We start from the raw sequence: 72089 nt of genomic DNA on the forward strand, positions 1-72089 counted from the left end.
TCTCGATCATCTATATATCGTTGGTGGCCCAAAAAACACACATATATACGCATGCACTTTATGCGTAAATGCGCGGGTGCCTCGATCTAATAATGTGTGTGCGCACTCGATCGATGATCCCTAAAACCCTAAACAACCCTAAAACCCTAAATCCCTAATCCCTAAACCCTAAACCCTAAACACCCTAAACACTAAACCCTATACCCTATACCCTATACCCTAAACCCTAACCCTAACCCTAACCCTCTGCCCTAGCTAACCCTAAACCCTAATTAAACCCTATGTATAGGCCAACGACACTTAATTGTGCATCGAGCAGCCCGGGGGTGCCTCGCGGTCCTCTAATTAAATTAATTAAATGCGCCATGCATTAACCCTAAACCATATATGTGTAACTAACCCTAGCTAATCAACCCTACTTAATTAAAACACATAACCCTAAACTATACTAGATATAACCCGATCTAATAAAAACATGCTCTATATATAACAGCTAGCTAGCAAACCGTAGATTAACACCAATTAAAATATACATGGCCTATATCGATCATGTTGTATAACATATCCCCGAGATTCATTAATTAATTATATAATTATCGTGATAAATTATTTAACTTGAATTTTGACGAGTTCTCTCGAATGAAAACACATTTGATTAAGTTGCCTCATAATATATATATAATTAGTGTGCATGCATGGCCTACAATGCATTCGTGCATATATTTTAATGTATATATGAACATATATATTCTTGGGGATTTCAATCTCGATCTCTCTCTCTCGATCATCTATATATCGTTGGTGGCCCAAAAAACACACATATATACGCATGCACTTTATGCGTAAAGGCGCGCGCGGGTGCCTCTAATAATGTGTGTGCGCACTCAATCGATGATCCCTAAACCTTAAACAACCCCTAAAACCTTAAATCCCTAATCCCTAAACCCTAAACACCCTAAACCCTAAACCCTAAACCCTAACCCTAACCCTAACCCTAACCCCAACCCTAACCCCTAACCCTAACCCTAACCCTAACCCTAAACCTTAGCTAACCCTAAACCCTAAACCCTAGACCCTAAACCCTAACCCTAACCCTAACCCTAAACCCTAGCTAACCCTAAAACCCTAATTAAACCCTATGTATAGGCCAACGACACTTAATTGTGCATTGAGCAGGCCAGGGGTGCCTCGCGGTCCTCTAATTAAATTAAATGTGCCATGCATTAACCCTAAACCATATATATGTAACTAACCCTAGCTAGCTAATCAACCCTACTTAATTAAAACACATAACCCTAAACTATACTAGCTAGCTATAACCCGATCTAATAAAAACATGCTCTATATATGTAGCAGCTAGCTAGCAAACCGTAGATTAACACCAATTAAAATATACATGGCCTACATCGATCATGTTGTACGTATAACATATCCCTGAGATTCATTAATTAATTATATAATTATCGTGATAAATTAATTAACTTGAATTTTGACAAGCAGTTCTCTCGAATGAAAACACATTTGATTAAGTTGCCTCATAATATATATATAATTAGTGTGCATGCATGGCCTACAATGCATTCGTGCATATATTTTAATGTATATTTGAACATATATATTCTCTTGGGGATTTCAATCTCGATCTCTCTCTCTCGATCATCTATATATCGTTATTGGTGGCCCAAAAAACACACATATATACGCATGCACTTTATGCGTAATTAAAGGCGCGCGCGGGTGCCTCTAATAATGTGTGTGCGCACTCGATCGATGATCCCTAAACCTTAAACAACCCCTAAAACCTTAAATCCCTAATCCCAAATAATCCCTAATCCATAATCCCTAAACCCTAAACACTCTAAACACACTAAACCCTAAACCCTAAACCCTAGCCCTTACCCTAACCCTAACCCTAACCCTAACCCTAAACCCTAGCTAACCCTAAACCCTAAACCCTAGACCCGGCCTAAACCCTAACCCTAACCCTAAACCCTAGCTAACCCTAAAACCCTAATTAAACCCTATGTATAGGCCAACGACACTTAATTGTGCATCGAGCAGGCCAGGGGGTGCCTCGCGGTCCTCTAATTAAATTAAATGTGCCATGCGCGCATTAACCCTAAACCATATATATGTAACTAACCCTAGATAATCAACCCTACTTAATTAAAACACATAACCCTAAACTGTACTAGCTAGCTATAACCCGATCTAATAAAAACATGCTCTATATATAGCAGCTCTAGCTAGCTAGCAAACCGTAGATTAACACCAATTAAAATATACATGGCCTATATCAATTTTAATATATATTTGAACATATTCTAGGGGATTTCAATCTCTCTCTCTCGATCATCTATATATCGTTGTTGGTGGCAAAAAACACACACATGCCACGTTTCAATCTCTCTCTCTCGATCATCTATATATCCCGCGAACCACCTCCTAGGCTGGCACACCCGCGTGCCTCCTCTCTCAACCGGCCGACAGCGTGCCACGTTTCTGAACCTGGTTGAGATCGGAGACGACCGGAACATCTTGTTTGGATACGTAGTTTTAGCACCCCACTTAGATAACTGTCTAAACAAATTGAAACTAGATTCCCACAAAACTAGGTGTTTTGGCACTGGTCGTTCTTGTGAAACGCAATTCTATTTACCGATTGATATCATTCTGGTTTACATCGAGGTCAGAGTTTTTGGCCGCACGATGCGATCGTGAATTGGCATGCTCGGTCTAACCAGCCCTACTTTGTAGCCATCAAACGGGGTAGTTTCCGGGGTACTCGCACGAGAGAGCAGCACGTTCCCCGTAACCTACAAGTCGTGGTCTCCATCTCCATCGAATCCCTCCCTTCCAAATCGTAGTTTCCGTTCATCCTCGCAGATTGGAAAGCGCCACCTCGCACAGCTGATCCTCCGTGGGGCATCTACACCTCCCGCTACAAATCGTCCGCGGCGGACGAAATTTGGGTCGGATTATATTGCAGACGAACTCCGGCGATCTTTGTATAAGGTAACCATGTCCACGCCTCACCGTGTGCGCTGGTGCCGTGAGTTTCTCGTGAGCCTTCCTTTTTTGCTGCAGGACATACGACGGTGGTTTTCAGCGGCTCGTTCGGCCAGTTTCTTCCTTGATTTTCACCATAGATTTTCCAGGTCTGTAGCCACATCTCGATCTAGGTATCTATGAACTTCTCTCGCCCAAATTTCTGATATGTTTTTCCTTTTTGTTTTTGTGTGTACCGGATCAGCTGAAGATAGAACCGTTCATGTGTTCAACTCAGGCTACAGTTTGTCCCCAATCAGATCAGTCATCAGTGCACATGTGCCTCGGACATGCATGCCATCTTCATAGGGTCATCTTTTTTGCAGAATGTTCGTTCTTTCTAGGGTTAGGAGCAACACACCTGTTGGAATACAGCGAACTGACGCTGCCTTTTGTTGTTTCGCACATCAACTTCAGGTTAAACACACATTTTCTTTTCAATGGGACGCCGCTGCCAGAAGCGAGGTCGACGCTGCCGCCCTGCACCTTCTGTCCGGCGTCGTCCACTGCTCCTCCAAGCTGGACTACACCTAAAGGTATCTGAAATATTTTACTGTCGTTAGTTTTTTTTTAAATCTTTATCACCAAAGAAGATAGCTGCAAAGTTTACCTAGGACAATTAGTACCACACTTAACACGGAAATGAGAAATACTATTTCTGAATTTATATTTGTACCAAAGATGAAAATTCTGTAGTGGGAAATTATGTTTGCACGGTAGCACAATGTATTCGATCCTCGTGACTATATCTGGTCCTGAGATAGGACATTTTATAGCACAGTAGCATACTGCAATCTTGATATTGCCAATTGCTAGTCTGCACTTCGCATTAACTCTCTTTTGCTTCAAAACAATATATCCTGAGACATGAGTATGTAGTCAAGTTAGTTGTTACATGGAACGGTTCATATTATTGAGATAGAGAGAGAGACTGCTAGGACATGGAGATTAGCCTTGCGATGATACAGTAGTAGCTGCGCTCCATCTCCAAGTGGTCATTCATCCTATATTTCTACTGATTCGTGCATATAATTACACTACGTACAAGCATGTTTTGTTCATCATTCTCCTGTAAAGAAGCTCATCATGGTTCTCCCCAGCTCGAGCTTTAGGAGAAAGCACGCCTCGTATTTTCATTTCCTTTCGATCTTATTCTTACCACTTAAAATATATGAAGCAGTACATACACTACCTCCATTTCGTGATGTTGTCATTATTCTATGTTTTCTTAGAAATACTTTTATACTCTTATATACATACCTTGTCATGGTTTACCTTCTCACTGCTAATTCCACTCTTCTGAATTTAGCGATAAATAATAGTGAAAGCTGATTTTTATGTCACTATTTGATTTTTATTTAGAATCTCTTTATTCTTCAACATGTTCTTATCCAGGTGGTTCCATTGCTCACGGTTATATGCTCATTTCCTTGTTTTTATCAGGTTAAGCACATGCCCTATGCCATTCAGGTCCATATAAGTAAGAAGTAATGAAGAATTTGCACCTCAACTGAATGATGGAAATGTAAAAGAGTGAAAATAACGTGCAGCTACGCATATGACCATAATACATGTACTGGTGGTGCTATTCTTTGGAGTTCAATGATACCTAACTGATCAAGAAACTATTCTTCGTTAGTCTGTGTTAGCTACGCAAATATTATGTCATATTGGGTGATGTGAATGTATCATTGGTACATCCTATTGTGCTATCTGAAATATTCGTGGAAAATGCATTTTATTTTTTTATAACTTTATTGTGCTATCTGAAGTATTAGTGGAAATGCATTTAATTTTTTTTTATTACCGACCGTCGCAACCAGTGACATGCATCTTTTTTTGCCTGTCACTAATATACTTATACTAGTGACATGCATTTTGCCTGTCACTAGTAACCTCATACCAGTGACTAGTCATTAGTGACAGGCACTGTGCCTGTCACTAATGGGCTTTTTGAGCCTGTCACTGATAGCCTATTTTGCAGTAGTGAGCTAACCCTAAACCCTAATTAAACCCTATATATAGGCCAACGACACTTAATTGTGCATCAAGCAGGCCAGGGGTGCCTAGCTCGTGGTCCTCTAGTTAAATTAAATGTGCCATGCATTAACCCTAAACCATATATATAACTAACCCCTAGCTAATCAAACCCTAGTTCATTAAAACACATAACCCTAAACTATACTAGCTAGCTATAACCCGATCTAATAAAAACATGCTCGATCTATATATATATAGCAGCTAGCTAGCAAATTAAACGGTAGATTAACACCAATTAATATATACGACATGGCCTATATCGATTTCAATCGCTCTCTCGTATGTAGATCTCTCTCTACCTCTCTCTCTCTGTCTCTCTCTCTCTCTCTCTCGTTAATTGGTGGCCAACAACACACACATGCACTTTGTGCGCAAAGGCATGCGCCTCTAATAATGTGTGCGTAGTTGATCAATCTAGTTTTGATTAATCATAGCACACAAATAAAGAAGTTGTATTTGAATCCACACAACCTAATCTAAAACACATAACCCCTAACATGGCCTAATTAATTAACCCCTTCTCTCTACCTAATTAGTGGAAATTGCACAAAATCAAAAGGGGTCCCTCACTAATTGTGCATATCTCGCTAGATTGTGATAAACTTTTGCCCCATATATATTTGGTGGATGGGTGCATCTTGGCATGTAAAACAATTAGTGTTTGCAAATGGCGTTGTCAAAATTTATGTACAAATGATTTCTTTCCATCCAAAGTGCATAAAATGGGAGTTTTAATGAAGAAAGTACAAATAAAACAGCTCAACATGCTTCCACACCCCGATTTCCACACGAAGTAGAACATATTTAAAGGATAATTCCAGAGTTTTACTATTTTTCAAGCAACTTTTCTAATTTTCCCCCACTCACATGACTTTATGTCGATTTAACGAAAATATGGCGAATTTCAACTACATGGGCGGGATAGTTTGAATTGTGCGCGCGGCAAAGGGAACCGCCTATTCCTCAACCTTGTGCACGGCAAATTACACACGCAACTCCATTAAACGCCATTTAATTATCACCCCGGCGGCCCGGCCGCATGACCCCCACCCACCCCTACACAACTTATCCCCGTCCGTGCGAAGAGCTTCCCTCCCCGTCCCGTCCGTGCGAAGAAGAAGCTTCCCCTCCCCGTCGTTCTTCTCGAGACGCACCGGCGGTCAAGTTGATCCACGGTAGGGCTGCTATCTCTAGCTCAATCATGTATCGGGCAAGACGGCCTAACGATTTATATTTTCTTGATGCTGCTAAAAAAATCGTCAGTATGCTCGAACTAATTGGCACTTTATAGTTTTCTGCTCGATTTGTCATCGATCAATTTGTTCATTTGCGTGGGCATATAGAGTCAGTTCCGCACTCGATCCGTTAATTTGCTGAAATGCCATGGCAGAGTTTTGTACACGATCTGTTTGCTAAAATGTCGATGGGCATTTTTTGTTTTGTACTCGACATGATTGCTGAAATGCATAATCATGTAGTATAGTTTTGTACTCGATTGATATACATTTCCTACTTCGCCTTAAATTAATCACCAACCACTCTATCTCATAATTAAACAGATGGACAGAACTTGGATACTGCATGGACACTTATGTTCCCCTTCATATATAAATGGTGTTCAACCCTTTATGGGGTTTATTGGAGCTCATGAAGGTCACAACCTGGACGTGTATTGCCCGCGCTGCACATGTATGAATGGTGAGAAGAGGCCTCACCCCGTAGTGGCAGATCATTTACACATTTTTGGGATGGACCGCACATATGTTAGGCGGGTTTAGCATGGTGAACCATATAATGATCCTTTAGCAGGAGAAGCAGATCTTGCTCACACTGTATGTGTGCTGGCATATGTAGTTAATTATTTATATTGATGCTGCCGCTGTTTCAATCAATAGTTTGCATTGCTGTGCAAGGTTCCGTACTCAAATTTAACTTGTTGCAGATGGATGGACGGGAAGGAGAGAAAAAGCGCTTGCTTCAGGAAACGGGTTTCAGCTCTGGGACATGTGTTGTGCCGGATGAGAAGGTAAATATGTAAAACGGCATTTGTTCAGGTTGCATCCCTTAGATGTTTGTCTAATCGGTTGATGTACTAATTGCAGAAGCATAGAGTTGAAGAGGTCTCTCGGTTTGATGGGAGATTTGAAGATGAATCTCAGTTTGATGCACCTGTGGATGGTACTGATGACGAGCCTTTCATAGACGAAGGTCCTGCACCTGAGATTATCCAGCCTACGTAAGGAGGCCGTGGACCGAGTACACAGCTTTGCGTTGAAGTGGATGCACGCCCGGAGATCATCGAGTGCGTCCGGGTAGTCTCAAGACCAGCCAGCCTTGATGCACCTGTGGATGGTACTGATGACGAGCCTCTCATAGACGAAGGTCCTGCACCTGAGATTATCCAGCCTACAGAAGGAGGCCGTGGACCGAGTACACAGCTTTGCGTTGAAGAGGATGCACACCCGGAGATCATCAGGGGCGTCCCGGTAGTCTCAGGACCACCCAGCCCTGATGCAAAATGTTGAGCTACTTTATGATTCGTACTCTTATGTTCTGGTGCTGTAGTATGTTATGATTTGTACGCCTTTGGCGCTAGATTAAGCATTCAGTGGATGATCGCGTTGCAAAATTCGACACCCACACAATCAGTTCATCGTATGAGTAGTAGCACAATTACTTCTACAACGATTCCTGCCAGCGCATTAGTTGGTAGCATGAAACACTTTCAGGTACTCCCCTCTGATTCATATTAATTGACTCAATTCTGTCTAGATATGGATGTATCTAGATGCATTTGTTAACTAGACTAACAAACTTGAGTCAGTTAATATGAATCCGTGTAAACCGCCTGATCCTCGAGCAGCTAGTTTATTGACTCCGGACTCCAAGCCTCTCGCGGCAAGCCATCGACGAAGCTTTGACCAGATCTTGGCCCGCAATTTTTTGTGTGTGGCGAATAGCAAAGCTTTGACCAGTTCCTCTCGGGATGCAGCACGCCGGTGAGCTTGCACGGTTGCCATGAGCACTTTCCGGCGGAACTTCCTCTTCAGCGCCCTCAAGCCGCTGCTGCGAGACAGCACGCAGTGCCTCGAGGTGGACGGAATTCTGGATCTCGGGGCGGGGGTCCGCATCGTCCGGGAACGATCTCCAGCGGGTTAACGAGGACATGCATGGCGGCCAGGGGATTTTTTTTTTGGTTTGAGCTTGGGATTTGGGGTTTTTTCGGATAGGGGAGGAGGAACCGAGGAAGAGGAAGGAACAGCCGCGTGCTTGGCGCGTGGCGGTGTGCTTGAATTTCGAATTTTTGTGAAATGTTTCATTTCCCCGCTACAATTCGGGGATTCTTGACGCGCCAATGCGTCCCGCCGGGCAGCTTCAAGTGAATTTGGGGTGCCACGCTATGGGCCCTAGTTTCAGTGAGACATGTAATGACTAGTCACATCGGTAAGTTCACTGTGTAATAAAATATGTTACCCCTCCCCTTTATGTAGCACCCCTTCTCTCCCTATCCGAGTGCCGATTGCCGACGGATGCAAGCCGCTAGCTCGATCCCCTCCTTTCGCCTCCACCGTCCGTGCATCTAGCTTGGAGGGGCAAGCCGCATCTAGACCAAGCGGATTAGGTAGGACTAGTAATGTTCTTTCCTTTCTCGAGATCGGTTCTTTTTTCCTCTCCTCGATATCTTGCGCATCTCTTTTCTATTCCGGGCGAAGGGGCGTCTTTCCGGTCACCCTCGAGCTGGGAGTGATTGATGGGGGTGGGGGCGGGGGCTACCTTTGCTTGGATTGGGGTGTTCTTCCTTTATTTGTCGACATTTGCAACCTTTGTAGTTTCGGCTGATCCTCACTGTATCTTTTGTCAGCTTGTACAGGAAAGGTAAGACCTCGGCGGTGGGGGCAATGGAGCGTAAGGCCACCACGCATGTGGGCAGTTGGCTGAGCCTGAGCTGCGTCCCCAGCCCCGCGAAGTAGGTACTCCGTTTGCTTATCCACTCTTTACCTTTTAAGTGTCTCTCTGCATCCTCAATCTGTTCCTGTTCTGGAATATGCTTAAAGTAGCACATGTCTTCAACTGTTTGTGCGTAAAGCCTCTGTGACACCATGCTCTATATTCTCTCGTATCGGTTGGTACCTCCGGGTTCCGTGGCCGAGGCTATGGGGAACGAGAATAGCGCCCCACCTCGCTACAGGAGCATGGCCCGATCCGCAAGCACAAGAAGCGAAGTGCCATCGCCGAGCTGGGCGGGGACCGCCTGTGGGTAATTTTTTTTAACCAACTTACCATGATGTAGTCCGAATCCGATACTCCCTCGCATCCAAATTAATTGACTCAACTATCTCGTAGATATGGATGTATCTAGATGTGTTTTAGCTCTAGATACTATCGCCTCCATCCCAAAGCTTTGGGCTTATATTATTTTTAGAAAGTCAAACTATACCATGTTTGACTAAGCTTTTACCAAAAATCAGTAACATGCAAAATACAAAATTAATATCATTAAATAGATAATAAAATATATTTTTAATGGTATCTACACAGTATTATATTTGTTGATAGAATGTTCTAAAATTTTGGTCAAACTTTGCTTGTTTTGATTTCTCAAAAATAAATAAGGCTTAAGCTTTTGGATGGTGGTAGTACATTCATATCTAGACAAAGCTGAGTTAACTAGTTTTTTGTCTGTCCATAGCTAGTGTTCACGCCGCAAAAGGCTAAGAGCATCCACTATATGCATCAGTCTATCTCATACAGTAATTCAATATCACCGCTGAGGTCCGCCTTTTGTTTTGCTATTCATATGCAGACTGAAACTTTAGGGCCTTTACTCAAAAGGAAGATCAAAACCGCGGCTGATCAGGCTGCCAGTATGTTGATGCCGCCCCCATCTTCTAAATGCCTCTACAAGCACAAGGCCACGCGCCAGCTGGGTGGTGATCTTTTAATGAATATGGTATATTTTCTTAATCCACAAAACATGCCTTGATTTTTCTCTCGTTTATTGTCGTTTTTTTCTATGCTTGCCAAAAGTTTACAACAACAACAACAACAACCAAGCCTTTCGAGTCCCAAACAAGTTGGGGTAGGCTAGAGTTGAAACCCATAAGATCTCGAAGCCAAAAGTTTAGAAACACCAAATTCGTTTGCTTACAATCATCATACAGTAATGTTCATCTACTCCAGCTGCCCTAACCCAACAAAAAATGATGTTAATTACGATTTTTAGATTAAAAGAGCACCATTAGGCGCTGTTAATTACGACTTTGAGATTAAAATGTCATTTGCAATTGTTAATTACAATTTTGAGACAAATGGTTAGTTTAACCTCGATCTCTTCTCGCTCTCCATTTATCCCAACCGAACAAAAATTTAACCATTACATTCCTCTCGAAATGGAACCATTCCATTCCATTCCACGCTGTTTCGAACCGAACACACCCTTGCATTGTTGTGAACTCGTTGTCCATACACGGCCATACCCTTCCACTTACATCCAAGCACTATATGCATCGATCTGTCTTAGAGTCATTCAATATCACTCGCTGAGATCTCGTTCCCATTCTTATGCATGCTGAAACCGCTGCGCCTTTACTCAAGTGGATGCAAAATGAGGCTAATGAGGCTGCTGTGAGGACGATGGTGCCGGCACCATCTTCCGAAAACCTCTACAAGCACGAGGCCATGGGCCAGCCGGGTGGTGACCTTTTAATGAATCTGGTATATTTTCTTAATCCACATACATGATTTCATTATTATCTGTTTAATTACTCGTTGGCTTTGTCTAATGCTTACCAAATGTTCAGAAACACTGCGTTTGCTTACAATCATCATACACTATTTTTTCACTTTTCGATCTGTCTCATCCAGTATATAAACTGTTGATTTCCATTGGCTTCTTTTGTAATCATTTGCATTGTTGTCATCTGTTCTCTATGCACAACCCTATTCTTCCACTTACACCCGCACTATTTGCATCAGTCTATCTCATAGATTTATTAAATATCAATGATGAGTTCTGTTGCTATTCATATGCAGGATGAAACTTCGTGCCTCTACTCAAATGGATAAAAAATGATCCCGATGAGGCTGCCGTGAAGACGATGGTGCCGCCACCATCTTCTCGAAAACCTCCTCAAGCACAAGGCCACGGGCCAGCTGGGTGGTACCCTTTTCGAGTAGCGGTATATTTTCTTAATCCTCATACATGATTTGATTTTTGTCCGTTTATTGCCGGCTTTCTCTAATGCTTACCAATAGTTCGAAACACACACACACCTATTCTTACACTTACATCCAGCACTATATGCATCGGTGTCTCATAGATTCATTTTATATATCATCGTCGATGTCCGTTGCTCTTCAATTTTCATATGCGGATCGAAACCGCTAACCCTTCATTGGTCAAAAGGATTGCAACTGCTGCCGATGAGGCATCCGCAGAGGCTGCCACCAAGTTACTCGTCAGCCCCACCTTCCGGATGCTTATATAAGCTCAAGTCCAAGGACCAGCCGGGCCGTAACCATCCAAGGGTTCGGGTATATTTTCTTAAGCCACATATACATGCCATGATTTATGTCCGATATTATCACCGGCTCTGTCTAATGCTTTTTGGAATTCGGAAACACCAAATTAGCATGCTTATATTCATCATACACTACTTTTTCATTGTTCAGTTTGTAACATAGTGTTATGCACTCGCTTGTCAACATTTGCATTGCTCTGAACTATGCACTTTACACAACCTAATTCTTCCACTTACATTCAGCGCTACGCACCGGCAGTACCTCCCATGTTTCCTTCACCATCCCGATGCCGAGCTTGCGGGAATATGGCGGGCCCATGTACATACCCCGCATATAACACCTCCTATGGCTCTATCTACCTTTCTAGTAGCTCCTTCACAGAGTTACAGGTATGTATTCTCAGTGGTTTAGCATGAATTGGCATATAGTAAAGTCTTGTTTTTAGTCTTCCTGCTTCTTACATTTGTATCAATTTTCACATGCAGACTGTACCTTGTGAACTTCGTCCTATGATTAACCAGATGTGTCCGCATGAAGGGTCTTTCACTATGCATGGCAATGGCAAATTGATGAACACCTACACGGTCTATGAGGTGTATGTCTACAAGACGCAGGCCATCACATATTTGTATGGACATGATTGGAGAAAGTTTGCTTTTGACTACGGTCTGAAGAAGGGCGACGAGCTGAGGATCGAAACTCAAACGGGCAGATATACGTAACTGCTTACAGAGTTGGAGACACTTCCAAATATATAATATGTAACTTTTTTCTACTCATATCTTTTGATAACTGTTCTGAGCAGTTGTTCTAAACCATTCCCTCTGTTCTAGCTTGCTGGGTTTAACATGATCAAAGCTGCAGATCCCCTGATGGAACATGAGCGGATGTCACAAAGGGAAACCACACCAGCACCGGCACCGGCTTCCCACTCTCCTGCATCAGCACCGGTTCCTGTACCAGCTCCGTTTACTGCATCTACCCAGCAGTCCCCTACATCAGCATTGGTTCCTGTAGAGGCCCCATATACTACACCCGCCCAGCAGGCTCCTGCATCAGCACTGGTTCCTCTAGCTGCACCGTTTATCGCACCTGCCCAACAGTCTCCTCGCATCAGCACCGGTTCCTCTAGAGGCACCGTTCATCGCACCTGCCCGGCAGTCTCCTCGCATCAGCACCAGCTCGTGTACCAGCCCGGGCTCCCGCACCTGCCCCAGCCGGATCACCGAGGTCTCGGCTCATTGCTGTGGCCACCCGTGTGGTGACCGGGACGCATCCGAAGGCTATGTTCGTGAGTATATGACAAGCATAACTCGCTCTTATCTTGATGTCTTCTCTGCTCAAAGTCTCACATGGTTCAGTGCATTGGTGCCATTGACTAATTTTTGGTGGTATCTCTTGCTTTGAATCAGAAATTGCCTAAAAGTATCGCCAAGGATCTCAATGCTGGCCGAAGGGGCAAGATTTCCCTCGTCATGGAGAGTGAAGGTCTCACCGTGGAGGGACGGTACTCCGTCGGTCCCACGGATGGCCGCTTGGTCGTTACTTCCGTGTGGAAAAAGTTCATTGACGGTGCCAAACTTCGCATTGGATCAAAGTTGAAGGTCAAGATCTTTCGATGCCGCTGTGACATGCTGGTCATAAAGTTCGCGGTTGTCTAGTTCTCGTTGCCCCATGAGCCCTTAGCAAATGCATTTGTAGTTATACTTATATCGAGGTTATCTTATCCGAACCGCTAATTAATTGTATGGGTGGTAAAACTCGGCAAGCTTTTGCTCTTAGCAAGTATGTATGTATGATCAGCTATTATGATAACTAATGTTTGTGTTCATCTTAATTTGCATTTCCGTTTTAGAAAAAAACTTAATTTCTATTTTGGCTGACTGTTAGAGAACTATCAGATTGAACCCACAACATGATTCAAATAGATTCATTACACCGAGCCACATGTCTTGACCTTGCTATACACTACTTCCATTAATCGGTGCAAGAAGGCTTACCTGAGCTGCCTGAACCATGGCAGATTCGAATCCACCTTATCTATCTAGAAATACAACCTTTGCATAAAGAGGATTTGCAAGTATGGGGAGGCCGACATTGGGGACCCATGAGCCAGCGAGCGTCGTCAACGTTTTAAAGGTGGCAGGAGATCGAAAGAAAAATAAGCCAAAAATCAGTTGGTAAACAAATTCAAGAAAAGAAACATTTACCTTTCGAGAGGATGACATGCGGGACCCATGAGGCAGCAAGCATCCTCAACTATTTCAAGGCGGCGGGGATCAAAAGAAAAAAAGGAAATAGCCGGAAATTAATTAGGGTCAAAAATAAATCCATCAAAGGAAACTTTTATTGTTCATAGAGGATGACATGTGGGACCGACTTGCCGACTGCGTCGTCATCGTTTCAAAAGGGGCAGGGGATCAAAAGAAAAAGGCAAATAGCCGAAATTAGGGGAAAAAAATAAATCCAACAAAGGAAACTTTTATTGTTCATAGAGGATGACATGCGGGACCCATGAGCCAGCAGCTTCCTCAACGTTTCAAAGTCGGCATGAGATTGAAAGAAAAAGGCAAGTGACATAATATCAGGAGCCAAAAATAATCCAAGAAAGAAACTTTATTGTACATAGAGGATGACATGCGGGTCCCATTTTATAGCAGCGGTCTCAACGCTTCCAAGGCGGCACAGGACCGAAAGAAAAATGAAGTAGCCGTAAATCGGGGTGTGAAAAAAAATCCAAGAAAAGAAAGATTTCAATTGGGTTGTATCCGGACATCCGGGCCTTCGAACTATCCTCGTTGGGCCTTTTGACTCGTACAATTTCAGCCCACTCCAAAACAGGAAAGGTCGAATTTTTCTAAAAAAAAACAGGAAAGTCCTATGCTTCGCAAAAACAAAAAACAAGGAGATTCAACATATAAGTTTGTTTATGTAGATATAAAGATTTAATTTATCCGTTTGCAATAGCTCAGAGCGAAATACAACGTTTATTGTCTGCAAAATAAAATATCACATGTTTCTTGTACGGGGAGGCTGACATCGGGGACCCATGAGCCAGCAGCGTCGTCAACGTTCAAAGGCGGCAGGGGATCAAAAATAAAAAAAAGCCAAAAATCAGTTGGTAAAAAAATACAAGAAAAGAAAACATTTATCGTTCTGAGAGGATGACATGCGGGACCCATGAGGCAGCAGCATCCTCAACGTTTCAAAGTCGGCATGAGATCGAAAGAAAAAGCCAAGTGACATAATATCGGGAGCCAAAAATAATCCAAGAAAAGAAACTTTATTGTACATAGAGGATGACATGCGGGTCCCATTTTGTAGCAGCGGTCTCAACGTTTCCAAGGCGGCACAGGACCAAAAGAAAAATGAGGCAGCAGCATTCTCAACAATTCCAAGGCGGCAGGGGATCAAAAGAAAAAAAGGAAATAGCCAGAAATTAATTAGGGGTAAAAATAAATCCACCGAAGGAAACTTTTATTGTTCATAGAGGATGACATGTGGGACCGACCTGCCAAAAGCGTCCTCATCGTTTCAAAGGGGGCAGGGGATCAAAAGAAAAAGGCAAATAGCCAGAAATTAGGGGTCAAAAATAACTCCAAGAAAGGAAACTTTTATTGTTCGTAGAGGATGACATGCGGGACCCATGAGCCAGCAGCTTACTCAACGTTTCAAAGGTGGCATGAGATCGAAAGAAAAAGGCAAGTGACCAAATATCGGGAGCCAAAAATAATCCAAGATTTATTGTACATAGAGGATGACATGTGGGTCCCATTTTGCAGCAGCGGTCTCAATGTTTGTAATGCGGCTTGAGATCAAAAGAAAAAGAAAGTAGCTAGTAATTAGGGGGTGAAAAAAAATCCAAGAAAAGAAAATTGATGGACATAGAGGATGACATGCGGGTCCCTTGAGCCAACAGCTTACTCAACGTTTCAAAGGGGGCAGGGGATCAAAAGAAAAAGGCAAGCCAAAAATCAGAGGGTGAAAAAAAATCCAACAAAGGAAACTTTTATAGCACATAGAGGATGACATGCGGGTCCCATGAGCCAGCAGGTCTCTCAACGTTTCAAACGTGGCATGAGATCGAAAGAAAAAGGCAAGTGAAAAAATATCGGGAGCCAAAAATAATTCAAGAAAAGAAAGTTTTATAGTACATAGAGGATGACATGCGGGTCCCATTTAGAAGCAGCGGTATCACCGTTTGAGAGGCGGCAGGGGATCGAAAGAAAAAGGCAAGTGAAAAAATATGAGCAGCCAAAAATAATTCAAGAAAAGAAAGTTTTATAGTACATAGAGGATGACATGCGGGTCCGATTTAGCAGCAACGGTATCACCGTTTGAGAGGCGGCAGGGGATCAAAAGAAAAAAGAAATTGCCAAAAATCAGAGGGTGAAAAAAAACCAAGAAAATGAACTTTTATAGTACATAAAGGATGACATGCGGGTCCCATGAGCCTGCAGGTTCCTCAACGTTTCAAACGTGGCATGAGATCGAAAGAAAAAGGTAAGTGACCAAATATGAGGTGCCAAAAATAATTCAAGAAAAGAAAGTTTTATAGTACATAGAGGATGACATGCGGGTCCCATTTAGCAGCAGCGGTATCACCGTTTGAGAGGCGGCAGGGGATCGAAAGAAAAAGGCAAGTGACCAAATTTGAGGTGCCAAAAAAAACTCCAAGAAAAGAAAGTTTTATAGTACATAGAGGATGACATGCGGGTCCCATTTAGCAGCAGCGGTATCACCGTTTGAGAGGCGGCAGGGGATCGGAAGAAAAAGGCAAGTGACCAAATATGAGGTGCCAAAAATAATTCAAGAAAAGAAAGTTTTATAGTGCATAGAGGATGACATGCGGGTCCCAGTTAGCAGCAGCGGTATCACCGTTTGAGAGGCGGCAGGGGATCGAAAGAAAAATGCAAGTGACCAAATTTGAGGTGCCAAAAAAAACTCCAAGAAAAGAAAGTTTTATAGTACATAGAGGATGACATGCGGGTCCCTTTTAGCAGCAGCGGTATCACCGTTTGAGAGGCGGCAGGGGATCGAAAGAAAAAGGCAAGTGACCAAATTTGAGGTGCCAAAAAAAACTCCAAGAAAAGAAAGTTGATTGCACATAGAGGATGACATGCGGGTCCCATTTAGCAGCGAGCGGTCTCAACGTTTCCAAGGCGGCAAGGGATCAAAAGAAAAAGGAAGTAGCCGTAAATCGGGGGTCAAAAAAAATCCAAGAATAGAAAGAATTTTGGTTCATAGAGGATGACATGCGGGACCCATGATCCCGCATCGTAAACGGCTCGATCGGAGAACGTTGAACGAGATGGCGCGATCGAGAAAAAAAACAATGCCGTAGAGGCTGCCATCTCGGGCCCTACATCCCTCGGCGGTGCGGATTTGCGTTGACTCGGCCGGCGAACCCGAGAATTCGCGATGCACCACGTCCCGGGCCACCATACGCGACGTTTTGGCCGCTTTCGTCGGGCTAGGTGGCCTCAAAAACGAGAAAAAAAAGTTTTGACATGCACCACGGAGGGACCAAAATCGTCGGCCATGGTACACCAGCAACCACGGCGCGACTTCAACTTCGTCGGCCATGGCAACTTTTCTTGTAGTGCATATCAATAGTAGCACACACAGTTCGAAGAAAAGGTCTTCCCAATATAATGGGACAAGATGCATTGCATTCAATATCCAAGATAACAAAATCAACGGGGACAAGGTTATTGTTAACCATAATATGAACATTATCAATCCTCCCCAAAGGTTTCTTTATAGCATTATCAGCGAGATTAACATCCAAATAACAATTTTTCAATGGTGGCAAGTCAAGCTTATCATAAATTTTCTTAGGCATAACAGAAATACTTGCACCAAGATCACATAAAGCATTACAATCAAAATCATTGACCCTCATCTTAATGATGGGCTCCCAACCATCTTCTAACTTCCTAGGAATAGAGGTTTCAAGTTTTAGTTTCTCTTCTCTAGCTTTTATGAGAGCATTTGTAATATGTTTTGTAAAGGCCAAATTTATAGCACTAGCATTGGGACTTTTAGCAAGCTTTTGTAAGAACTTTATAACTTCAGAGATGTGAAAATCATCAAAGTCTAAATCATTATGATCTACAGCAATGGGATCATTGTCCCCAATATTTTGAAAAATTTCAGCAGTTTTATCAATTTCAGCAGTTTTAGTAGTTTCAGGCAATTTTGCACGCTTTGCACTAGGAGTAGTAACATTGCCAACACCAATTATTTTACCATTGATAGTAGGAGGTGTAGCAACATGCGAATCATTGACATTACTAGTGGTGGTAATAGTCCAAACTTTAGCTACATTATTCTCTTTAGCTAGTTTTTCGTTTTCTTCTCTTTCCCACCTAGCATGCAATTCAGCCATCAATCTAATATTCTCATTAATTCGAACTTGGATGGCATTTGCTGTAGTAACAATTTTATTATCAATATCCCTATTAGGCATAACTTTCATTTTTAAAAGATCAACACCAGAGGCAAGACTATCAACCTTAGAAGCAAGAATATCAATTTTATCAAGCTTTTCCTCAACAGATTTGTTAAAAGCAGTTTGTGTACTAATAAATTCTTTAAACATGGCTTCAAGACCAGGGGGTACACTCCTATTATTGTTGTAAGAATTCCCATAAGAATTACCATAACTATTACCATTAGCAGAAGGATATGGCCTATAGTTGTTACCAGAATTATTCCTATAAGCATTGTTGTTGTTGAAATTATTATTTTTAATGAAATTCACATCAACATGTTCTTCTTGGGCAACCAATGAAGCTAAAGGAACATTATTAGGATCAACATTAGATCTACCATTCACAAGCATAGACATAATAGCATCAATCTTATCACTCAAGGAGGAGGTTTCTTCAACGAAATTTACCTTCTTACCTTGTGGAGCTCTTTCCTTGTGCCATTCAGAGTAATTTGTCATCATATCATCAAGAAGCTTTGTTGCCGCCCCCAAAGTAATGGACATAAAGGTACCTCCAGCAGCTGAATCCAATAGGTTCCGCGAAGAAAAATTCAATCCTGCATAAATGGTTTGGATGATCATCCAAGTAGTCAGTCCATGGGTTGGGCAATTCTTTACCACAGATTTCATTCTCTCCCATGCTTGAGCAACATGTTCATTATCTAATTGCTTAAAATTCATTATGCTACTTCTCAAAGATATAATTTTAGCGGGAGGATAATATCTACCAATAAAAGCATCCTTACATTTAGTCCAAGAATCAATACTATTTCTAGGCAGAGATAGCAACCAATCTTTAGCTCTTCCTCTTAAGGAGAAAGGAAACAATTTCAATTTTATAATATCACCATCTACATCCTTATACTTTTGCATTTCACATAGTTCAACAAAATTATTAAGATGAGCAGCAGCATCATCAGAACTAACACCAGAAAATTGTTCTCTCATAACAAGATTCAGTAAAGCAGGTTTAATTTCAAAGAATTCTGCTGTAGTAGCAGGTGGAGCAATAGGTGCTAGTGAAGTCACACAACTTAGTATTCTCAACAGTACCCATTTTAGCAGTAGTAAATAAAGCAAACTAAATAAAGTAAATGCAAGTAACTAATTTTTTTGTGTTTTTGATATGGAGAACAAGACAGTAAATAAAGTAAAACTGGCAACTAATTTTTTTGTGTTTTTGATATAAGAAGCAAACAAAGCAGTAAATAAAATAAAGTAAAGCAAAGCAAGACAAAAACAAAGTAAAGAGATTGGAAGTGGGAGACTCCCCTTGCAGCGTGTCTTGATCTCCCCGGCAACAGCGCCAGAAAAAGAGCTTGATGCGTGCAGTCGACACGTCCGTTGGGAACCCCAAGAGGAAGGTGTGATGCGTACAGTAGAAAGTTTTCCCTCGGAAAGAAACCAAGGTTTATCGAACCAAGTAGGAGCCAAGAAGCACGTTGAAGGTTGTTGGTGGCGGAGTGTAGTGCGGCGCAACACCAGGGATTCCGGCGCCAACGTGGAACCCGCACAACACAATCACGAGTACTTTGCCCCAACGTAATAGTGAGGTTGTCAATCTCACTCGGCTTGCTGTAAACAAAGGATTAAACGTATTGTGTGGAAGATGATGATTGTTTGCGAAGAACAAGTAAAGAACAATTGCGGTAGATTGTATTTCGGATGTAAAGAATAGGACCGGGGTCCACAGATCACTAGTGGTGTCTCTCCCATAAGATAAACAGATGTTGGGTGAACAAATTACAGTTGGGCAATTGACAAATAAAGAAGGCATAACAATGCACATACATATATCATGATGAGTACTATGAGATCTAATCGAGGAATTACGACAAAGTACATAGACCGCTATCCAAGCATGCATCTATGCCTAAAAAGTCCACCTTCGAGTTATCATCCGAACCCCTCCAGTATTAAGTTGTAAACAACGGACAATTGCATTAAGTATGGTGCGTAATGTAATCAACACAAATATCCTTAGACAAAGCATCGATGTTTTATCCCTAGTGGCAACAAGACATCAACCTTAGAACTTTCCGTCACTCGTCCCGGATTTAATGGAGGCATGAACCCACTATCGAGCATAAATACCCCCTCTTGGAGTCACAAGTATCAACTTGGCCGGAGCCTCTACTAGCAACGGAGAGCATGCAAGAACATAAATAACATATATGATAGATTGATAATCAACTTGACATAGTATTCAATATTCATCGGATCCGAACAAACACAACATGTAGAATTACAAATAGATGATCTTGATCATGATAGGCTGCTCACAAGATCTAACATGATAGCACAATGAGGAGAAGACAACCATCTAGCTACTGCTATGGACCCATAGTCCAGGGGTGAACTACTCACACATCGATCCGGAGGCGATCATGGCGATGAAGAGACCTCCGGGAGATGATTCCCCTCTCCGGCAGGGTGCCGGAGGCGATCTCCTGAATCCCCCGAGATAGGATTGGCGGCGGCGGCGTCTCTGTAAGGTTTTCCGTATCGTGGCTCTCGGTACTGGGGGTTTCGCGACGAAGACTTTAAGTAGGCAGAAGGGCAGGTCAAGGGGCGTCACGAGGGGCCCACACAACAGGGCCGCGCGGCCAGGGCCTGGGTCGCGCCGCCCAAGTGTGGCGCCACCTCGTGGCCCCACTACGTTTCCTCTCCGGTCTTCTGGAAGCTTCGTGCAAAAATAGGACCCTGGGCGTTGATTTTGTCCAATTCCGAGAATATATCCTTACTAGGATTTCTGAAACCAAAAACAGCGAGAAAACAAGAATCGGCTCTTCGGCATCTCGTCAATAGGTTAGTGCTGGAAAATGCATAATAATGACATATAATGTGTATAAAACATGTGAGTATCATCATAAAAGTAGCATGGAACATAAGAAATTATAGATACGTTTGGGACGTATCAGGCCCCCTTGGTCTGTGGGGCCCGGGGAGGCCGCCCCGCCTGCCCCCCTAGGGCCGGCCCTATCTATACCGGATTACCTGCTAATTCGCCGAGGGGGCAACACACGCCGATAATTTTCAGAGGCTCTATATGATCAGCAAGGATGTGTTCATAGAAATTCTTCATGGAATGAGAGAGTATGACGACTACTTGAAGGTGAAGCATGACGCCGTTGGCATGGCTGGTTTCTCGTCGATCCAGAAGTCCACCGCTGCTATGAGGATGCTTGCATATGGAGCCCCCACCAATTCACAGGATGACTACTTTTCACATGAGTTAATCCATTGCATCGAATGTATGTATAGATTCTGCAGAGAAGTGGTGATAAATTTTGGCAAAGACTATTCGAGAGGGTCAAATGAAGAAGAGACTGATAAGATCATGGCACAAAATGTAGTAGAGGATTTTCTGGGATGTTTGGAAGCATAGATTGCATGCGCTGGTCATGAAAGAATTGTATGTTTGCCTGACAAGTTTCGTACAAAGGGCATCACAAATACTACATGAAGATCATGACATATGGATTTGGTATTCTTTCTTTAACATGACTGGATCACACAATAACATCAATGTGCTGAAGCGCTCTCCAGTCTTTGCGAAACTTGTGGAAGGTCATGTTCCACTACGCAACTATAAGATCAATATCGGGGTTACTCCCACCGGGAGCGATGGCCGCACACCCGATGAAAATTGGCAACTACATGATGTTGAAGATATTTTGAGCCTATGCTCGACTACAAGTACTCAAGTATAGCCTCAGGGGCTACTCCCATCGGAAGCGCTGAACGCGCGCCCAATAGAAAACAAGAAGGGTCAAAATCAAGCAAAAGTCAGTCGTAAAGCCTCAAATACATGTTCAAGTGGTAAACACTTAACGAATATTCAAGTTGAGCAGAGGTCAGGCGTAAGACTTTGAATACATATTCAAGTGGTAAACACTTAACGAACATTACTTCGTCCTTTACTCCCATCGGGAGTGCATGCATCTAGAAGAAATTCTAGTCGATAATTTCAAGCAATCCAACAACCAAACTTGGCATCCGATAAATAAATGAATACAAAGTCCGGGCCGCGTCATCGTGAGCTTCAAGATGCCATGCTAGAGTATGAGGGTAAGACCATCGAGATCATGTCTTGTGAGGCCTAGCACGATCACAGACTACGCTCTGCTAGAAATATCCGCATTATCAGCAATGTGATGAAAAATCCCGACAGATGCGTCAGGTAAAACTCTTACGCTGGAACTTAGAACTCGACAATTCCTCTGCGGCCCGAGCTGAGTTCCGCCAGGTTTCCGATATCGTGTCTGGGGATGCGAGTTTGAAGTAGGTTCCCCGTATTTTCTTAGGAAATTAACTAATTTCCGATCCGTTGGGATGCATCGGGCTGATTTACCAATATCCCTACAAATATATTATTTATTCATGCAGGAAATAATGAAATATTGCTTCATGATCAAAGAGAAATCAAAGAAAGAGGAAATTAGCGAAAGAAGAAGTCGAAGAAAGAAGGATACGAAAGTTTTGAGATTCGACCCAAGTCTGCGAGTAGAGTAGAATCTCGGGGGCTACTGACATGGGTATGCCATATTGGATCCTAAGCATTGATATCCCTGGTACAAACCCCAGGAGGGAATAGAGGAAATCCCACGACGAAGAATTCTAGAGGAATCCGAAGATATCTTATTAGGAAAGCTAAGCCCATATCGGATGAACCGACATGTACTGTAACTCGACCTCGAGGTGGACTCAGAGACCTAGCCCGCTATATAAGGGCTGAGAGGAGACAAACTGAATCAGAGCAAACACCCATGTAACCCGTCCTAGTTCCACATATTGTAATCTCTATGATTTGCCCCTGATAGTAATACTTGTCGGCTGCCTAAGTTTGGCTGACCAGTTTGTTGATTCGTCAGTGTCCTCCTTCCTGGAACCCAAGTCCATAATCATGGGCATTGAAGAAGTTAACCCTTTGTCACCTGGTACATGTCTAGCTCCCGTCTTCGTCTATATTAATCCTCTAGACTTCATGAAGTACATGTTATGTACTCTCGGTATCCTCTCAGTTTAGTCGATAAGCTTTACCGGCCTTGGTCTGCTGCGCTTAGTTCTGCTCTAGTTCATCCATTTGATTAACTAGACCACCTGCTCATAGTGTCTCTATGTGTGATATCAATGTTAAGTGTTAGCTAAACACTAATGTTTAGTTTCATCGGTAAAATGTGCAGTGTTTCTTTTACATGTTCTACTAGATAGTTTTACCTATCTAGTTTTCTATTGATTCCAACAAATGATTATTATTATTGTTGCATCCATGTTGATGCTTATTATGTTGATTTGGTAATCTCTACATACTTGCAAATTACTGCTTGGATTCCCATGGGGTTCCTTTGTTGTACCATTACTAGTGAATTCATTTGAATTGTATTGGGAAACCTCATGGTTATATATCCAAGTCTTGCAATGTAAGTTATGTTGAGCATGATCATGTTAGTGATTGTGTTGATATATTCATGGGTTTTCCTTTAGTTTTGCATTGTATAATGAATCAATTTCAATGGAAAAAAGTGTGGTGGAGGAAAACATATGTGTTAATCCATGGTGCTCTTATGTTGTTGAGAATGATGTGCTCACTGTGAAACATTGATGGTGCATGTGCTTGTGCCACTGATGATTTCATCACATTGATGAATTTGTTGTATTTAAGATTAGCACTCTGTGGTACCTCCAAATGGAGTGTGCACAAATGCTCATTTATGTTGATGCTTTTTTTATGCTTCATAGCAAAGAGCTTATGACTGTGTAGCTTGGCATAGCTTGCGTGTACTTGATTATGCTTGTGCCCATGTATTGTGTGTAGCTTAGTCCTCTATGTAGTGTGCTATGTGTGTAGCTTAGTCCTCTCTGTAATGTGCTATGTCTGATGCATCTCGTGAGTTACACAAAGATAGGTTCATTCCATGAATTATTTGAGTGTTGTGGTGTTTGCGTAAAGTGTGTACTTATTCTTTGACCAGACTATAGATCAAATGATGTCAAATTTATTTCCCTCCAACAACTAGATATGCTGGAGACTGTGTTTGTTGGCCCTTTCCTGGGATTTGATCCATTTGATAAGTTCGTGTACCTTTTATAATACTACTCTGTATCTGTGGAATGTCAACTTGTTGCATGTAGAGAAATGATGGTCTTGTGGCTCTTATAGACCAGCTTCTTGTGATTTTCCTTTTCCTCCTCGCAACTTGACCGGATTCCTAGTTATTTTATGTAACCATGCATTTTGGATTGGTGGTGTTCTAGTTTGTGGTGATTTTCTGGAACACATATGTGTTCTTGAGCAATGTTTTTTGATGGACTTGTCTTTGATTGCCTTTCAATAAAAAGTATAGGGTGGTGAACTTGGTATTGGCTAGTTGCTTTTGTGACTATTCCTATTATGTGATTATGGTTGACCTTGTCATGTCGACAACACACACATGGAGTGTGTGTAAGCTTCTTACAAGTGTGACTCGTTGTGGTGCAAGTTAGAACCAAGTGATGCATCTCCCCTTTGGGATCAACATGATTGGTTCCATGTTTATCACTGCATGGTCATTTTCTATGAGTAGTGATGCCTAATTTAATCAGTAGTTGTTGATGTTGCTTTAATAGTGGCTTCTGACGATGATCTCAACTATTACCATCAAGGTCTCTTCTATAGTTTTGTTTTCCCATTCCCTTGTTAATGAATTTGACAATGATTTAATCATATGGTTTCTTATTGTGCTATTTATCATTGTCTAGGCTTGATGTCCATTTTGTAGTGTTGCCTACGCTCTCGACATTACTGTGAGTTCTTGGTGTTGCCTAAAAATGTTGCTACCTTGCTTATGATCCGGTAATCATCTATGTTGCCTCTCTGTTTTCTCCTAAATCATCTTGTGTGCATTCCAGGAGTTCTTCCTGCAATCACTTTGTTAAGCTCAAAAGGCAATATTCCTCACCCTTCTAGTGAAGGCAACATTCTAACCATATCCCCCTCTTATTGCCTTTTATTATGTGGTAAAGACTAAACTAGGGTTTAGTCTTAAGTTTTGTACTTTTATTTTTATTCGTCACAAAGTTGTAATGAACAATGTAATATCCAAATATCAATAAAATGTAATTTTTCTTATTTACGTTGGTGTTCCTTGTCATTGTTTAGTTGAGTTTGAATTCTAATTTGAATGTATAATTCAAATTCCATTTTTAAATTCAAATGTTATATTTGTCATTTTGTTTTGCATGTTTTCATTTTTTTTGCAAATATCAAAAAATATTATTTTGAAATAAAAATATATTTATAATTTCAGATGCATGCAATGAGATGCACAATTTTTTTATCTTACCCTCCCGTGTCCTACTCCCCCTCTCACAGTTTATTAGACGTGCGGGTATCCCTAGGTCACAAATTTGATCAAGTTAGCATTAGTTATATGTTATAAAAAATATATCATTAGAAAGTTTAGATGTTCTATTTACTAATGATATAATTTTTGCATTATACAATTTAAATTATATAAGTTAAATTGATGACCTAGGGATATGAAGAAGACTAGTAAACTGAGAGGGAGGGAGTATTATATTCTAGTGTTACATCCGGCATTTCAAACCGTCAGGACTCGCATGTACTGTTGTAGTGAATTTCATGTTTTATCTGGGTGATTTTGAAAACTTTTGTGTACCTGGTACATATATATAACTGACATAGGCATCCCAAATGGGCTTGCCGAATATAGTACCCGGGGTTTATTGAAGGCCCATTACCCGAAGAATAAGAAGATTCGGGAGCCCAAGATGTATTTAAGGAAAAGATAGAGTTGTAATAGGAAGTGTTATTTGTAATCCGGCGGGATGAGTTAGAAACCGTCCCGAACTCGTAATCTTGTATAGCACGAATCCCTCGGCTCCACCTCCTATATAAAGAGGGAGTCGAGGGACGAGGAGATCATCGAATCATTGTCTGCAAACCCTAGTTTTCATATTCGTCGAGTACTTTTCGGCTGAAACCTTCGAGATCTACTTGCCCTCTACTTCTAACTAAACCCTAGCCTACAATCCATGGGCATTGACAAGTTAATCCTTTGTCAATTGGCGCCGTCTGTGGGAATTAGAGGCGTAAGGATCTGATCTCGATGGCACGTTCAAGATCTTCGACATCGTCAACCGGAAGCAACACTATGGATCGAGGTAAACAGATCGCTGCTGGTCTTGTTGATTTTGTTCCTCACCCACCCTCCCGTTTGGATGCATATGCGTATATGGCGGAGCCTTTGGAGATGACGTTCGGAAGGTTCCACTTTCGCGTCGAGAAGGAAGGATTGTATCGTGTCGAAATTCCGATTTCGTCGGGATCGTCGGTGGTCGATTCTGATTTTCCAATCTATGCATCGTCAACTGAGTCAGAAGAAGAAACTTCGGCAACACGTTACGTCAGCATCAGAGCAAGAGAGAAACTCGCCAAGATCTTCAGCAACGCATCGTTTGAGTCATCTGCGGACTCATATATAAGCGATGGCTCAAGCGATGTCGACGGTTACGACTTCATCGACAAATCTCTCACAGTGGGCAAGGTCTTCATCAATCTCAACAATGATGTCACCAAACCCAACATAGATCTGAGTACAAAATATCATCAGATTTATGCTATCGAAAATCAAGAGGAAACATCGGAGGCTTTCGACGAGTTGGGAAATCCTTTTGTCGATCCCTCAGATTTAAGGAGAGGTATGGGCACTAAATATGTCGGGCCCACACCACGCGTCGAGTTCAACTTCCACAGGCAGCCTGGGATAGAGCGGCAAAAGCCCTAGATGGTTCAGAACCAATGACGACGACAGCTACAGCTCAAGAACTGCAAGCTTATCAATATATGCTCGCACGAACTGCCCGAGAAATAGAAAAACAGACAGCTGAGTTGAACAAAAGAAAGGAGGCAGCTTCTGCATCCAGCAGGAGAAGGGCAGATCTAAGTAGACAATCTAGAGTTTCGGGTGATAGCCACAGGGAAGATCGGAACAGAGGAAGATCAAGGTTACAACACATACCCGAGGCCAGAAAGAGAATACTTGGTTCAAAACCTCGACATGTCCTTTATGTCGATAGATACAAGAGGAAATATTATCCCTAAAACACCAGAAGCTGGGTATATGGCGACACAAGCTTACATCCTCGCATCCAGGCCACCCCCAGGAGATCCAAGGGAGACATTATACAACATGGCGTTAGCAGGAGTTGGAGCTATGGGGACAGCATTCGTAGCAACGCCTCCCGAAGGAGCGCCAAGGCAAAATAGTCCACGACCTGCGGCGAGCAACGGCGGCAGCTTCCCGAAGGACCAAGTGGAGCAAGAGACACAGGAGTACAAGCGAGGGTCGATAGAGCAAGGCAAAGCGAAGGGATCATCGGCAGTCCCCGGAGCTTAATGACGAGGATATGTGCGGTCTACCGTGCTTCACGAGAAGAGTCCGAAAAACTCGAGTCCCCTCAGGATTCAAGTTACCCGATCACTTCAAAAAGTTCGACGGCCCGCAAGATCCGGAGGACTCGGTTAATTGATTACCTCGAGACGGTGAAGCTAACTCGGAGGAACTAGAGCAACAGCGATGCAAAGTATTCAGGTGCACTTAAGTGGAGCCGCACGATCTTGGATCAAAAAACTCCCGCCAGGATCCATCGACAGACTGGGAATGTTTCGAGGACGTATTCGTCAAGAACTTCGAGTCCACATGCAAGAAGCCTCGCGTCGTTAGAAGAGCCGAGGGCGTGTCGACAAAAGCCGGATGAGTCAATGAGAAAATACATCCAAAGGTGGAACATCATAAAAAACTCGGCAGAAAATATATCCGACGAGAGAGCAATAGATGCGTTTGTCGCAGGAATCAGTGCGTGGAGATTTTGTTGAGGACTTGGGAAGGACCAATCCAAAAACAGTATCCGCGTTGATGGAAATAGCAAATAGATGGGCAGACGGAGAAGACGCTGTCCACAATAAACGACACAGGTCGCCAGAAGAGGACCGTGGTCGAAATTATCAGTCGAGGCGACGATTTCCTCGGCAGTATCCAAGTTATGACGCCCCAGGGCAAATTTCGGCAGGATTTCGGGCAAATACAGGAGGAAGCACCAGAGACGATTATCAAAGAAGCAATGAACAGCGAAGCGATAATAGGGACGACTCCCGCAACAGGCAAAATAGTGGGCCAAGGTTTCCAAGACCTTTTGTGTCTCCCGAAGAAATGTTAAATGGACCGTGCCAGATGCATTTTTTCCTCGATAGCAATGGGAAAAGACAGTCAGGACACCTGCAGAAAGATTGTCGAAATTTTCAAGCAATGTTCAGATGTGCAGAAAACGCTCATGCACGAGCAGCACAGAGAAATCCTCGGGAGCCTAGGAGCGAAGTTCACCTACCGCCACCTCCCGCGATTACAGAGGACAATCGACACCAGCTCAGAATAGCGGCAGCACCTGCACCACCACCCTATGTTGATCCTAACTCCAACGGAGCAGAGTGTCGATGATTCGAAGGGAAGGCCATCCAATAGAGCTCAAAAAGTAATCTCACGACAGGTGTTTATGGCAGAGAAAATGCCTCCACCAACGAGTTGAGTACCTTAATTGGTCGGGACAAGATATAGGCTTCACAATAGCGGATCATCCGCAACAAGTTCCTCGACCGAGGCGGTCAAGCACTTATTCCGCCGGCAGTTATTGCGGGCTTTGATGTTTCTAGAGTATTCATAGATGGTGGCAGCAGCTTAAACCTTATGTATGCGGATACATTGAGGAAGATGAACATATCCTTAGCAAACCCGAAGCCAACGGACACAAGGTTCCACGGCATCACACCGTAAAAACCAAGTTACCCATTGGGAAAGATCAACCTCGACGTTCGGTTTGGAACCCGAGAAAATTATAGAATCGAGAAACTGGAGTTTGAAGTCGTGGATTTTCCATCGCAATACCACGCTTTGTTGGGACGACCAGCATATGCTAGATTTATGGCAGTACCACACTATACATACCTGTTATGGAGATTGTCTGGACCCAAGGGACCAATCACGGTCAAAGGGAGTTTTGCCTTAGCTGATAACTGCGACAAGGATTTCCATCGGTTATCAGAAACCTTCGGGATGCAAGCTGAATACTTGGCGTCGAAAAGCATGACTGATTACGACGTATCGCCGTACGTTGGAAGGCCAAACAAAGAATCAACTTTCAACACGAGAGAAAAATTCTAAGGAGGTGCGGATTCACCCGACGGATCCAAAAAAGACGACATCCATTGCAAACAACATGGATATCGCATAGGAAAGCGCGCTCGTCGAGTTCCTCCGTGAGAACTGGAAAATCTTCGCATGGTGTCCAGCCGACATGCCAGGAGTACCCGGGGAACTTGCCGAGCACCACCTAAATTTGGATCCAACAACGAAACCAATCGGACAACCTTTGCGGCGTTTTTCGGAACCAAACCGCAAAGCCATGCTTTCGGAAATAAATCGACTAGAGGAAGCTGGTTTCATCGGAGAGATATCTACGAAGCCACATGGGTAGCTAACCCGAGTGATGGTGCCGAAGAAAAACACGACAAGTCCTTCGCATGTGCGTCGACTTCACGTGTCTCAACAAACATTGCCCTAAGGATCACTTTCCCCTCCCAAGGATCGATCAAATCATCGACTCCACGGCAGGTTGTGAACGTCTTTCCTTTTTGGATGCATACTCTGGTTATAACCAGATCAGATTAAAAGAAGATGACGAAGCCAAAACAGCGTTTATTACACCTTACGGCGTGTTTTGCTACAAGACAATGCCCTTCGGTCTAAAAAATGCGGGAGCAACATATCAGAGGATGATGCAGAAGTGTTTAGCAACACAGATCGGGAAAAACGTGCAAGTATACATCGATGATGTCGTCATAACATCAAAAAAGGGGACAACGCTGATCGAGGATCTCAAAGAAACTTTTGACAACCTCGACAAATTCTGCCTCAAGCTGAACCCGACGAAGTGCTCTTTTGGCGTCCCAGCAGGAGAACTTCGGGGTTTCTAGTTTCAGCAAGAGGGATTGAAGCAAATCCCGACAAAATACAAGCCATAGTAACAATGAGGAAGCCAACGAAGTTGAAAGAAATACAACGAGCTAACCGGGCGAGTCGCAGCTTTGAGCAGCATTCGTCGCCGGGTTAGGAGAAAAGCGTTACCATTTTATGCGCCGATAAAACAAGGAGATAAATTCCGAGTGGAACGAAGAAGCCGATAGAGCTTTCGAGGATCCGAAGCGAAAAATATCGACACCACCAATCCTGGTGGCTCCAAAGGAAAAGGAACCTCTCCTGCTGTATATTGCAGCCACACCACAAGTGGTTAGCACGGTGTTAGTTGTCGAAAGAGAAGAAGAAGGGAAAATCCATGGAGTACAGCGACCAGTATACTTCGTGAGCGAAGTCTTGTCGCCCTCAAAACAAAGGTACCCTCAGTACCAAAAGCTAGCATATGGAGTGTTCACGACAACACGAAAATTGCGCCACTATTTTTCGGCACACCCGATCATAGTGGTCAATGAAGCTCCTTTGTCAAATATACTCGAACAACCCGGAAGCTACGGGTCGTGTCTCCCTTTGGGGAATAGAACTTTCCCCTCGGGACATCACGTATGAAAAAAGAAAAGCAATAAAGTCGCAAATACTACCGGACTTCATCGCAGAGTGGATGGAGTTGCAAAATACAGGACCCCCAGATTTATCGAGAACCTGGACTATGAACTTTGATGGGTCCAAGAGACTAGAAGGGGCTGGCGCAGGAGTAGTACTCATATCACCTGAAGGCGACAAGTTGAAGTACATCCTTCGGATGACGTTCCCTAACGCGTCTAACAATGAAGCAGAATATGAGGCTCTCATACACGGGATGAAGATGGCGAAAGCCTGCGGAGCAACTCGATTAAAAATCTTTGGCGATTCACAGTTGGTAGCTCAGCAAGTTATGAACCAATGTGACGCAGTCAATGATAGCATGATGGCATACAAGGAGGTGTACAATGAGCTCGAGAAGTTGTTCGATGGATGCGAAGTAAATCATATTAGTAGATTGAGCAACGACGAAGCCGACGTTCGGCAAACATCGGGTCGCGAGTGCCTTGCAGGTCCCACCAGGTGTATTTTGGGAAGAGATAACGAGAGAGATCCACCGAGTCGACAAAATCAAAAAAGAAGGAGAAGAAACCCTCGGGGGCTACCAAGGAGAAGCAAGAGGAAGAAGAAGAAGAGCAAGACCTGGTCATGGTAATACGGATACCATGGATGCAGCCGTACATATCATATATACTCGGGAAAGAAATACCCGACGATCCGGTCGAGGCAAGGCGAGTAATTCGACGCTCCAAAGCTTTCACGAGTGGTTAAGGGAGAATTATATAAGAGAAGTATTTCAGGCGTCTTGCAAAGGTGCGTCACACCTGAAGAAGGAAGAATAATTCTGAAGGATGTACATGAAGGAATATGTGGCCACCACGCAAGTAGTCGAGCTATCGCAGCCAAGGTTTTTCGGGCAGGATTTTACTGGTTAACAGCAATTGAGGATGCTAAAGACATAGTACGAACTTGCGACGCGTGTCAAAGGTTTGCCGCAAAACCTCACTCTCCAGCAGCAGAGCTAGCACCAATACCTTTGTCGTGGCCCTTTGCACAATGGGGACTCGATATGGTGGGCAAGTTACACAAATCATGGCCGGGAGGAAAGGAGTACATGCTAGTAGTCGTCGACAAATTTACAAAGTGGATAGAAGCGAAGCCGATAAATTCACCGGACGGAGCATCCGCAGTAAAATTCATACAAGGCCTCGTCTTCGATTTGGAGTGCCCCACAAAGCATCGTCACGGACAACGGCAGCAATTTCACATCCAATGAATTCAAAGACTATTGCAAAGAGGTGGGTATCAAGCTGAACTTTGCGTCGCTTGCACATCCTCAAACCAATGGGCAAGTCGAGAAAGCCAATGGCATCATCTGCAATGGCATCAAGAAACGTCTGTTAGGACCTTTAGAAAAAGCTCGACATACCTGGCCTGAAGAATTACCAAGTGTGCTGTGGAGCATCCGAACAACACCAAATACGGCGACACAAGAAACCCCGTTTTTTCTAGTCCATGGCGCGGAAGCAGTACTTCCAATAGAAATAGAGCACGACTCCCCTAGAGTCACAGCATATGATGAAGAAGCGTCAAAAACAGCATTGGAAGACGATGTAGATGCACTCGACGAAGCTCGAGACGAAGTACTATCTCGGGTAACCAAATATCAACAGGACTTGAAGAATTACCACGGTCGACGTTTGCGGCCAAGATCTTTTCAGGTGGGCGACCTAGTTCTTCGGCTCACGCAAAAAAGTCATGAAAAACTCGAGTCACCATGGCTTGGCCCTTACATCGTCACGGAAGTAATCGGGGGAGGAGCATACATGATAAAGGACAAGAAGACAGGGGTGGAGGAGCCAAACCCCTGGAACGTGGCGCAACTTAGGCGGTTCTACGCCTAGAGTCGAAATATAGTCCTTGTAAAACTTCAATGTACTGAAACGCCCGCGAGTTTTCAGACGCACTCTTTTCCTTTTTCGGGGCACCGAGTAGGGCCGGAGAAGGTTTTTAATGAGGCGGGCTCGCGGTGCTGCAATATAATAAAGATAGTGGCCATATCACCTTTCTTCTTTATCAACATGACCAAAGTCACTGCTCCGACGAATTCCAATATAGTTCATCGACAAAAGAAAAACCTTACCTTGGTATTCAAATACCTCGTGAGTCAATAAAAATACAAAATAGTACTCAATAAAAGCTCGGGGGCTCATATTTGCCTCAAATATATAAATGCCTTGGTTCACAACCTCGCAAATATACAAATATAGTAAAGAGTCACCGAAAGACTCGGGGGCTAGACAGACATAGAAATATAACTAGATTTTAATGTGCGCCTTGGCGCACGATCCCGTGAAGTTTGTGCCAATGTTCCTTTTGTATAACAACAATTAAAATAATCTGGTATAATAATACATTTTTTAGGTTTTACTTAAAGTAATTAAGGTAAAAATCTCCATAACTCCTGAAACTCATAATCTTAGTTACTGGAAGCAATTAGGAGTGACGCACGACCCCATATTTTCCCATTGATAAAAATTTGTAAAGCACTTCATAGTAGGCTGAGAGAACTATCAGGTACTCTTAAACAAAACATGTGCATCACACATACATAAATGATATTTTAGCACCTGATAAAAACAATGTTAAACATACAAATCGATGTAAATAATGTAGGGAAATATACATAACAGAAACAACTGCATACAGATGTTTCATCTTTCATCAGTCTCCACCAAGATCCACTAAACATGAAACTTGGTAATATAAGGTAACCAATTCTACTACCATTATCAGAAAGAGGGCACCTACTTCAGCTGTACCAATAGACCATAAAGGAATAACACATATTCTTTGTAGTCCAGGGAATGAGAAGAACACAGAAGAAACAGCTATGAGAAGTTTATAACACTAAAAGCTAAGACTTCTGGAAAAAGCAAAGCTGGAATGAGAGGCTGGTACCACGTTGAGCCTGAAACAAACAAAAGATAAGCATGCCAACTGGAATGGTTGTCTGACACCGACTCAATATGAAGATGATAAGTTAGGTTTTATTCTTCTTGGCCAATGTCTCCACATGCGACTTCTTTAGTGGTTGTGCATGCCTAAAAAATAGTTTAAATAGAATATGGGTTAGCAAAGGGACATGTACAAACACTACTGGGGTTGTATATCAAATTCGCAATCCATTTGTTCATTCTAGAATATTTGAAATGTCCATGCTTGTGGGATCGAACCACCTTCCATACGGGATTTAAGCATATACGAAAAATCAATGAAGAATCTCTATGAACAGATAAAAGTTCCACAATTATAGCGCACAAGCAGGAGCAGATTACTACCAGCGCATAAACATTAGGATTTGGAGAAATGCATGTAACAAATATATCAATTTCTGCTGCTGATATATTACATTTTAAGTTCATAAATTAGCCTATAACAATTTTAGTAACAAAGTAATTTGTCTACCAATATAATTTCATAATAACAAAATCTCAATAGAGTGCAGGTATAGGAAAAGAAGAGTCTGCAAGCTACTCACACTCAGGAATCAAGAAAGCATGCAAAATATGCCGAAAAATTAGTGAAGTGTCTAAGTGGTAGATTATCATGTGTGCTAGAGAAAAGCAATAAAATCAGATCAAGTAGTCTTGATAGCAGGTCTAAATACGGAGGTTCTAAGCTTGAATATGGTGTGCTTGGTTAACGTATGCACCGACGACAATATCTTTCCTAATAAGCAATCAAAGAACACCCAGCACTTGTGTTTCGTTATATGGAAGTGGGCATTGAATTCGCCCCTCTGCTCATGGTCGTATTTCATCGAATAATAAGGTCACCGCGAATTTTTGCACCAAGGTAAATAATTGTAAATAGAAAACCAAGTCAAGTGGTCACAGAATCCACCGTAATAATATACTTTACTACTTCAGTTTCAGGATTAAAGTCTAGTAACTGTTTCGCCAAAATAGAATGCACAATAAACTTGAATAGAACAAACTCGTCTCTTTTTGTTTGATCAGTCAGTAACCTCACCTTAAATATTGTAGCAGTACACCTAGAATGCACAAAACAGCACACTGAGATGGTTACATGCATAGCTCAATTTTGAGGTGCTCTGAAAATCATCTTGTGTAAAATAATTCCGTGCGCATATAATCAGGCTCCCTTTGTTCCCTCGCCGTCCTGATCAAAATAGTCTATAAATATTGTCACTGCCCATATACACTAACCACAATTTATTCATCTCCTCTGAAAGTCTCTGCATTTATTTAGTTCCCCATCTCTCTCAAAGTCTCACATCAACATGGCACTACCCACTGCCATTGTGTGATGACACTATAACTGAAACCGTGTGTATTCATATGCCCATAATCTGAGAGGAGCATGAGCAATCGTCTATGAACACCTGACGAAAAATGATACTTGGAATAATAGCTCCCCTTTCCACATTCACATCACAGAGAAAGGATATAATAGAAAAATAATAGTCCATTCGTCCCTAGACACTTTTGGGTGCATCAATAAGTCACAACAACTACATTAGAAAATTGTGTGCAAAACTACTACAGATTCTAGAAGGCTACATGATTGTGAGTAAAAAAAAAGAACCAAATATGAGAAATATGAGCCAAACCAAGAGTTAGTTACGTTTAGAGAAAACAAAGATGAATGAATCGTTTAAACCTAGCATTGAGTCATTTCTGCATCTACCCTAGGAGCTGGCTATCACTATCAAATGGTGGAAATAAGACCAATTTAAAACTGATACTCGCTCTCAAGTAAGGTAGAAACAAATACACTTTACTATATAAAATTAGAAATTAATTTACCAGCCTCTATTAAAATGAGATCTTGAGGTCACTTGTCATGCACTAAACAGGACCAGTAAGTAAACTACATGTGGACAGTGGACGGTGGATACACCATTCAATAGACACATGAGTAGCAGCAGTGATGTAAATACTTGGAGGAAGCCGGCGATATGGTGGATTTCTCTCCTCCGTAACCCTGACAGCAGAACAATGTAGAGCACATTAAACAGTTGAGATGTGACGTCGCCCTTAGTTACATGTTGGTGCAACAGACATGATTATCCAAGAAAACGAACCTCGGAGAAAATATAGAGGATGCACTTTAGTGTTGAAAGAGTAATCAATTTACATTAAAGCTTCAGACATCAACATAGCGTTTTGTTAGTCAGCATTGAGCATTAAACGACCAAAAAAGGAATAGAGAAGAACTTGTATAGCTGCAGTCTAGCGCTTAGTAATAAGAGGGAAAAACACTTATGCGGCAGCAAATATTCATGAATTTTGTCCGTCGATATAGACTGCGGGATTTGTACACAATATCTCGACTCGTTCAACTAAAAATATTTGGCCTGCAAATGAGCACCTAACGAAGCATATCAAACTAACAAATGACACCAAGTGAAAATCTACTGCACCAGCCTTCACCAATAACCCTACATCAAAGGAAGCTATTAAACTCAGTTAGCAGCAGGTACTACTTGCATTGTCTGATCAACTAATTGCCTGAAATTAATAAGTACAGGAGCACAGTAGATCAATTTTAGATCGTCCTTTCTCCCATTCTCTCAAGTAGAGTTGACACCAAAATCTTGGCTATGTCTAAAATATATTAAAGGATCTTACCATGTAAATGTTAACTGGACAAGTGGACTGATAAAAATAAAAGATGAGAGGATGCATACAAGACTGTAAAGTACTAACAGTGAAAGAAATGTCATCGTGTATATACATCACAATAAAAATCAAACAACCATCACACTTTAAGGTTGATCACTCGGTCAAACCCTAACTGCTGATGGGCACACAATATGAGTTGTAGCCAAGGAAAACCTCGGGAACCATCACCTACTCAAGACCAAAGGCAATAGCCACACAATTGTTTAGAAGCGTACTTGCTACTAATGGAAGATCATATGCTAGTTATTGGAATATGAATACATCTCTTCTAACTGAAAGCACTGGCTGCGAAGGAAACTTGATACAAAAGGTACAAAGAACTCTCATTATATGTACGGAAAATAAACTACTCTTTTATTCACAGTCCAGGCAAGATACAAAGGTCATGAACAATTTTATTTAGAGAAAATAGATACAAATAGGCAGAGCATGTGTGTATAGCATCTTTTCGAGCAATTAATATATACCCAAAAAAATCTCGTATTGTATTTCAGAAGTTCAGCGTTATTCAGTTCTATCCTCATTTCACATGGAATCTTTTTTGTTTTGAGCTAACTGATAATAAAAAGTGAGAATGGAATATAGAAGAGTGGCCTTCAACAAAAACAAAAACAACCTGCACGAGACTTCAAAATCATATATCACAACCGATTCCTGAGAAAGTAGAAGAAACTCACCACGTTATCAACAAAATTAGCAAGCCTCCTGGAAATCCCCGCATTTTATGTTGGGAAAAGGTAAACTGAGGGAACACAGTGAGACCATTGGTTTAGCCATCAAGACCACCGGCTTAAAGTTCCATTGAAATTATTGAACTACAATCACAATCAAACACATGATAACAATTGGAGAAATAGATATAGATCTTTTCACCAATTAAGGGTAACATTCTCCACCCGACAATGCTTATGGACAGAACCGGGCATCATCGAACACAAGTATGTTTCAGATTTCAGATTTGATACACACTACTCTATTTTCTGCCCACAATAAAGGTGACATGAAAAGAAAGAATTTTGGAGACATGAACCAAGAGAACACTCAGTTATGCATGATCATACCAACTACCTAAAAACTATTTTAATTTATAGGATCCAAAATATTACTTTTCAATGGCATATCACACAGACAATTCGCTAAAATAAATAAATAATAAGAGTAACTAACAGAAGCCTACAACACATCTTGTTGGTATTCAAGCTCACTATTGCCATATAGCACCATTGTGTAGCTCTAGATGCAAGTACAACAAGTAAGAATATTAGTGTAATAGGTCGGTCCTTACCAGAAAAGAGGTAATGCTGACCAAAATAAGAATGAAAGCACATGAGGACAAGGTAAAATCAATTGCTTACTTTCCTGGAAACAGTACCATATAACCTGATGCTCGGCTGTAGGGTAAAAAAAAATCACCACTTAGGAGAAGAGAACATAAGATGACAACGGGAAATAAATGAACATTTCTAGCTGTATGAGCCAAGAAAGTAGCGGGTAGCTGGCCAAATTTAAATATATGAAAGATGGCAAAAAAGGATTATTTTTTGAAAAGGAATATAGCACCAGAATTCTCAGTGTTTAGCTAGACCCAATCCAGCCAAGAGTACCAACCCATAATATTTCTAAATGCACCAAAAGTATCGTGCGAATATACAAAAAAGAATCTGTAAAACTGGAGTGCCCAAATAAAAAATGACAGAGATGTAAAATAGTAGAAACCCTTCAAATCCTCACAAAGTCAAAAGGAATGTGTGTACCTGAAGTGATACCATAGCATTCAGTTTTAATTATAGATGACCAACTACATCCATTGATGGAACACCAATCTTGTATAACCCTTCACTCTAATATTCATGTCTTGTTTCCAATAATAGTCTTGCTCACACCATCAGAAAACCATTCAATATATCTTTGTAAAGAATCTTTAAGACTGCATAAAAATAGAAGTTATAGGACATGAAAATAAAAACATAGTTGTCGCACACTAAATACCTAATTAGCACTGAGTGCATGCAATTGCTTCTCTGTTTCATGAGATTTGTGTTCATTTGTGTCCAAAATCAACCGTACCAAGAAGAATGGTAAAACAAATTACATGTCTGCATCAAAGTGGTATACATCTACTACATTAGAAACTGTATGCAGTAATCCTGCATGATCTAGAAGGGTACATTATTATGAGTAAAAAGAGGAACCAACTATGAGAAAATATGAGCCATGGCTATCCAAGAAAACGAATCTTGGAGAAAATATGAATGCACTTCAGTGCTGTAAGAGTAACCAATTTAGAATAAAGCTGCAGACATCAAAACGATGATCTGTTAACTGGCATATTTCCAAAGGGTGGCACCTACTATTCAGAAGTGAACTGAGTACATGTCATCAGCAAATAGAATCATATCTAGAGCTGTCCTAATAAATATACTACAGGAAAACACTCAAAATCAGATATAGTCATCCAAATAAGGGAATACATACATATTCAACGATACAAAGAAAGGCCATACCTCTCATTTCCTGTTGGGAAGGGTGCATGAACCAAGCAGCATGAGTTACAGAAATCCATATACTGATCAAGATTTACAACCAACTCATCTTCTAGAATCTGCAACATATGTCATGTCACTTCTTTGAACAAATATATAGAAGGAATACATCCGAGTTAATAAAGAATTTGTACAAGAAAAAAAGAACAAGTTGGAATAAGCGGAGCAAATAAGATAAATAAGTACCTAAGCTATAAAAAAAATCAAAATATTTATTCACAATATCAGAGGCTGCTTATTGGAGTGAACTACTGACATATACATATTTAACATTTCTACTCAATCGTTCTTATTTGGACAAGACTCTATTTGTATGTTCCATCACAGATCTTCGGTCATTTATCCTCCATTAGCTTCTCACCCGTTGTTGAATATCCAGATCATATCAACAACTATATGCACAATTGCTTTGAACACATGGATGCTATTTATGTAATAGTATAATGGAACTGCATAGAGACCATCCAAATGGCTTAGAACTATAGTAAAATCACAAGAATATTACAGGCACACGAACTCTAGAAATTTAGTGACAAATACCAACAGTAAAGCTAGTCATCTCAATTAGCACCATGAGCACAAGCATTAATATAGGAAGGGGCATCCATTAACTAAGCCAGTAGCCAAGATGCTCACCACCAAAGCCCCGACATCCATAATCGGCCACAGCTGGAGGGTCGGACACCCAAGAGAGCAGAGAAAAGATAAAGAAAAATCGCCTAAACCAGTCACTACAACAGTCACCCTTTGACCTTTAATCTCCCCATCCCGCTAACAGAAACATCTCCAGCCTTGAGAGTAGCTCCAATTTTCATAACCAATGAGACAATTCATATGGACATTTCATGGACTGTACAAACAAAAGTGTGTTCTTGTAATGAATTGCATTCTGCTCACTAATAAAAATACGCAATAGACCAACGACATTGTCCAATATATAAAAGGAAGTTCCAACAATTGTGTGAGAAAATTAGAAAATTAGAAAATTGCCAGATTAAAGTTCATACCTGATCAAGCTACCAAGCTCTGCGTGAGAAATTAAGGCCAGCGCCGGCCACATCAACTACCCAGAATGATGATTCTACAGTTTTAAAAGGTCTGGTCCTGCAGTTAAACAGTGAGTATCTTGTTCTAGGGTATTACATCATCCCAAGCATCCAGTATATGTAGTAAGATATGAGATGACGTGTGAAACAAACCTTGGTGGCTCATACTCCATAACAAGCAAAGGAATCTGGGTGTTGAACACCGACTCTCTCGACCTGTCCAATAAAATCCAATTCATAGTAAACCATAATCAGAGAATCTGACTATTTTGTATAACAAAATAATACTGAAAAATCATGAACATCAGTCAAAGTTCATGGGCAGATTTGGGTCAAAACCCATAAATACAAGAGACTAACTTGAAATAAAGAAAATTTTCTGTGATGTATGTGACCATAAACAGTAAGATCACAATGTGCTCTTGTTTAGTTAAAAAGAAATACAACGTCCTGAAATATATGTCTATATAGTTTGCATGCCACTAAAGCATGGTACTGAATCTTATCTTAGATCTTTTCTGTCGTATAGCTAGGCACATAACTTGGATACTCTATAGTTAAATGATAGTTGACTGCAGATAAATTTTAGAAGTAAAGAATTATTGAGTAGATAGCATAGCATAAAAATAAAATAATCTTCCTCTGCAGTCTGATTGGATTTTCACCAAACACATTATAGGCATATATACAAAAGCATCTACACACACAAAAATGAGAAATTATGGGAAGTGAAAGAGAGAGGGAATGAGACAAATCAGAGCAAAAGATAAGATAACCTTCAGCTGTCCATGGATTCATGATTGGGGGGAAAACGTGTTTTACATCATGAGAGGACCCTGAACAAAAACATGATCACAATCAATGTGATCCAGTGGTGGTATATACATACTAAGAGAGATATAAATCAAGGAAATGAATACGACGTACCTTGAGGGCGGATTACCAGCGGAGTGCGGCGATGTGCTCTAAAGATATGGACCCATTCTTCTATTAAGCTTCATCTTCTTTTCCTTTAGAATACACCTGCATCAAAACAGAGGGTAAAATCAAATAAGCAACCAAAAGACAAATGCAGAATATGATTGACAAAGAGAGAAAGGCCTAATTGAACTTGTCCTGGACCACGAACCGCAGCGCATCCGCAACCTCTTCTCTAATTCATGTATTCTTATGTTCATAAACCAATGGTGAACAATAAGAAGATTGCACAACCAAGACCAACATCTTCCCAATACTAACATTAATTCAGATCTTGCTGAATAATTCCTCATATTGTCTAAACCGGGAACACATGGATGAACTGGGGATGAACAAATGAAAGCAGAGAAAAATCACCTAGGTCTTTGGACCGATGCCAGCAAAGAATGGAGGAATCTTGGTGTTCTGAACTCATCCTCCCCATAAGCATATACTTAGATGGCGGGATGCTTCCCTTTGCATCTCCCTGCTCTAGCCATGGGGAAAACCAACGGATGAAAAGGGATTGGGGGAGAGATGGAGAGGAATGGAGAAGAGATGGAGTGGATTGGGGGAGAGATGGAGGCAGGGATTGGGGAGAGAAGCAGGCTTACGATTGGCTGCAGAAATAGGCCGCTGTGTCCACGGGCGGCGCCGCTCCCGCTCGACGTCGTCGCTCCACCGGCGCGCTGCTCCCGCGGCACTGCGGTCCATCGCCGGCGCCTCTCCTGCGCGCTCGACCGGCGCGCTGCTCCCGCGTGCTGCGGTCCATCGCCGGCGCCTCTCCCGCGTGCTCACGCCTCGTCTCTCCACCGGCGGCGCCGGGCCGAGCTCATGGAGTGGTGGCCGCGCGGGGGCGAGCAGGGGTGGAAGAAATCGCGAGCCAAGCTGCGGGGAGAGGATTGGCTAGGGTTTGGATGGTCTGGTCGTGACCTTTTTCCCCTTCTTCCTATTATTCTTTCTCCTTGACCTGAGCTAATAAAAGCATGACACCTGGCCCAATGGCTGGAAATAAAATGAGACAACTGCCCAGCCTGTGCGTGCAACGTGCCTTGCGTGGATAGCCTCTCCATGCTCCATGGGGGTGCAACCTTTATACCTTTAGATGGTTGCTTTACAATATAGTCATGGATTACAAAGGAAAAATATCTACAAGAAGAAAATAACTAGTCTTGATTCAGTATGTCATCAAGAGTAACTCTGTCCTCCTCAGGAGCAGCACCAAGAAAATCGGCATAATGGCCATCGGCAAAAAAGTCGGCATCCATCCGAAGCGGGTCCTCAATCATTTCTTCGGCTACCGGCGTAACCTTCGTGTTAATCCTGTCAACACCAACTCTCCGACGTTTTACCTTTTGGTGAACCTTCTCGACAACCTGGGTAAGGTCAAGCTTCGAGTGGCAGATCTGGAGCATGATAAGAGCAAATCTGGCACCAGCTACCAGTTGTGCTTTGACAAAGTCATGGATACTGCGAGCATCCTTGAACTTTTCCATCAATTCAGGAAGAGTTTTTGGTTGGACATTCCGAGGAAACATGGAATTGTAAACCATGGATAAGGATTTGGTACAGAAGTGAAGAAAATCACGGGTTTGAGAGGTGCGATCTTGAAATCTGGTAATTTGGCGGGTCCTCTCTGGAGTAGCCCAAAACAAAGAACCATGGTCCAAGGAAAGATTAACTAGGAGGTTTGTCCTAGCGTTCACCCTCTCTTCCTCGGCAGCAGCATCAATAAAGGCACCTATCAAAACAACGAAAGGAAAACCTCTAAGAGACAATAGCATGAAGATGAAAGATATTACAGGATGAGACAAACATACCCGACATATCTGCACTGGCTTCGTTCATTAACTCGAGCATGAAATTTTCTCGAGTAACCGCCTTTTCAGCCTCGGAAGCAGCAATTTCTTTAGCAGCCACAGCCTCGCGAGTTTGTTGAAGGGCAACTTTTTCGGCTTCAGATGACTTACGAGATTGCTCCATCATCACAAGTGTTTGCTTCTTCGCATACTGAAGTTGTTGTCGAAGCTCATCCAATTCTCGCGACAAGGTATCATCGACAGGTGCAGCATCAGTAACAGTTCTCTTCGCGTGGGAAGAAGGCGAAACATTGGAAGGAGTGGAAGTTGGAGTATAGTTATCAAATATCAACTGAAATTTAAACAGGACAACATCAAATAACAGGCAAAGATAGATTTCTTCATTAATCTCTTGGGAATAATTACAAGGGCATTACAGTGGAGCTAAGGAAATACGTGTCGCCAAATAACTACTTTGGCGACAAGAGCAAAAGAAGCAAAAAGAAAAACAGAGGCATGCAACTAGACCTCCGGCCTTGACGCACTAGGAGTCGACGCTGGTTTAATCCCAAGATAGGCCAAGATCTTCTTCGTGTTGGGCTTGGCTGCCTTCATCAGCGATCGCCATCTTGATTGCTCAATCTGCTCGGTGTCGCCAACTTTCATCCATTCAATAGCCTGTCCACTGTCAGCAACCAACGCGACAGTGTTTTCAACAGCAACCTTCATATTTTCTTGGCGCACTTTTAGTCCAAGGTCCTCCGATGTATTGAAAATCTTGGCGAGGTCAAGGAAAGTCGAAGGTTCCTCTTTCTTCGGGAAGAAATAGGGGAACAACGCCGACAAAACCGCACTGGCATTGGCCACGCCTTCACGAATTTCGCGCCCATGCAATTCCAAAAGAGAGAGTGCGTCAAGGAGAGGGTCATTGACGGGATTTTCCAGATCAAAATCCTGATCTGTTTGGGCTGCCATGTGAGACAAAACATTAGTCGAAAACCAAGATACAGGAAATGCAACAAAATAGAAGAAATTGAGGATATTACTCAGCGTACGTCGACTTTGCGACTTCAAACGCTTGATGATCCCTTGCTCACGAGCAGCTTGTGCAGATTTTTGCTCGTGTAAGGCAGATTCAGCACCTTTGAGCCTTTGCTGCAATTCTTCGACACTAGCGGCCTTCGCTTTGGCATCATCAGCTTCAGCTCTAGCTTCGCTAGCGGCAAGCTCAGCTTTCTTGCGAGCCGTCTCACTTTGCTCAAGTTTTTGAGCAAGTGTCTCAGCACGTTCGTTAGCCTCTGCCAGTTTTTCTGTTGAGATGAGGAAAAGAGAGAGAAGAAAGATCAAAAATAGCGACAAGCAGCAGGAGTAAAAAACCAGGGAAAAACAGCAAGTATAAAAGTCATTACCTTCGGCTCTGGCGGCATATTCACGGTACCCAATAAATTGGGATCCGATGCGAAGAAGCTCTTTGATCATTGGCTGTTCAAATATCAAAAGAGCAGAGTTGAAACATCGGCATGAAAAACAGAGTGAAGATGCGAAAAAATAAAAATAAAGAAAATATAGATGTCGACAAGCTTACATCATCAAAGAGCAGAGTCGACGAACTGCCTAATTGAGGGGCAGGTTCAACAATCTTTTCAACCCTTGCCCTTTTTGGTGAAGGAGCAAGGGGGCTTGATGGTGGAGTAGTGGTGACGACGTTTTGTTGAGGAGGCGACGTTTCATCTCCTTCAACTAGCGTGTCTGAAACAGGTACAGTATGTGACGTGCTTGTCCGAGGAGCCACGTCAGTAACTGGTACTCCTTCTTCCTCATCACTATTGAACAAAAATCGACAGTATAAAAAGCAAGACAAGATAAATATTTCGAGTGCAAAAAAAAAAAAAGGGGGGGAGAGATAAAAGTCGACTTACGAGCTGATGAGGGATTCAACATAAGGATCATAAGCTGCCTTCGGATGAGAAGGAACAACTTCTTCAGCCCTAGAAGTGCCAGAATCCTCGGCATTTTTCCTTTTCCTATTGTTCTTTGGAGAAACAAGCAGGAGGAAGGGATTGCGTCGACTCACCGGCTTCGGACTCAGCTTCTTTTTCATGCGAAGCCGCAGATTTGTGAGAACCCGCGACTTCACTTTCAGGAACAGAAGAGCCTTGAGTGTCTTCGGCAACGATGGCCATTTCTTCGACTTCTCCACCCTCAGGAAGAGGAGGAAGGGAAGTCATAGCAGGATGGTTCTGTTAAAAAAAAATATATATATATATAGTAATGACAAAAGGAAAAATGAAGAGTTGACAATACAATGAGATGAAGAGAAAGTGCGGAACATGATAAAAAACTCGGGAAGACAAAATACCTTGGGGAGTGGATTGGTGGAGCTGTAAGGTTCCACGCGACTCGAAGAAGGAATTGGGTCTTTGCCCAGGCGAGAAAGTCTTCGAAGTAACTTCTCGAAGTCCTTGGTGGAAAGATCACCGGAGATTCTGTTGGCATCATTTTCACCGGAGTACGTCCAAAGGGGATTTTTGCGAGCTCGAAGAGGCTGCACTCTAATCCTAAGGAAGTAGGCGGTGATTTGAACGCCGGACAGCTCTTTGCCTCGAGTGTTTTGAAGGCGACGAATACGAGACATGAGTGCCTCTGTCGCCTTTTTCTCTTCCTCAGAAGCTTCGGCATCCCAAGAACGGCGACGTTGAATTTTGGCATTTCCGTCGAAAGGAACTATGTTGTGCTCAACGGAGTTGGCGCTTTCTTCGTGAATGTAGAGCCACTTTTTGCGCCATCCTTGGACAGAATCAGGAAACTTGACATCGAAATAGTCGACATCGGTGCGAACACAGATAACAACGCCACCGATGTTATAAGTGACGTTGTGGGAGCCATTGCGGCGAAGGCAGAAAATGCGCTTCCAAAGAGCCCAATTGGGAGCGACTCCAAGGAAGCATTCGCAAAGGGTGATAAAAATAGAAATATGAAGGATGGAATTGGGGGTCAGCTGGTGCAGCTGAATCCCATAAACGAAAAGAAGGCCGCGGAGGAAATCATGGATTGGAGGCGAAAGGCCGCGGATTAGATGGTCAACAAAACTAACCCGGTACTCCATTGGAGGATTGGGGTAGCTTTCTTCGCTAGGAAAGCGGATGGCATCCTCCTTCTTCATAAGGCCGAGCCTCTTCGGCATGTTGGTATCTTGGTTGGAGATTTTCGATCTCTCCCACTCAAGATCCTCGGCGGCCATCTTGGATTCCGGAGTGCTCGTGGCGAGTCGAGCGCGCGCGCGGTGGCATCAACGGCAATGGGCGAGCAATGTATGCGAGTGCGGGAAATCAGAGAGAGTTGGGCGCAGGGAAAGTTTTGCGAAGAGGAACAGGTGAGCGGCGCAAGCGAGGGGATGAACGGAGGTTGAAGACAGGTTTATATAAGAATTGGGTGAAGAAGTGTGCCGTTGGATGAGGAAATCGTGTGGTGAGCATAGATCTTCTAGATACAAGGGCAAACAAGTATTTCTACAGAGATAGGCGTTACCGTACGTGCGCCAGAAAAAGCGGAGGACGTGTGTCCCCCACTTACACGACGTGTCAACGTGGTGGAAACGATGGACCCACAAGGCAGGAAAAACTCGGCCGTTAATAGAGTTGAAGAAAATTTGCCAAAGGAAAATATGTAGACAAGAAAAATAAAAGAAGAATGGCGACAGGATGAGTATTTGCATACTTCGGGAGCCTTTGGTCAAGAACATGTTTTTGCCCAAATGCTCGGGGGCTACTTCGAAAAAAAAGTAAAGTTTCGACTATGGCAAATATAGAAATTGTGGGAGCCTACAACCAAGCACAAGTTCTTGGCTGTAGCCTCGGGGGCTACTCCCATCGGGAGCGCTGTTCGCGCACCCGATAGATAAAAAAAAAAAAAAGAAGAAGAGAAAGATTATCGGGAGATACTGGCAATATAGCGACAAGGTGGACTAAAATGTTGAGCCTACAACCAAGCACAAGTTCTTGGCTGTAGCCTCGGGGCTACTCCCATCGGGAACGCTGTTCGCGTGCCCGATGAAATATAAAAATGAAAAAAGAAAAAAGAAAGATAGAACAGCAAGAGAGTATATTTCGAGTTATAATTAACTCTACATATACTCCCATCGGGAGATTAATATAAGTCATATTTGACTCGATAAAATGTGCCATTCCAACAGCCGGAAAAGCACTCGACAATATATTCTCAGAGCGCCAAAGTTGCGATCAATTTCTGAATGCCGCAAATTTGCGAAGGTAAGACCCCAGATCTATTCTGTTGGGCGTGGCATCGCCGAAGACTGCGCTCTGCTACTTTTATCCGTATCAACAGATACGAAGAAAAATCCTAACGGACGCGTTAGGTACCCGATAAATTTGACTGGGACTCGACAGAATGGTAAGACCTTAAGCGGCACCTGTCGAAGTTTACACCAGTATCCCGAGATCATGTCCAGGGACGTGATTTTGAAGTAGGTTTTTGCGGATTGCCACTAGAGCAGTTAACTAGTACCTGATCCGTCAGATGAACTAGCCCCAACTACCAATATCCCTGTACAATATAGAATTTTATGAGAAGAAGTATAAAAAGTTAAAGCTTTCGAGTAAAAATAAACGGTGGAGATTTTCCCTGATTCTATGATTCAAGCAAAATCTCGGGGGCTACTGACATAGGCATCCCAAATGGGCTTGCCGAATATAGTACCCGGGGTTTATTGAAGGCCCATTACCCGAAGAATAAGAAGATTCGGGAGCCCAAGATGTATTTAAGGAAAAGATAGAGTTGTAATAGGAAGTGTTATTTGTAATCTGGCGGGATGAGTTAGAAACCGTCCCGAACTCTGTAATCTTGTATAGCACGAATCCCTCGGCTCCACCTCCTATATAAAGAGGGAGTCGAGGGACGAGGAGATCATCGAATCATTGTCTGCAAACCCTAGTTTTCATATTCGTCGAGTACTTTTCGGCTGAAACCTTCGAGATCTACTTGCCCTCTACTTCTAACTAAACCCTAGCCTACAATCCATAGGCATTGACAAGTTAATCCTTTGTCAATAACGGAGTGTCATCTAGCCATGTCTTACGACAATCGCACCCACTGTTGGATCGAAAAGAGCCAAACTGACATAAGACCTATCAAAAATGGTAGTCGGTCGTCGATTTCTTTTCATCGGAGATGATGGCTTCTCTCTAAAATTGTTTAGTACAAACAATTACCAGAGCCATCTTTGTCTGCTTTTCATTTATTAAAACAACTGGCAGGAGCACCGCCTTTTTAATTAGATAAAAGGAGAAAATGGCACTAAAACGTCATTTGAATTGGCAGTGAATTATGGGGACCCTCACCCTCCCATGTCATTTTTCATCTGAATTGACCAAGTTACATAAGGCAAGGAGTACAAGTGTGCAGAAATGTAGATTGAGCAAAGAGAGGTCGTCGTCGATAGAGGGAGGGCATACGCTTCCCCTAGTCTACACAGGCGTGTAATATGTTTGATTCTGGTTTAGTTGGTTGGATGATTGTTGGCAGGGGAGATGTTTCTCACCCACTACTGTACTGTCGCTTCTAAGCTCGTTGCATAGCCTCCTTTGCTTCTAGTATCTCAAACACTTAGGGAAAGGATTGGTAAAACCATGGGCTACCTTTCTCTACTTTGCGCAAACGAGAGAAGATGAGAGCAGTTGCTGGCAACAAACAACCTGAATTTTGTGTAGTAGAACATCCTCCGACACCGACGGCTCCTCGCTTTCTGCTGCACTCCTCACCAAAGACACCAAAATCGATTAGTTTACTCACTGTAGACGCACGCACGCACACTGGAGCGAGCAACATTAGCAAAAATTCTTGTTGAGAAAGAAGGGCCAACAAGGCAAGAAGTATGGACGACAGCAACACATTAATTTTTTGCCCATCCTGAATTCAAAACCTTGCAAGACTATGGCCAGGTGAAACATTTCCACACGGCTAGTGTGCAGATCATATATATACACGGTGGCGCCAAACACATTTCCCAACTCACCAAGCACCCCGCCCTTTCTTTATCACGAGGCCTAAATCCACCTTGGTTAATTATAACACCACTTAGCAAGTACTGTTACAAGGTTTTTAAGTAGCACGCACGGCGGCGGCAATGGATGCCGGCATGTTGGACTTGCACCCTGGCGCCGTCGCCGCGACGGTCGTGGCATTGGCTTCGGCGTACATGGTGTGGTTCTGGGCGCTGTCCAGGCGGCTGTCCGGCCCACGGATGTGGCCTCTCGTCGGCAGCCTCCCGAGCGTCGCGATGAACCGGACGCGTCTCCACGACTGGATCGCCGACAACCTGCGCGCCACCGGCGAGGCGGCGACGTACCAGACGTGCATCCTGCCGCTGCCGTTCCTGGCTCGGCGGCAGGGGCTGGTGACGGTGACGTGCAACCCTCGGAACCTGGAGCACATTCTGCGCGCGCGCTTCGACAACTACCCAAAGGGCCCCAGTTGGCAGGCGGCGTTCCACGACCTCCTAGGCCAGGGCATCTTCAACTCCGACGGCGAGACGTGGCTGCTCCAGCGCAAGACGGCGGCGCTCGAGTTCACCACCCGGACCCTGCGCAACGCCATGGCGCGCTGGGCCAACCGCTCCATCAAGGATCGCCTGTGGCGTATCCTCGCTGACCACTGCGACGCCGCCGCCAGCGTCGACCTTCAGGACCTCCTCCTGCGTCTCACCTTCGACAACATCTGCGGGCTCACCTTCGGCAAAGATCCCGAGACGTTGTCTCGGGACCTGTCGGAGAACCCCTTCGCCAACGCGTTCGACGACGCCACCTTGGCGACCATGCAGAGGTTTCTGTTCCCCAGCTTCCTGTGGCGGATCAAGAAGGCTCTTGGCCTCGGCAGCGAGCAGAGCCTCCGCAAGAGCCTCGCGGTGGTGGACCAGTTCATGACGGAGACCATTGCGACGCGCAAGGCGACGCCGTCGGACGACCTGCTGTCCCGGTTCATGAAGAAGCGCGACAGCAACGGCAGGGCGTTCCCGGAGGACGTGCTGCAGTGGATCGCGCTCAACTTCCTGCTCGCCGGACGCGACACGTCCTCCGTGGCGCTCAGCTGGTTCTTCTGGACAGTCATGCAGAGGCCGGACGTGGAGCGTAAGGTGCTCCTCGAGATCGCCTCCGTGCTCAAGGTGACTCGCGGCGACGACACGGCGAGGTGGGCGGAGGAGCCGCTCGACTTCGACGAGCTGGACCGCCTCGTGTACCTAAAGGCGGCATTGTCGGAGACGCTGCGCCTGTACCCGTCGGTGCCGCAGGACTCCAAGTACGTCGTGGCCGACGACGTGCTTCCCGACGGCACCGTGGTTCCGGCCGGATCGGCGATCACCTACTCCATCTACTCGGTGGGGAGGATGGAGAGCATATGGGGGAAGGACTGCGTGGAGTTCAAGCCGGAGCGGTGGCTGTCGGCGGACGGCAACCGCTTCGAGCCCGTCAAGGACTCGTACCGCTTCGTGGCGTTCAACGGCGGGCCGAGGACGTGCCTCGGCAAGGACCTCGCCTACCTGCAGATGAAGTCCATCGCGTCGGCGGTGCTGCTGCGCCACTCGGTGGAGCTCGTGCCGGGGCACCAGGTGCAGCAGAAGATGTCGCTCACTCTGTTCATGAAGAACGGGCTCCGCGTCAATGTCAAGCCCAGGGACCTCGCCAGCTACGTCATGCTGCCGGAGGAAGCACCGCCACTGGCGTCAGTCGTGATCCCGACCACCACTGCCGCCGCTGCATAGTCTTTCTTGCGTCTGCCTACGTACATTGGTTTCTGAATTCTGATCCTTGCTCGTTCTGCCTGCTGAATTTGTTCTGCTTGGTGTCATACGGCTGTGTGCGTGCTTTTGTGTAATTGGGGTTGTGTACTTTTGTTGTGGTGTTAGTGAATCGAAAAAATGAATTGAACTTATATACATTGCATTCATAATTTTACTTGTAAAGAATTTTTTTACTCCACTGTGTTATGGCATTTTTATTATCGCGTACACAGCCACAAACGTATTTGTGTCGACTGACGCTGGACACCCTAATAGAGTAATAGATACATACTATTCGTCTGACCGTCGCTAACACTGATTGACAATTAGATTCTCCCTCCATTTCCTATTGTAAAACGCTTTAGCAAGCTAATTAAGCTTGCTAAAAGGAAACAGAAGAGGTACCAATGTACCATGGAACACATTCCGTACGGCTTATAGCGTGCTAAACCACTAGTAGCTACCCACTATGTACCAGCCAAAGTAATCGAAACAACAAATGACACTTTGTCACTCGCTGAACAAACAGAGTGAGGGAATTCTAGATTTCTGATGAGATATAGGCAGTAGGAAGGACACTTAGCAGGAGCAACACTTTTGAGGGTTTCCAACCAAACAAAGATTTTTTGGTTGGGAAACTAGCTTGGGTTGGTAATTTTCTTTGACCAAATCGGTGACAACCTTGACTGCTCTAATGTGCAGGTAAGACTTACGTTGATTCTCTCCATCTCAACGGCCGTTGTACTGATTTCGTTGCTTTGAATAATATTTCTTTGGGTGCGTCTAAAACTTCACTCTACTGAGAATTAACTTACTTCTCAGCTAAGTGAAGTCATCGCATGATTTTGTAAATGCAAGTTTTTTTTTGTCTTGTGTGACCATCTGAACCATTTTCTTAGTCGCAACCCACTTAGAGCTCGTCGACTACCACGCACAAGAATAATAATGTTAGTACCACCATTTGAGAAACGAAAGCGAGCAGCAACTGCCACCATTAGACGAATCTCGAGAACGTTGAAACCTTTAGTACGACTTATCTTGGTGGCGCCGCTCTCTATGCTTGTCTCCTAGGATGGAATAGGCAACAACCAGTCAATAAGTGGTTGAACTGAAGTCGCCTTAACTCTGAACTTATGAACCCAATGATCGCTTTGAAAACTCCTTCTCCACCGAACAAAAGAAGCTGGGATTGATTGGAATATGAGCTCGTTCCTGATCTTCCAAATGTTCCAAGACACACAAGCCACCACCTCCAAAAAACAAGGACCTTGAAAGGTAGACTTAGCTAGGAGGAACATATCCGAAAAAGTTAAATTTGGCGCCCACTGAATATTCACCGTATTCCAGCAATTTATCGCAAACTCACACTCAAAGAATAGATGACTCCTTGTCTCAATATGTGCAGTATTGCAGAGAACACAAACCGGACCTATGTCCACATTCCAATTCTTACAAATCATAATATCTCGGGTGTTCAGCCGATCATGCATCATCAACCAAAGGAAGACCTTGAGTTTAGCAAAACCTTAGAAGACCAAAAAAAACGATATTTTACATAATCTAGATTTTACATTTGGTATATGAACCATAGATATTTTTAAAGGTAGAACCGAAAAAATTGATCATAATCAGATATTTTCAAAACATGCACGGAAATATATCTATATAGATTTTTTTTCCAATTTTACAAATATAATATATTTGTGTAGTATATATATAATATAATCTTAGATATTGGGTACCATCCACACAGACAAACGAACGCCATATTACTATGCACTGAAACCACAGAAGTTGAAAGAAAAACAAAAGTAACATCAAAAGTCAAAATCCAAACAAATTATATGTGTTTGTTTTGGATGTAATTCCAATATATATGTAACATGTTTGAATAATCAAGATGAAATAAAGGGAAAATGATATTTCTTACTAAAGGAAACAATAGTTGCGACACTGATAAAAAATAATAAGAGATTCTACCTAAAAGAGTGTTCAGTGCATATATAATAATAAATATAATCCCAAGTAATTTTCAATTAGATTAATACCTTAGGATTGGTGCTATATGTGTGTGATTATGTATATAAAATGCTTGTATCAAATTTTACGCTATATTGGATGATTTATACTAAACTAGGTTACCAGCGTGGTTTAATTCATTCCACCACACTTCCCTGGGAACGGATAGTTTGCTAAAAGATTTTGTAGATCAATGATGTTGGCAGGAAGTTCGGTCTGTATATTTGTGGTCTGAAAATAACAAACATAATTGAAACCTGGTAAAAATGAAATCACGGCAAATTGTGGCGTAAATGACAAGGAGTTAGGACTTACATACGTAGACTTTTAGTTGGGAGCTAAAGGAAAGTCAACCATGTGTATAGACATTTTTTAAGGGGATTCTTGAAATAGTTCTAGATAATGCCAGATTTGCAAATAATTATCCCATTAGGGACTTGGGTGTTGGAAGTGTAATTGCTTTTATAAAAAAAAGTTTTGGTATCGTGCGGTCTTGGCCGAAACAGATATCAGAAAGTCATACCATAAAACGTTTACGGTACAAGTTTCCACGATCTGTTTTGGACAATATAGCACGCTATATAGCGCAAAATAGGCTTGGGGATTTAGCCGAATGTAAACCTGGAGTTCCTCAAGGAGATCTCATTTCTCCTCTCTTTTATCTATTTGTCTCTTATATTTTGCAATTGGCAACCAATGAATTTCTACAACTTGGTAGGCTTAGTAGCCCAATTGAGAAAAATGATGTGGATTGTCCCGCTATTCAGTATGCTGATGATACATTGCTTATTTTGTCGAAGGATGTGCTTCATAAATTTTCAAGATCAACATGCCTTAGAATTCATTTTGACAAGTCACAAATGATCCCAATCAATGTTAATGAGGATGTCCTAAATCCACTTGTTGATGATTTTGGATGCCAGATGGGCAAGATGCCTTTCACTTATCTTGGGTTGCCTCTTGGAACTACGAGACCTTCAATTGTTGAACACTCTCCTTTAGTGTGTAGGCTTGAAAGAAAGTTGACCGCAAGTTCTAGTTTTCTTTCACAAGGAGCTATGTTGCTGTGACGCCCCAAAACCGGTACCATGAGGATCCCAGCGAATCCGCCGAAATCCGCACGATATCGATTTTAGGAGACGCACCACCAAGCGCCTCGTACACGCCGGAGCATGCACGCGATGCGGGTGGAATCAATCACGAGAGGTAACATTACAACGAGGATTACAATAGAGCCCACAAGAAACGGATATATTACAACAACGACTTCAACGAGTCAAGATACAATAGAAACATACAAAGATCCAAATCATACGGAAGATCAAATACATCCGAGTACGGACAAGATACAAATTGGACTAAGAGTCCCGAAGATAAACGATGGCGTCCATAACCCCGCCCGAGCCAAGCCGGAAGGGTAACCTTGCTAGCGTCGTCTTCATCGAACATATCTTCATACCTGCCCGGTTATATCCCGTAGAAGCGACAATAAGTACGGGTTCGTACTTAACAAGACTTCAAGACGTATAAGCATTCGTCAACCGGTCATCCTTTGTACTTGAGGCACACAGGGGACTTAGAGGACGCAAGAGGAACGTCATAGACAATATGGTGGGGTTAAGCGGCAGCGCGCAAGCACTAAAAACCTATAGAGACACTCTACAACAGTCGTCTATCAGAGAAGGTGAGAGAGCGCATAACTAACAGTTCTATACTCTACAAACATAACTCAGCCGATGCGTTCCCCCCTCGCAAGGAAGTACTTACAAAGGCACTCACACGGTTGACAAGGTTTAACCATTTATTGTTAAAGTTGTGCTAACTTACTACGCAAGTTATTATGATTGAAACAACAGGTGTAAGTTGTCTATGGTCGGGTCATACGGCTCCAAGTCGTCCATAACCGCGGACACGGCTTATCGATAAGATGTACACCCTGCAGGGGTTGCCCAAATGTACCCACACGCACCGCTCGATCCACTTACGACAGGTGGATTTCACGGCTCGCACTCTCCTTCACGACAACAATGTCCAGGAAGCCACCTAACCAAGTTGAACCCGTATCGAAGTCCGGCCGTATCTCCGAAGCGGACCTAGCTGTTGCGCCAGCGTACTAGGTGGTTTAAACACACATTGGGGCGATAAACCACTTCGCAGCGGCTCCGCGACCTATACGTGCATACCGAAACAAGGGATACAAGGCACCCGGGGGCTTCCCAAAGTAAATAAGTAGCAGGCTGGCATGCACGCAAACAACAAATGGTAAAACATTGCAAACTAGTTGTGGCCACTGGACAAAGTTGTAGATTCCGGCAGTGGTCAAGGGGAGACCCATAAGCATACCCACGTGTGGTTAGAGCGCTCAGTCTCGGAACAGATAACAAGAACTCGGGGTCCTAGATTTAAAGAAACACAAGTGAGCCGTCATAAAACGAGCAACTGACCCACCGATGCCTCTGCTAACAACTATTAACAAGTAACCATGATACTTCCAACAGATATAACCATAAACCATGTGTCATGTTCCCCAACTGGTAACCCAATAAGATAGCGGTAACGGTAACGAGATATAAACAACACTAGCATGCACTACGACTCGCAAGGCAGACCCAAAACCAAACAATAGCTGTAGGAGGTTGGTGGTGGCAATATGGGCTGCTTGAGGTAACAGGTGGATAGGACACGTGACAAGAACGCAACTTAAAGCTAGCATGAGGAAGAAGGCAAAATAAAATAGGTGAGCGACTTCGCAGGGGCGGGAGTATAGGGGAAATGCTTGCTCGTTAAAGCTGGCCGAGGGACATCCGGAGGACTTGTCGTATCTCACCACACCACTTCGCGATCCTATCCGGGAAGAAGCAAATGCTTGGAACACACAACGTATGCAAGTCTTACTACTATGGATAAAGAAGATCCAAGATGATCAAGATGATATGCATGACATGGCAAAGATGGTGCAATGCAACTTATCCAAATTAATCGGAGTCGGAACCCCGGACAATCAAATTAGGTTGAAGTTGCATTTTCTACCGACAAATTTAAGTGTTGATTAGCATGGCAAGACATGGTAGGGGTGCGCTACATCAAAATTAATCGGAGCGAGGAAACCTTAGTCGGTGTCCGAAATACTCCGGTTATATGTAAGGTGAACATACACAAACTATCACGTCACGACATGATGCGAGATGCAAACAGGTATATGGATGACATGTTCATGATCCTTGCATTTTTCTGATCAAATTGGATATAAAGTTTGTAGCAATTGGATTTGTAAAAGTGCAGTTTTAAATAGTTTGAAAAAGGTGCAGGGAACAAATTCAGAAAAATAGGAAAAGGATTTGGGTGTAGAAACAATTTCCAGCGCCAGCGTGGACGCGAGCAAAAAGGTGGTTTCATCGCGCCCGCGCGGGAGAGATCAAGGATGGTAGCCAGAGTGCTGCTGAAACGGTTCTGTTAGTATACAGGTTGCACACAAGGTAAGCTGTAGATGCGGGGTAACTGAAACTGTACAGCACGAACTGAATAGCTGCAGCAGCGATTCCTGTACACGCGAAACTGCACAGATTTTAAAGCTTTGGCCACGATGAATCTGGGAACCGTTTTGAGCGAAACAAAAGATGTTGAGCAATAGGAATGTGCCGGGATTCGAGAGGTACCAAAAAGAGTGGAAACGGTGCACGGACACGACGGAAAAGCTCGCCGGAACACGGGACGTCGAAACAACGTCACTGAACTGAAATCTGAAAACAGTTTCTGGACCGAACTTCGATTGAAGATGGCGACGCTGATAGTGCACCGTTTGGGATGATTCAAAGACCAGTAGATAGCTGGCGATGTTGTGCATCTAAGGAAACAAGAAACGCTTGCTGGGAGAGCCTGTGCCGGCGAGGATCTGCGTCGAAAGTGGCCACCGTGAAACAGATCAAAACTGCACCTTATTTTCTGTTTTCGTTTCTGATCTCGTCTCCTTCGATCTCTTCCTCGAATCAGCGATGCATGACATGCAAGAGAGAGGAGAGGGGATGCTGCTCACCCTGGGTTGCTTGGTGACGAGAAGGATGCATCGGAGAAGGTGGCCGGCGTCGAGGACGAAGGGGAGGCCGGGTAGACGAAGTAGAAGTAGATGGGCGCGTGCAGTTCTTGGCGGATCGATCTCCCTGAGGTAGACGAGGACGAACACGCTGGAGGCCATGGCGTGCTTGCGATGCTGCATGTTGTGCTGAAGGAGAAAAACAGCAGCGCGGGGCAGGTCTTGGTCGAGCGGATGCCGACGGTGTTTTAGACGACGAGGACGACGAACGCCGGGCGATCTTGGAGGTCGAGCATGTCTGCTTCAGGAGGCTGCAGGAGGATGCTGCCAGCTTGGCGATCTTGGTGGAGGCGGGGACGCGCGGCGTCGCCGGCACGGTGTCGGAGAGGAGCAGAGACAGAAAGGTCAGCGGCCTGATATGGAGCAGCACGACGCTGTCTTGAAGACGTCCATGAAGAGAACGAGCAGGGAGGTTGGCGTCTGAGAAAAAGCTGCTGCTTGTGGTTTCCGTCGGGAGGAGGATGGATCACGAGGGAGAAAAGAGAGTGGCGGCGGATGGGGAGAGGGATGGAGCTAGGTTTGGGATGGGACAGACGTCTAGGCGTTTTATAGAGGAAGAGGTGGATCACTGGCCGTCGCATCCATGCACTGCCGATGTGGAGTGCTCCGATGGGCAGCCGTACGAGGAAGAAAGCGACGTGGAGGCTTCGGTTGATAACTTGATATGGGCTGAAAAATAGATGTTTTGCACTGGGCTCCTGATGGCTTACCGTGAAAGGAATAGGACCAAGAGAATGGTTGTGCTTGAAAAGAATAGACGTGGCCGTTTGTAAATATCAGGAATTTGCAAATTGCAAACAGATAACAAGGTAGATAAAAATACAAGAAACAAGGAAGAAAGATGAGAATGTAAGAGTGAAAGAATGGAGGGAAACTTTGGCAAAAACAATTTTCAAAACAATTTAAAGATTTACAAATATTTTGATTTTAGTTTATAAATGAAATACGAAAATGGGAGGAGGTTTATTATATAAACCATATGAGAGAGAAATAAAATAGTTTTTATTTAAAATAATGTTTAGTTGATAAAATCTTGTGGATGATATGATGCATGATGCATGATGATGCACAAAAGAAAAGGCACACATAAAATCTAATAGGGGTATTTTCCTGGGCCGTTACAATCGACACCACTAACAAGGAATCTCGCCCCGAGATTCCACGTCAAACTGAGGGGGAGTTGGTTAAACTATCGGGTCTTCTTGTACCATGTTGACAAACATCCGACCACGGCGTGGAACCTTCTTCTGGCGAAGTGTTGATCTTCTCGACACCACTAACAAGGGTTGTTGCTCCGTCGACGAGATGAGATGCTTCCGGTGAAATTATTCAAAGATCGGACCTATTAGAATAAGGCAGAGATCGTCCAACCCGCGTAGATACCTAAGACTCAAAAAAACTCGGATAAGAGAGAAGAATCAAAAATCGCATAGGTAAGATGAGAAAGAATAGAGGTAAGGAGAAAAATCAGAGCTAATCAGAACTATCCAACGAATTTCAGAAAATAGTTTGGACTCTCTAAACTCAACGACCGTTGGCAAGGTTATCCTAAAGGCTGGACTAGTGGGGTATCGTCAACCTGACGCTCTGATACCAACTTGTGACGCCCCAAAACCGGTACCATGAGGATCCCGACGAATCCGCCGAAATCCGCACGATATCGATTTTAGGAGACGCACCACCAAGCGCCTCGTACACGCCGGAGCATGCACGCGATGCGGGTGGAATCAATCACGAGAGGTAACATTACAACGGGATTACAATAGAGCCCACAAGAAACGGATATATTACGACAACGACTTCAACGAGTCAAGATACAATAGAAACATACAAAGATCCAAATCATACGGAAGATCAAATACATCCGAGTACGGACAAGATACAAATTGGACTAAGAGTCCCGAAGATAAACGATGGCGTCCATAACCACCGCCTGAGCCAAGCTGGAAGGGTAACCTTGCTAGCGTCGTCTTCATCGAACATATCTTCATACCTGCCCGGTTATATCCCGTAGAAGCAGCAATAAGTACGGGTTCGTACTTAACAAGACTTCAAGACGTATAAGCATTCGTCAACCAGTCATCCTTTGTACTTGAGGCACACAGGGGACTTAGAGGACGCAAGAGGAACGTCATAGACAATATGGTGGGGTTAAGCGGCAGCGCGCAAGCACTAAAAACCTATAGAGACACTCTACAACGATCGTCTATCGAGAGAAGGTGAGAGAGCGCATAACTAACGGTTCTATACTCTACAAACATAACTCGGCCGATGCGTTCCCCCCTCGCAAGGAAGTACTTACAAAGGCACTCACACGGTTGACAAGGTTTAACCATTTATTGTTAAAGTTGTGCTAACTTACTACGCAAGTTATTATGATTGAAACAACAGGTGTAAGTTGTCTATGGTCGAGTCATACAGCTCCAAGTCGTCCATAACCGCGGACACGGCTTATCGATAAGATGTACACCCTGCAGGGGTTGCCCAAATGTACCCACACGCACCGCTCGATCCACTTACGACAGGTGGATTTCACGGCTCGCACTCTCCTTCACGACAACAATGTCCAGGAAGCCACCTAACCAAGTTGAACCCGTATCGAAGTCCGGCCGTATCTCCGAAGCGGACCTAGGCTGTTGCGCCGGCGTACTAGGTGGTTTAAACACACATTGGGGCGATAAACCACTTCGCGGCGGCTCCGCGACCTATACGTGCATACCGAAACAAGGGATACAAGGCACCCGGGGGCTTCCCAAAGTAAATAAGTAGCAGGTGGCATGCACGCAAACAACAAATGGTAAAACATTGCAAACTAGTTGTGGCCACTTGGACAAAGTTGTAGATTCCGGCGAGTGGTCAAGGGAGACCCATAAGCATACCCACGTGTGGTTAGAGCGCTCGGTCTCGGAACGAGATAACAAGAACTCGGGGTCCTAGATTTAAAGAAACACAAGTGAGCCGTCATAAAACGAGCAACCGACCCACCGATGCCTCTCGCTAACAACTATTAACAAGTAACCATGATACTTCCAACGAGATATAACCATAAACCATGTGTCATGTTCCCCAACCGGTAACCCAATAAGATAGCGGTAACGGTAACGAGATATAAACAACACTAGCATGCACTACGACTCGCAAGGCAGACCCAAAACCAAACAATAGCTGTAGGAGGTTGGTGGTGGCAATATGGGCTGCTTGAGGTAACAGGTGGATAGGACACGTGACAAGAACGCAACTTAAAGCTAGCATGAGGAAGAAGGCAAAATAAAATAGGTGAGCGACTTCTGCAGGGGCAGGAGTATAGGGGAAATGCTTGCCTGTTAAAGCTGGCCGAGGGACATCCGGAGGACTTGTCGTATCTCACCACACCACTTCGCGATCCTATCCGGGAAGAAGCAAATGCTCGGAACACACAACGTATGCAAGTCTTACTACTATGGATAAAGAAGATCCAAGATGATCAAGATGATATGCATGACATGGCAAAGATGGTGCAATGCAACTTATCCAAATTAATCGGAGTCGGAACCCCGGACAATCAAATTAGGTTGAAGTTGCATTTTCTACCGACAAATTTAAGTGTTGATTAGCATGGCAAGACATGGTAGGGGTGCGCTACATCAAAATTAATCGGAGCGAGGAAACCTTAGTCGGTGTCCGAAATACTCCGGTTATATGTAAGGTGAACATACACAAACTATCACGTCACGACATGATGCGAGATGCAAACAGGTATATGGATGGCATGTTCATGATCCTTGCATTTTTCTGATCAAATTGGATATAAAGTTTGTAGCAATTGGATTTGTAAAAGTGCAGTTTTAAATAGTTTGAAAAAGGTGCAGGGAACAAATTCAGAAAAATAGGAAAAAGGATTTGGGTGTAGAAACAATTTCCAGCGCCAGCGTGGACGCGAGCAAAAAGGTGGTTTCATCGCGCCCGCGCGGGAGAGATCAAGGATGGTAGCCAGAGTGCTGCTGAAACGGTTCTGTTAGTATACAGGTTGCACACAAGGTAAGCTGTAGATGCGGGGTAACTGAAACTGTACAGCACGAACTGAATAGCTGCAGCAGCGATTCCTGTACACGCGAAACTGCACAGATTTTAAAGCTTTGGCCACGATGAATCTGGGAACCGTTTTGAGCGAAACAAAAGATGTTGAGCAATAGGAATGTGCCGGGATTCGAGAGGTACCAAAAAGAGTGGAAACGGTGCACGGACACGACGGAAAAGCTCGCCGGAACACGGGACGTCGAAACAACGTCACTGAACTGAAATCTGAAAACAGTTTCTGGACCGAACTTCGATTGAAGATGGCGACGCTGATAGTGCACCGTTTGGGATGATTCAAAGACCAGTAGATAGCTGGCGATGTTGTGCATCTAAGGAAACAAGAAACGCTTGCTGGGAGAGCCTGTGCCGGCGAGGATCTGCGTCGAAAGTGGCCACCGTGAAACAGATCAAAACTGCACCTTATTTTCTGTTTTCGTTTCTGATCTCGTCTCCTTCGATCTCTTCCTCGAATCAGCGATGCATGACATGCAAGAGAGAGGAGAGGGGATGCTGCTCACCCTGGGTTGCTTGGTGACGAGAAGGATGCATCGGAGAAGGTGGCCGGCGTCGAGGACGAAGGGGAGGCCGGGTAGACGAAGTAGAAGTAGATGGGCGCGTGCAGTTCTTGGCGGATCGATCTCCCTGAGGTAGACGAGGACGAACACGCTGGAGGCCATGGCGTGCTTGCGATGCTGCATGTTGTGCTGAAGGAGAAAAACAGCAGCGCGGGGCAGGTCTTGGTCGAGCGGATGCCGACGGTGTTTTAGACGACGAGGACGACGAACGCCGGGCGATCTTGGAGGTCGAGCATGTCTGCTTCAGGAGGCTGCAGGAGGATGCTGCCAGCTTGGCGATCTTGGTGGAGGCGGGGACGCGCGGCGTCGCCGGCACGGTGTCGGAGAGGAGCAGAGACAGAAAGGTCAGCGGCCTGATATGGAGCAGCACGACGCTGTCTTGAAGACGTCCATGAAGAGAACGAGCAGGGAGGTTGGCGTCTGAGAAAAAGCTGCTGCTTGTGGTTTCCGTCGGGAGGAGGATGGATCACGAGGGAGAAAAGAGAGTGGCGGCGGATGGGGAGAGGGATGGAGCTAGGTTTGGGATGGGACAGACGTCTAGGCGTTTTATAGAGGAAGAGGTGGATCACTGGCCGTCGCATCCATGCACTGCCGATGTGGAGTGCTCCGATGGGCAGCCGTACGAGGAAGAAAGCGACGTGGAGGCTTCGGTTGATAACTTGATATGGGCTGAAAAATAGATGTTTTGCACTGGGCTCCTGATGGCTTACCGTGAAAGGAATAGGACCAAGAGAATGGTTGTGCTTGAAAAGAATAGACGTGGCCGTTTGTAAATATCAGGAATTTGCAAATTGCAAACAGATAACAAGGTAGATAAAAATACAAGAAACAAGGAAGAAAGATGAGAATGTAAGAGTGAAAGAATGGAGGGAAACTTTGGCAAAAACAATTTTCAAAACAATTTAAAGATTTACAAATATTTTGATTTTAGTTTATAAATGAAATACGAAAATGGGAGGAGGTTTATTATATAAACCATATGAGAGAGAAATAAAATAGTTTTTATTTAAAATAATGTTTAGTTGATAAAATCTTGTGGATGATATGATGCATGATGCATGATGATGCACAAAAGAAAAGGCACACATAAAATCTAATAGGGGTATTTTCCTGGGCCGTTACAGTTGCAGATAATGAATTTTGCTTCAGCATCAATGCCTCTTCATTTTTAAGCTCCTTGCAGCTGCCACCTGGTCTCACTTTTCAGCTTGATAGGATTTTGAGACAGTGTTTATGGAGAGATAAATTTGATGAATCCAAGCAGTCTTTTGCGGCATGGAAAATGGTTTGTAAACCAAAAGATAAAAGAGGTCTCGGTATAGTCAATTTTCAGAAGCAAAATGTTGCACTCCTAGTCAATTTCCTTGATAAATTTTGTAATAAATGTGAGCTCTTGTGGGTGCAGCTCATTTGGAGTGCCAATTATGATGGTCAGATTCCACACGGTGAAAAGTTATGTGGCTCTTTTTGGTGGAGAGATATACTCAAACAAGTGGATAATTATCGTGGTGTGGCTGTTGTTAAGATGGGGAGAGGGGATACATTTCATTTCAGGTCTGATAATTGGTTGTTGAATGGCACTATACAGCCAATTAAGTTTAGATTCCCCAGGTAATTTTCTTATGTACTAAAGGAGAATATCATAGCTGATGAGGTTTATGAGTTAGAAGACATGTCTGCTCTATTTTATAGGCATATGTCACGAACAAGCCTTTTCTGAGCTGCAGGAGCTTGAATTTATTTATAAGAAAAAATCCATTGATGAATAAGAATGACATTTGGACCTACCATTGGGGAGAGAAGTATGCCCCAGCAATGTTCTAGCCCATATACATAAACACATTCAGGTTCAAAATGTTCTTAAATGACTTTGGAGGTCCAGCTATGTGATGAAGACAAAGGTATTTGCTTGGAAACTGTTGTCGGATAGTTTCAATGCCGACGATTTAATCTAGCGTCGGCATTGGCATATTATTGAAGACTCTCGTTGCAAATTACATCCTCTGTGTGTGCATGAGGATCATATCCACTTGTACTTTGAGTGTAACTTTACTGTGAGCGTTTGGAACTATCTTCAGATTGAATGGTTGCCTCACGATCATCTGCACAGGGTAGTAGCTCATGCGAGGAAGACCTTTGCTAAGCCTTTCTTTATGGAGCTGCTAATGTTAGCATGTTGGAACATTTGGCTGCTTCGAAATGGGATTTTTTTGACATGAGAGACATACCTTTGCAAGGTGGAAAGCCAAGTTTATTCATGATATGTCCCTCTTAGAGTATAGAATCAAGGTTAAGCATAGGGAGGGTTTGTTCACAAATTCATTTTGGCTCATAGGTGTAGGATGCACCTATTACTGAAAAAAAAAATTTAAATTTCTAAAAATTTCGAAAATAAATTTGGGGTATACTTCCACATATTATATGCTTGCACACAAAGTGTTGCGAAAAAATATTATTTTCTATGACCTGTGTAAAAAAGACAATTTCTGATGCTCCAATAAAGTTTGTTTACGATACATTTATTTGTCTTTTTACATAGGCCACGTAAAAAAAATCCCTCAAAATTTTCATGAGGTACATAGGATGTTCGGATGCACGATGGAAAGTTTTATTCAATTTTTTTAACATTTTGAAATAAATTTAAATTTTACTTTCCCCAACAGGTGTACCGACACCTATGAGCCAAAACGTCTTGTCCACGGTTTGTTATCCTTGATTAAGACTCCTTCTTAGAGTCTTAGATTTATTTAGGTAGTTTTTTCTCTCTTTCCATGGGGAGTGATGTTTTGGCTCCTGGGTGCATATGCTTGATGACCCACAAGTATAGGGGGTGTATCGTAGTATTTTCGATAAATAAGAATGTCGATCCCAACGATGAGCAGAAGGTGTTGACAAGCAGTTTCGATGAAGGATTCACTGTAAATGCTCACAGACAAGTATTCAGGGGGTGATGTCTACGGGAGCTTCTATTCTTGTAGACAGTGTTGGGCCTCCAAGAGCAGAGGTTTGTAGTGAAGGAGATATGCACTAGAGGCAATAATAAAGTGGTTATTATTTATATCTTTATGTTTATGATAAATGTTTATATATCATGCTATAATTGTATTAACCGAAATATTAGTACATGTGTGATATGTAGACAACAAGAAGTCCCTAGTATGCCTCTTAAACTAGCTTGTTGATTAATGGATGATTAGTTTCATAATCATGAACATTGGATGTTATTAATAACAAGGTTATATCATTATATGAATGATGTAATGGACACACCCAATTAAGCGTAGCATAAGATCTCGTCATTAAGTTATTTGCTATAAGCTTTCGATACATAGTTACCTAGTCCATATGACCATGAGATCATGTAAATCACTTATACCGGAAAGGTACTTTGATTACATCAAACGCCACTGCGTAAATGGGTGGTTATAAAGGTGGGATTAAGTATCCGGAAAGTATGAGTTGAGGCATATGGATCAACAGTGGGATTTGTCCATCCCGATGACGGATAGATATACTCGGGCCCTCTCGGTGGAATGTCGTCTAATGTCTTGCAAGCATATGAATAAGTTCATAAGAGACCACATACCACGGTACGAGTAAAGAGTACTTGTCGGAGACGAGGTTGAACAAGGTATAGAGTGATACCGATGATCAAACCTCGGACAAGTAAAATATCGCGTGACAAAGGGAATTGGTATCGTAAGTGAATGGTTCATTCGATCACTGAAGTCATCGTTGAATATGTGGGAGCCATTATGGATCTCCAGATCCCGCTATTGGTTATTGGTCGGAGTGAGTACTCAACCATGTCCGCATAGTTCACGAACCGTAGGGTGACACACTTAAAGTTGGATGTTGAAATGGTAGATCTTGAATATGGAATGGAGTTCGAATATTTGTTCGGAGTCCCGGATGAGATCCCGGACATCACGAGGAGTTCCGGAATGGTCCGGAGAATAAGATTCATATATAGGAAGTCATATTCCAAGTTTGGAAATGATCCGGTGCATTTATGGCAGGTTCTAGAAGGTTCTAGAAAAGTCCGGAAGAAATCACCATGGAAAGTAGAGTCCCGGAGGGACTCCACCTTGCATGGCCAGCCAACCCTAAAGGGGAGGAGTCCAAGGTGGACTCCCCTAGGGTGGCCGGCCAACCCCCCTCATGGAAGGGGGGAATCCCACCCCAAGTGGGATTCCCACCTTGGGTAGGTTTCCCTACATACTAGACCATGATGGCGCGCGTTGCCACGCCCGTCCATTTTTTTTATATAATGATATACATTTTAAAAAAATATTGAGAAAAAAGATAGACGTTCAAATTTTCTAAACAATATACTGAATTGTCTATTATGATTGGTTATTTCTCATTGTCGGTGTCATCAAATCCATGACAATAGCGAGAGAGAAAAAAGACCTAGCTTGCCAACATTTGCCGTTTGGATTTTTTAGGGAGGTTAATGGTGGATAAGTTCTGCATCTTCGGTGTCCGTACATCCTTGTAATTGCTTATTTCCATCTATACATACTCGATCCATTGTAGAATAGCATGGATAAGGTTTGATTTGAATTGGATTCGACTTTTCTCAATTTGAGATCGTTCATTTCTACACATGTTGCATCGTTAAATTCATCGGTCCGTATGGAAGGAACTTTTCATTCCTTCGGAGCAAACACACTACCTGAAAAAGCATCCATGCGAACTGATAATTACTCAAGAAAACGTACAGTTGAGACCCAAAAAAAATGGACTTGATTACTTCATTAAGTTACTTATGGATATGAGAAATAAATTGTCTTAATTCATTAAGTTAATTATCACTTCATTTAGCATCCAGCTGTGGACACAACTATGTAACGTAGAGGGTGTGCTAACAAAAAAGACTCGATTGCTTAACAAAAATAGTTCTCCATTTTCCGGAAATAAAACAATAGAGAGAGTTCAGATTCAATTGATCCCTTGATGGAAATGATATAGAGAAAGTTACAAGCCACTTACTCTGAACATAGCCCACCGATGAATAAGAAACACAAGAGCTTAGGCCATAGAAAACTGTATGTATCTCAAATCTGATTCGTATGCACACAAGGAGTATAATAGCAGAGCCAAAAAGGTGATGTCCCTAAATTTTCATAAACTCCAGCCGTGAAATAAGCACGTTCCAATTTATAATGGCAAATGTTAGCAAAAAACATTCGATGGTATTCGCATAGCTGCTTCATTTAAGTGTGGGAGCACATAAGTAGAACAAGTGTCCTCACCTATCAAAATATTTCATTTGAGATGTAAATGTTTAGTGGAGAACAAATAAATTGGCAACACAACTTACGGGTATCGAGGGCTGACAATTATTTGCAAGCCTAGCTCTAGTTCTATTCAAATGGCAAACATTGTGTTTCCAAATAAAATGAATTATTTGTACAGAGTGAATTAGCAGCTAGAATTTTCGTGCATAAGTAATCTATATATCTAAGAAATGTCTTTAAGAAACCTTCTAGTAACCAAGTGACAAGTCTTTAACTCGGTTGCTGAAAAATGCTTTCGGAAATTATTCTGCATTACCTGGTCATAAATAAACAGTGACGATGGTACAATGAAAGCTAAAAACTCAGCCCCTGAAACTGAAAATAGTAGTATAAGAAATGAAAAAACACATCAGATAATTAGTAGTACTAATATGAACACAACAAGTGGCAGTTGAAAAGAACCTTTTGTAGTGAACACAAAAAAAAATGGACCAATGTTCATCGAATATCTCAATCTAAGTCATAGGTCAATGAGAGCAAGCACCTCCATGTAAACTAAGTGCACTAACATTTCACAAAAATACAAGTGGTAAGCAATATTCTGAACACGTAACCATATCTTACACGCTATATCAATACTGAAAAAGTGTATATCTTTCACGGAGGCAGGGGGACTGGCAGGGGCCACGGCCCCCCTCATGCTCTCACATTTGCACGTATATAGCTTGCTACTCCCTTGTATTTGAGACAACATTAATGATTCGTGCCCAGTATGGCTCCTCATAACATCATTTGGTCCCCTCTGTCCTAAATTTCTGGCTCCGCCCCTGAGTGTAGAAATGTTTCAGCAACTTGACGAATTTTTGCCAATGGGGGAATGAAAGAGGACTGTGGTTATAACAATTACAGCCTTCAAAAAATATACATTCAAGAGGATACTTGGGACTGTCCTAAATAGTACTTTTGAAGCATCTTTCCTTCGGTATATTTCCTCATAAAAGAAGACAATCATTCACACAATAAGCTTATAAGATAGCTGGATCATTGACAGTAAACATTAAAAAAGAAATTGTAGAATTGTCCAAGAAACTTATGGAACCAGCAATACGTACAGCCAATTTATTTGCAAAATAGGAATAAGAATAAATTTGTTGCCTTTGGTGGAACAATCTCATAGCTGGCTTTCGATAGGTGAAAAGGCAAAAGGAACTATCGGATCCATGGTAACTCGGTGTTGTCTAAGTCCGGTGTAATCTGTCCGCCAAAGAACATCTTTTTCAAATTTTCTAGCAGATACAAACCATGCAGGAGGTAAATTTTGTAACCATAAGAGAGGATATGTATAGAGAAGGTCGGAGAACATAGATAAAAAAATGGTGAGCAGCCAGGGCTAGGGACGCAGCTGGCGAGTCACGGCAACAACCTGCGTCCTCCTCATCCTCCTCTCGCATCCAAGCCGATGGCAATGGTATCTGCTGCTCCTCCTCATAAGAAGGCCACGAAGCCGACGGGCTTCTTTATTGAAGCCAAGTTCGTCTCGCCGGATTCCTCACCGACGGGTTACATGGTGCTGTTTTAGCAAATATACGGTATCATTCAAATAATTTTGCCCTCGTTAGTTTGGGACTTTATTATATGTCCGCCAATAAATCAATAATCCATGAATATTATTTAGATGCTTGTAACCAGATAGAATATTTGCAACCTGGATCTACGAGATCAAACCCCAATCCCCACATACATGGCAGATCCGCACCAACCGCATCGGACCGGCAAAAGCAATGGATGACAGAGAAAACATAGGGGGAAAAGGGAATCGAACTTCAAAATCGAATACATTGAAGATTTGTGCTACATAACTCCTTACCGAAATGGAGAGATGGAAGTCATGGCTGCACCTGCAGCCTCACCGTCATCTTGCCCCACCAGGAGTGCCTCGCCATAGTGAGCGGGGGACAATCTGCTCACAATCTCATGGATGCCTCGAGCAGTGGAGCTCCTCTCGGACCCAAACTTCTTGGCTTCATCACCACCGCCCGAGGCCAAAAAATGGTTAGGGGAAGAAGCATATATACACATAGTCGCATGAAGTATGCCAGCGATACGATAACGTACGTCCATTAATTGCCGGCGAGAGGAGCGCATCGGTGCTTGCTTCAATGCTGGTTTCAATCGCTCGTGCCGCCGCGACTCTTCGCCTCTTCCTGCCGCATCGGTTAGGGAGGACCTCCACCGGCGTGCGAGGAGACCGATTTATCGGCGAGGCCTTGCATCGCGTCGGCCGCATCCCCGCTTTGCATCGACCGTGAGCAGGCCACGAGGCCTTTTCCCTCTCCCCGGCAAATCATAGTGGATCAGATTGTCGGCCTGTACCTGGCCCATTTTTGGCCCGAGCAACCAGAAAATGCCCAGGTCAATCTGAGGAGTAGCGGCCCAAATAATGTTGGGCTGGGCTTGATATGCGAGTTACGGTGGAAACTGGTTTGTCCGATGTTGAGACTGGACGGGGGAAGATCTGAACCGTCTAAGTGAGTGATAGGACGGTTAGGAACGCAAATTGGCTGTGGTAGCTCCTAGGTGGTTGAGTTTTACTGTTACTTAATGGGAGGTTTCATTGTTGGGGTCTTATTCGAAGACTTGGATACCAACACTTGGGGATTTCCACCTATATAATGAGGACGAGAGGGAGGGGGCTGCCCACTCTTGGCCGCACCACCTAGGGCTGCCCTTGGCCGGCGCCCTAGCCTCCCCCTCTCTCCCCAAACCCTAGCGGTATCTCTCCTCCACCACATCCCGCACGCTTAAGCGAAGCTCCGCCGGATTTCTCCACCACCACCGACACCACGCCGTCGTGCTGTCGGATTCAAGAGGAGCTACTACTTCCGCTGCCCGCTGGAACGGGGAGGTGGACGTCGTCTTCATCAACAACCGAACGTGTGACCGAGTACGGAGGTGCTGCCCGTTCGTGGTGCCGGAACCGATCGTGATCAAGATCTTCTACGCGCTTTTGCAAGCGGCAAGTGAACGTCTACCGCAGCAACAAGAGCCTCATCTTGTAGGCTTTGGAATCTCTTCTAGGGTGAGACTCGATACCCCCTCGTTGCTACCGTCTTCTAGATTGCATCTTGGCTTGGATTGCGTGTTCGCGGTAGGAAATTTTTTGTTTTCTATGCAACGTTATCCTACAGTGGTATCAGAGCCGTGTCTATGCATATATGGTTGCACGAGTAGAACACAATGGTTTGTGGGCGTTGATGCTCTTGTTATCTTTAGTTTGAGTACTTTGCATCTTTGTGGCATAGTGGGATGAAGCGGCCCGGACTAACTTTACATGACCGCGTTCATGAGACTTGTTCCTCGTTCGACATGCAACTTGTATTGCATAAGAGGCTTTGCGGGTGTCTCGTCTCTCCTACTATAGTGAAGATTCAATTTACTCTTCTATTGACAACACTAGTATCACCGTTGTGGTTCATGTTCGTAGGTAGATTAGATCTTACTCGAAAACCCTAAACCACGTAAAATATGCAAACCAAATTAGAGACGTCTAACTTGTTTTTGCGGGGTTTGGTGATGTGATATGGCCATAATGTGATGATGAATATGTATGAGATGATCATTATTGTATTGTGGCAACCGGCAGGAGCCTTATGGTTGTCTTTAATTTTCATGTTGAGTAGTATTTCAAAGTAGTTGTAATAGTTGCTACATGAGGTGAACAACCATGAAGACGGCGTCATGAACCTTGACGCTACGCCAACGATGATGGAGATCATGCCCGCTGATGATGGAGATCATGTCCGTGCTTTAGAGATGAAGATCGAAGGCGCAAAGACAAAAGGGCCATATCATATCACATATGAACTGCATGTGATGTTAATCCTTTTATGCATCTTATTTTGCTTAGAACGCGACGGTAGCATTATAAGATGATCCCTCACATTAATATCAAGATAATAAAGTGTTCTCCCCTCGTATGCACCGTTGTAACAGTTCGTCGTTTCAAAGCATCTCGTGATGATCGGATGTGATAGATTCAACGATTCACATACAACGGGTGTAAGCCATGTTGCACACGCGGAATACTTGGGTTTGCTTGACGAGCCTAGCATGTACAGACATGGCCTCGGGACAACGGAAACCGAAAGGTTGAACACGAGTCATATGGATGATATGATCAACATGTTGATGTTCACCATTGAAGCTACATCATCTCACGTGATGATCGGTTTTTGGTGTAGTGGATTTGGATCGTGTACCACTTAACAACTATGAGGGATGTTGTATTAAGTGGGAGTTCATTAGTAATTAGATTAAAACATGAACTAATTATCATAAACATAGTCTGAGTAGTATTTTGAATTAATTTTGTAGTATTGGCATCCGTTTTCTACTATGCGCTAGTCTTGTTATTGAGATAGAAATACTGTTAAAATCTGACAAGAAACTTTACGGATTGGTACCGTATTGTTAAAGAATCAAGAATTAATTAAGTCCTATTGCAAACTTTTAGTAAACCTCACATTATTAATTCAAAGAGCTAAGGTTTCAATTAGTACCTAAAGTTATCTTGTCTCCGTCAAACTTGAAGTTCAAAACTGTTTGAAAAGTAAGGAGCTGAAAATTTAGTTTTCAGAAATAATCAAGGTATGAGATATATGTGATATCTAAGACCTTATTGCAAGATGATAGAATATATTTTGGTGAGACTACATAAACTCATAAGTTTTATGGGAATGTATGAAGGTTGAAGACGCCAGGCGTCACAATCCTCCAACTATTGGGGCACTAACGATATTCGCATATCCATGAAGTTATCATCCTTAGTATGCACCGTTGCTAAGACTCGTCGTATCGAAGCATCACATGATGATCGGGTGTTATAGATTCTACGTGTGCTTACAACGGGTGCAAGCCGATTTGCACATGCGAATACTAAGGTTAAACTTTATGAGCCTAGCATGTACGGACATGGTCTCAAAAAGTTGTCATGAATTGATGGATAAAATTATGAGTGAAATTGTTCATCATAGTTACTAATAAGTGAAATCTAGAACACTTGTCATATGATGATCAACTTCAAAATAAGAACCTCAAGGTTATTGGTATTAGACCAACAAAACTAGAAGTTATTAATGTTGAAGTATTTTTCTGAATAATGAGGAAAGCTAAAAGAAAAACTGCAAAAGATATTTTGGCAGAAAGAAAGAAAAGACTAGAAAGTCTAGCTCAGGTGTATATAAATGATATACATGTTATGGTTGTATTCCTAGTTAGGTCACACTATGAAATTCTTGGATATTATTACTATATTGGTTGGTATGAAGTGTCATACAAAACAACGCAATACAAGAATACAATGGCCTAAGTGACTGACAAGGAATATGATAGAAATGTACGTCTGGAACAAAATAAAGTGTTATTATGTTCGTCGTTGGCATTCTATCTAGCCCTTAGAATTTATAATAAAGAAGTTAATAATTGTTATTTTGCTCTGGTCAAATGAAAACAATGAGTTGTTCAAATTATGACATTACTCCA

At 43.2% G+C, this 72089-nt stretch overlaps 1 protein-coding gene across 3 annotated transcripts; it reads left to right on the forward strand.

Moving 5' to 3' along the window:
- Window positions 1-39380: 39380 nt before the first annotated feature.
- LOC124666896 (cytochrome P450 86A1) lies at window positions 39381-50547 on the forward strand. 3 transcript variants are annotated; one of them, XM_047204229.1, is made up of 2 exons: window positions 39381-39397; window positions 48963-50547. In XM_047204229.1, exons 1-2 carry the CDS (start codon window positions 39393-39395, stop codon window positions 50545-50547), a joined length of 1590 nt encoding a protein of 529 aa, XP_047060185.1. In that variant the 5' UTR covers window positions 39381-39392. The 3 variants fall into 3 exon arrangements, with proteins under 3 accessions (XP_047060185.1, XP_047060184.1, XP_047060183.1); XM_047204228.1 differs by lacking the exon at window positions 39381-39397 and adding an exon at window positions 48664-48686; XM_047204227.1 differs by lacking the exon at window positions 39381-39397 and having other exon boundaries at window positions 48916-50547.
- The last annotated feature ends 21542 nt before the right edge of the window (window positions 50548-72089 follow it).

This window comes from Lolium rigidum, chromosome 6, assembly GCF_022539505.1.
Source record: "Lolium rigidum isolate FL_2022 chromosome 6, APGP_CSIRO_Lrig_0.1, whole genome shotgun sequence".
NCBI lineage: Eukaryota > Viridiplantae > Streptophyta > Magnoliopsida > Poales > Poaceae > Lolium > Lolium rigidum.

Bases quoted from the DNA above. Each gene is read 5' to 3' on its own strand.
- LOC124666896 (XM_047204227.1), top strand. From the start codon at position 48,916: ATGGATGCCGGCATGTTGGACTTGCACCCTGGCGCCGTCGCCGCGACG.